The sequence below is a fragment of the Myzus persicae genome, unplaced genomic scaffold, assembly GCF_001856785.1.
Source record: "Myzus persicae strain clone G006 unplaced genomic scaffold, MPER_G0061.0, whole genome shotgun sequence".
NCBI lineage: Eukaryota > Metazoa > Arthropoda > Insecta > Hemiptera > Aphididae > Myzus > Myzus persicae.
Window position 1 is genome coordinate 274,397 of NW_019102520.1, and position 72,089 is coordinate 346,485.

Here is a 72,089-nt window from a genome sequence, read left to right on the forward strand (position 1 = left end):
ATTAACAATAGTTAGATGAATGTATAAAAAAAATATTCTTGATACATTAACTCTTGTTTTAAAATTTCACTAACAATTTCTTCACATTTTTAAAAAAATATTTGCATCTCATGTGAGCCATATTTTAGCACTTTCCCTTAGAGATTTTCTTGAATGTTCAAACAAACTATCCAGGGCCAGTTGTTACCGAATCTTTTTACAGATTAAACCTATGACAATAAGACATCATGTCCATCATGATAGTAGGTATGTAATAGGTACCTTGATGTTGGCTGGCGGTTCTTCAAACGTTAACAACATGTATCTATCACCTCGGCTCTCTGAAGATCGCTGTCTCACCTATATCAAGGAAGAAAAAAAATAAAAATGAAAACAAAACAACCATTTGGGTCGGTGGTTCATGGCACAAAGGCGGCAAATGAACCGACGATAAGGGAGACGTGCGGGTGGGCCGAGGCGCAAACCTTGACAAAGGACTCGACGGCCCCTTTGGCGATGTCCAAGAGTGTCGGCCGGCCACCCATGTACGTCCGCTGGCACATGGACGCCGAGGTGTCGATGAGGAACACTATGATAGTCATGCCTCAGGAGTGGCGGGGTCGCGCAACGGAATTCAAAAACGGTCGGAGCGATGCATATTTTGAAATCGAAACGGGCGCGGACGAATGAGACGAGGAGATGGCGTTATCTCAATCGACACGAAACGAGATGCGGAGCGAGCGAGATCATACGTGAACGGCGACGGCCATTTTTGACGGTCGTCAGTGGGAATTCGGTGCCTGTGCGGTCGGGAAACTGCAAGTGGAGCGCGCGCAAACCGTCATGCAGCAGTCGACTTTTACCATTGCGTCGTTGTCGGAAATGACTAAATGAGCTCGCGGAGAGAGGCTTGTCGATTCCGCGAGAGCGCGCTGCACCGGCGGCGAGTAACCCGTTCGACCACCGCTGCGGGAAATCAACAAAATTGGCGCCGTTGGTGTTGCGGCGTTTGTGGGTTGAGGGGTGTGTAGCTTGCGACTTGTGAGTATGCGTCCGCGGGGAGGTGGGAGGGATAAATTATAAATCGACGACCAGATGACGTTTAACAGTGGAGCGAGTGAGCGACTTGCGACCACTGCTGGCCACAGGGCATCTCCAGGTAATAGGTATCATAGACTTATAAAGACGGAAAGATACTGTGCTCGAGACGACGACCGTATCGGTTCTATCGGATTCGTGATCCGAGCAGTCGAATGGTTTGTAGCCCGGTTTTGTACGACCGTGGTTTGAAGTTTTGTGCTTTGAACGATCCGCTGTCCCCTTGTTTAAGACGTGGACATCCGTAGCATATTTTAATTGTTATTATTGTTATTCCTATTTCCTTATAATTTATTCCTTGCACAGTTTTACTACGGTAGTCAGTGCCTCAGCACTCGGTGGACGTCGTTAATTGTTGGTTGTTACCCGTTTGGTTAAAAAAACTCAAAATCGTCGATACAATTTTGCACGCTACCATCGACCGATATCTCATCCGTCGTGGTGGCTGCACTGTATGAGTCAATGACATCACCGTTTCCGAACGTTATGTGAAATACATATTACATTATACAATAATATACATATCTCCCGGAGGAACGTGCGGTCCATGGCAGAACGGTGTCGGAATGTCCGGCAGTCGGTGCCGCTGCTCAGTGCACAGTGCCACAGACCGCTGTCGCACGCCGCAGTTCGCACCGATTTCCATTGCGACTCGGTGGTGCCGGTCTGGCGGTCGGTGGTTCTATGCTGCTACGTTTTTTTTTGTTTTCAGAACTTAAAGTTTTCTAGGTAAATTAACATCGATCCCAAGTCCCATTTGTGTTCACGACAATGTCAGTAATATACGGTGCTATCGTTCTCAATAGTCGTAATAAGGAGCATTTTCTCACTGAAATTGCCATACTCTTACATCAATAATCTATAATACCTATAAATTTTAATTTTAATATTATTTATTTAAATATACCTAGGTAGTAGGTACCTATAACTAATAACCATTTAAACATAATATGTAAGTATCTTGGCATTCATAATAATAACTTTTATTTTTGTAAGACATATTATAATATATATACTAGCTAGGTCTAGTACTATTAACTATTGTTGGTACCTAGGTATATTAATAATGTATTATTTTATTTTTATTTAGTTATTCATTATGTAGTTTGTTACTGATTTACTTAGTGTATACTTTATTTAGATATCATTGTATACTTGTATTAGACTTGTTTTAAAATGTACAGTTTAAATTTTAATATTTGATAATATTCAAACTATAACATACCTACCTAGGTACCGAGCTAGGTACCTATAGTACGGATAGTATTATATTATAAAAATATTTTGTATGTACCTATATTATTGTATATTTAAATTAAAACTAGAATTGTGGTAATTTACTTTGTTTAAACATTAAGTTTTTATTTTTCTATCTATTTACTATACTTAAATACTATAAAGTATAGTAACTTAGATTTAACTTCCTATTTTAGTCAACTTAATGATGGAAATATGGAATATTATGTGCTTAATATTTAAACTCCCTAAATACTTAAATATGTTCTAAATTATATGGGTACCTATTTTAGTATTTATATATTTTTTTTATATATAATATTTATTTTTTTTTAAATTTAATATAAATTGAATAGGTACCTACTATTCCTAATTAATATTTTTAACCAGTTTTTCAAATGTAAACATTTAGGAATTATTTTAATGAGATTTTTAAACTACAATTATATCCATTAATATATACCTAATTATGAAGTATTAATAAATTTAAATATTTTTAGAGCTTATAATTTACTCAATTCTTATTGTTTAAATAGTTTAAATAAAATCTACTATAAATTTCAAACATTAAAATACCCATTCTCTGAGTGATAATTTATGTTAAAATTTCAACAAGCAAATTGTGAAGTGGTTTATACCTACTTGCTTGACATATCAATGATATCTATATTTAATTCTTGAAAATACATAGGTACTTGTGTTGAATTAGTTATCAGTATATAATTTATTCTGTGAGAATATATTCTAGTGTCTTCTATTGATTTGTGATTAACATGCTCTAAAAGTTTACCCGTTATAATATAATGAAAAATGTAAATTCAATAGAACAAAAAAATAACTACATGTAATATCAATAAACGAAACTATATTTAACATTATAATTTATAATTAAAACATATCACGTAGATAGGTATTTTAAAGCGTGATATGTTTTTAATGTGTGTTTAAAATGTAAATAATAACCAAGTGTTTAAAACTAGGAAGTAGAAAGTCTTGATTAAAAAATATTATATTTATTGATCACTGTGTTTCTTACACTTAGACATTTATTGCATTTGTATAATATGTTACTTGTATTTTAGTGTTTATAAACTATTATATAATACCTTAAATATTTTTTTATGTTTTTAAGATGTGTTTAAAAAACCTAAAATATTCTAATTTAAAACAATACAAAGAAGTTTAATATTTATACTGACTTTTCATAGTTTATAAAATATTTGAGTAGGTACCTAATTTTAATTTTTCTATGATAAATAAATATGAAGGAGTTTAGTATGTAGTTTGGTCATGTATGATTTCATAACAAACTCAGATGGGATTCGATGATCTTGTAGTATGACCATAGAATGTAGGTATACCTAGTAGGTAGAAATAAATAAAATATGTTATAGGTACCTATACAATTATCAATAACGCACATTTTCAATGAAAATTATTTTGTGTTTTCCTGTTTCTGAGACTATGGATCTACGGGTATTATCCTTACTATTTGTTCAAAGCCCAAGACATAACATATGTTAGTGACCACCACATTTAATTATTATGATTTCAGCACATTAGTTTAACATGAACAATTAGGTAGATCAGCGTTAGTCTTGTTTAACACATTCTAAGATATTGTACAAATTATGAATTTTTACATGGCATGTTATTTGTAATGGCCTTTAATTGTCTATTAGTCATTAATTATTACATATAAGCCATACAATTTATGAACATGACATTTAATAAAAAACCATAGTATTTTTTTAATTCAATTTTTTCAATTTTTTTTTCATGTGGCGCTAGGAGTAAAAAACAATTGCTTGTAATATTTATGTGATGGATATTGTTTTTTGGTCTCTGCCCAACAACAAAGAAGAAAGTAGTTGGGTCGCTTCAGGAAAACTATATTTTAATATAATAACTATAAGTATATAATTATTATTATATACTGTGATCTGTGGGTTTTTAAATTTGGACTCCTTGATACGTTGTTTGCACCAAAAATACTAAATAAAATATTCAAAATTAATTTTTAGAATTGACTATTTGGGTTGAATATATTTTGAAATATATTTGTGTTGAATCAGATTTTTAATATGTAACTATCCCAGAAATATCCAAACACAAGAAGGTTTGAGCCCCGCTAATAACTAGTGGTCCAAAATTGGGAAAGTTAATAATAATAAAAATATTTTTAAATATTCTGCTAAGTATACAAATGTTTGATATTATATTATAAATAATGGATTGTGGATGTGTAAATTTATATTTTTTTTTTACTAGTTTTGTTCTATTAAGTTATTCAACACAAGCAATGATATTTAAGATGTATATTTATGTTTTAATTTTAATGTAGATACCAATGGCTTTTCAAGAATCCAATAACACAGGTTATTGGGGTAAACCTACAGCTACCATTGATTGGTGTGAGAAAAATTACGAAGTAAATTACTATGTTGCTGAAATGTGTAAGTAGGTTAAAATTAAGAAGTAATAATAATTTTAAGTATTATTTTTAATTTATTAAAGGGAACACTATCAGTAATTTAATGATGATAATACCTCCATTATGGGGTATTTGGGACATGAAAAAACAAAAATTTGCGCAAAGATTTTTTTTTTGTTATTCATTCATTTTGGGTATGTAAAGTCTACAATATAATTATTTTGATAATTTAAAACAAGTATATGACATTTTTAGTGGTTGGTTTTGGCAGTTTGGCGTTCCACATGACACTTTTGTATGAAATGCAGTTATTTGATGAATTACCAATGGTTTGGGGGACATGTTATTGTGTTTATTGCTTGTAAGCTTATTAAAAATCTAATTTTCTTTAAAATTCTAATGTAATATTACGTTTTTTTTTACAGATCAATAGTGAAACATGATATGAGATCTAAGATTATTCCGAATAAATTATTGTTATTAATATTAATAATTATAAGTATTGGATTTGCAATAATTTATCTTGCTTGGCCACAACCATTACTACAACATTTTTGTTATGGTATATTAGTTGCTATATCTTTAGCACAGGAAATCAAACTAATATTAGAATTTAAATGTGCTGTCTGCAAACGTATGTTTGTAGTTGCAATAGCATTATACCTGTTTGGGTTCTTTTTGTGGAATATAGATAATATATTCTGCAAAAATATTACGTAAGTTTTTATTTGATATTTTGATACATTTTTAATGAATTGCTATAATATCGTGTTGTATTTTTTTTAATACTACTGAATTGAAATAATTTGAACCCAAAAATCTACAAAGGTCTGGTAAACTATTTTTTAACATGGATACTGGAATATCATAATATGCCCTGTTTTCTGTTTTAAATGTTAGAAAATTATGAGCTCATATGGTAATATTTTTTTCCTGCTCTTGGGTCCTAAGTATTTTTCATAATACTGTGCAGCTTACCTCTGGTCCATACTAAATTGTTAACTCATTGAACTAAAAACATGGGTAATAAAAATTGTATATATGGGGTTATTATATCTTACTGACAAGACACCTAAATCTTTGTAGTTATGTTTTAGATTCTTTTGAGTAGTCTTATTAAAAAAACTAGCTACATTATTTTGGTTAACATGAATGTTTTTATTATGTCATCACGAAGGTCAAAATTTAGAAAATATTTCATGAATTAGATAGGCATTTTTTCATATAGGAATTAATATTGTTTAAATCTATTCATCGTTATTTTCAGAATACCAAAATTGCATATTATTAATCAATACAAATGATATTTATTTATTTTATCTAAAGAATAAATGTCTATATCAACATGCTTATGATACTTTTAATTTTTATGTGTAGGAACCGAATTCATTAATCATTTCTTTGTACTATAAATGTTATAATTACAACAAAAATATCTATATTATTGCGGCTATTGTAGTTGAGGCAGAAGCTGTTGCATAACAGTATTTTTAAGCACATACATTTATAAATAAAAATTTGCTAGTTAGGCAATGTATTTTTGTTTTATATGTTGCATAATACGCAAAAAAAAAAATAGCACTGAGCATCTAGAATCCCACTAACCATTTATTTTATTATTTGTTGTGTCTACATTACTGTATCTTCAACTGTTACAGAGTTACTCTCAAGTATAAGTTTTTTTAAAACAGTCCCCACCGTATTAATTCTGAATCATCCCATGCTTAGTATCCAGGATCGAATCCGTTAAATGTTAACAAAGGGTGTTTCAAAAGAAGGTTATACCTTTTTATTTTAGATTAGGTAGTTTATTATACAAATTTATAATATTGGTGGCTTAGATGACTGGGGTGCCCGAGCACACTATATCTGCACTTGTCAATACTTAATTAGTAATTTGTAATAGAAATTATTATTATTATTATTTAATACAACACATATTATGTTTGGAACATCTGTTTGGCCTCTTTTCACTTCCAATACATCCATAAATTAAGTTCTAATTAGTTCTAGTAATTTAATATTTAAGAAAATGATCATTTGTAATGACTATTGGTTAATTGTATGCAATATTGGTATTCTATTATAATGATGAATATATTTACACAATATGGATATTCATATGAAAACACTTCTATAATGCCAAAAAATGTTCATGTATTTTATGAAAGTTATCAAAATTCTTTAAAAAAAGGTGAACATACATTTCACGAAAAGAACAATTTCATTAAATGGATGAGACATATATATAAATATATTAATTAATTGTGTATCTACTATAGTACCTAGGTGAAATCTAATCAACTATCTATTTACTTTTAACTGTACAGGGTACTAAGAGAACAGATTCCAGTGTTTCTTCAACCATTCACACAAATGCATGCCTGGTGGCATATTTTCGCAGGCTATGGGGTTTATGTTCAAGTTCTATTTTGGTAATTATTTTTAAACACTTGATTCGTCTATTAATTTTATTGGCTTAAAATGTCTTCATTATTTCCATTTTAGTATTCACAGCACATATGATTACCATAAAAAATATAAACATTCAAGTGTACTTTTACCAGAGCATATGTATTTTAGTATACGTTGGCAGAAAACTACAAAAAGTTATTAATCTTTCAATATAAGTCCATAGTAAACAAGTATTATATTATCTTTTGTTATATACTTATTGCACTTGTATGTATTTTGTTAAAACCTAAATCAAACTAATATAGTATTTAGATACCAATTCAAAATTAAATTATTTAATTTTTTTACTATTATTATACTGCAGTAGTATTCTTTTTATTTGAGTTACCTAATTAAATTAAAGTTTATTTATTGTTTCATAATTAATTTTAAACAAAAAAAATGTAATACTTTTTAAATTTTATTTGGAACTAGAGGTGATATAATAATGTATTATATAGGAATTAATTCTACTTGTTTAAATTGTGTAAACTTTTTGTTATGTTTAGATCATTAATCAAACTATGTACATCACTGTTTCCCAACTTTTTTTAGTTTTATACAAGGATCACTTTATTCACAAACTTTAGATTTTAGAATAAATAATATTATATCTTATATCAGACAGCAGCAGTATAGGTAATAATAAGAAACAAGTCATGATTATTATCAATCTGCATAATACTTATTATTATCTGCTTGCCATTATACTTGATTATCAACCTTGAACACAACCACATCAAATATAAAATCTTACTATTATTTCACAAAATTTGAAAATTCTTAAGCTCCATGGACCACCTGGCACCTATGGCAGGCCCAAGTAACTAGTTGGGAGACACTGATGCATATAATTGGATAGTCAGTGGTTGAATTAGGAAGGATGTACAGAGTAACTTGCTTATTTTAAATAAAATATTGAAGTGCACCTTTTGAGTTTTTGTATACTACATTTATGCATAGCAATATTTATTTGATATTTTGTACAATGTTTTGTAACATAAAAATTAGTTACCATCCAATTTAACATTTTAATCAGGATATACGCACATTTTACCTACAATTTTGTGTATTTTTATTACTATTAAGCACTGAGTACAACTATAATTAGTAAATAATATACAAAAAGACGATCTTTCGTGTTAAAATATGTACATTGAAATGATGATTTCTCTAACAGAAAAATAGTATCAATCATATTAATCATATTTTTTATATAGACTTTAAAATAGTTACATTCTAATTATTTATTGAAAAACACACAGTAAAAATGGTTAAAACATTTCATGCATTGTAATTGTGGTTTTGGATATTTAACATAGATTGTTTACCATCTTATGAATTTCCTAGAATTGTATTAGAAATAATGGTTAACATTATTTTTTTAATATACTTATATATTAAACAAATATGCACTAATTTTGGTATATGTGAGCTATGCTTAGAATCATTAGTGAACACTGTGATTTATGCTATGATTTTTGGTTGGCTTTACCCTCATACACCTACGCTTCAGGTTTCAGTACTCATTCTTTTTTTTTATAATTGATAGCAGGTGACTGCTGTTCATCAGCAGTTAATGATCTTGGCCAATCAACCTTCCATTTAAGTTCTGCATTTTTATGACTTATTTATATTTAAACTATAAGAAATTTATATAGGTATATTTATGTGATATATTTATTAATATATTATGGATTCATTTAAGTTGTAGATTTATAGAATATTTTAATTATATTTGGGTAGTCCTTTAAGAATAATATTATTTATTAATATTTATTTTTGTTAAACTGTATGTTAAATTTTGGTCGATGACTGAGTTGAAATGTATACAACGCATTGAGTTAGTTTATCACTTGATTTTAGAAATTTTTTTATTGTATATTTTAGCACCTACCTACCCAGTAAATTATACTTACATTTTCTGTTTGTACACAGTTTATACTCTATATAATATATATTGATCGATATGATAAATGTAGCTCAATAATATATAATAAATAATAATATATAATTTTAAATAGCATATTTTAAACTAAATAAATGTAGTCGTATAACTCTGTGGGTATTCTATTAAAGGGCACTTAGTTGCTTCTTCTTAATTTAAATTTTATAGAAGAGCAAAAACAAAAGCATCGTTATTGTGTTTTTTACTAATGGTTTTTAGTTCTTTAAGTTAACCTTATACTATATACAGGGGCATACCTAGGGGGGAGGGTTGGGTGTCTCCCCCCCCCCCCAAAAAAAAAAAAAATGTCTAGGTACGTCCCTGACTAAACACTTTTATCTAATCAATGTAGATATATTTAAATTGTGTCTGTAAAAAACAACAATAAAAAATAGAACATTTTAAATAATGTAAAATATTATTAAAATCAACTTTGAAAAAGAAGTAACTTCGTGCCTTTTAGGGTCAACACCGATAAAAAAAATAGAATTTTTAATTAACATGCTTCGTTAATGATAAATTAACTGAATAAAATGTATACAAATGTATAATATATATATATAGTACCTATACCAAAATTCTATCATAAATAAATTATGTTATATACTTTATAAATTGTAATTTATAATTAATTTTTAGTGCTTTGCAAATCTTTAATTGCCATTTATGTTCCTAACTTAATGTTGTTTTTATTAGGCATCAATAATTAGGACTTGGCGCGATTATTAATATTTTTATACCGTAGAATTTAAATGATCAATCGGTGTACCTAACAATAGATTATATTTATTTTGAAAATGTTATAAAGTATATGAATAGATGAAATAAACATTTGGTGTAAATTTCAAGTGTCTGCAGTAATTCGTTTTGGAATTACAACAAAATAAGAAAATCGCTACGAGAGAAATCGAGTGAATGTCCTATAGGTTTATGTTGTAACAATTTCAACACAAATCAAAATATTTTGAAAACTTTGTTGTGTTTAGAAAATTCTAACACAAATATTTTGTAAAAACTCCATGTTGATATCTACGGTCATTTTTGTTAGAGTGACACTAAAAACCAAAGTTTTTCAAAAACTGGTTTTTGCTTAAAATTCCTGTTTTTCCTTAATTATTTGTTTGTTTTTCCTGTTGCTTTTGAAAACGATTGGGAATTTAAAATTTTGACCTCCCGAATGTGCCAACTAAATTCACTTTCCTTCCAGAAAAGTTGCTGTTGAAGAAAATCGAAGTTTTTTTACTGACCGAAATCGTGATGACGGACACAAAAAAAAAATAAAATATAAATCACATATTGTAAAATCAATGAATTCATCGCTCCACTCAGAATCTAAAAGGTAATTTTGTAGAGGCTCTACCAAAAATCGGTGCCAAGGACATTTGCCTTTTATGCCCTTTGTTAAATCCAACTTTGATTATTAATATGTAAAGGTTGCATTTAAGTGTAGTGTTAGAATGGGGGGGGGGGGGTAGCAAAGTCTAGTGAAGGAATTCTCTGCTAGCGTTTCTGATGTATGTTAACTTACGAGTTACGATTAACCTATATAAGGCTATAAACCATTTTTTTTTTTTTTGGTAATTCCAACATATGTCAACAATCAACATCATTGTTTATCGATATGAAGAGGTGTATTACCTAAAAATTTTAGAGGGCATTTGAAATATTAGAGGATATGATTCAGTCTAATTTGGAATGAAATATTTTGTGACTAGATGATTTTAAGGTAATCTTGAGTGCTATGAAGTAGAAAATAATATTGTCGACTCTCGATAATTCGAAGTTGACGGGACTGTTGAAAAACTTCGAATTATTGAGTGGTTCGAAATAATCAAAGGGCAAAAAAAAATTCAAATCACAGAGTTAAGAAAAAAAATTTGTTTTTTATTATTGTACATATTAATTAATTCAGTAAATTACATATAAAGTATAAAGAGTAAAGTAAAGTATAAGTAAATTACACATAAAGTACATATTAGAGTTATTTATTGTTTTTAAATTTTAAATTAAACTAGGTAGATTATAATTATACTGTATAAATTAAATTTTTATTTTTTGAAGAAATCTGTAATGGTTTTTTTGCTTCATCGAATTTAGTTTCATTTTTTCAATAGTATTTTCTATAGTAAATAAAGCATCAAAAACCTCAACACTCAACAGTGACTTCTGACTGGAGCGAAAAGTTTCGTAATTTTTCCAAGGACGAACTGGCTTCTTTTAAAGTCACCAGAAAAGTCCATGCCTTATCAACAAATATCATAACCGCCAATACGCCAATGTTTGGCGTCTGTTCACAGATACAGATAAAATCCAATTGGTGAATATACTTCGAAATTCCGTGGGTTGAACTAGTTATACTTCGAATTGTCACTTGTTAGTGGCCAGTTTTCCCAAAATATAATTTCGAATTGCTGAGTGTACTTAAATGCATTGTCTTTGTTCGAATTACTGCGTGATTTTCAAGGGACTGAGTATTTACTTCGAATTACCGAAGGTTTGAATTATCGAGAGTCGACTGTAATTAAGCTTCAGGCGTAGTGATGAAATATTTTGGGGAGGGTGGAGGATGAAGCCCCATTATACATTTTCAATATGCTGTTTCATTGAGGGCTCTGCCCCCTCACCCCATCCAACCATTTCATGTTAATGATATCTATTTTTTAAAGGAATCATGCCTATTGATTATTATAGCAAATTAAAAATATTAAGGATAGCATATAGACATGATTTTATGTGAATGTCACTAACATTAAACCGTTGGAGGGGGTGCGAGGACAGAGCCTACAATGAAACAGCATATTGAAAATTTACAATGGGACTCCCTCCCCTAAAAAAAATCTATTTTATCATTACGCCTGAGGTTCACGTATTATTTTCTGCTTCATGACAATTTATGAGGAGGCCTTGTATTACATTTTTTTTGAACCATCCAAAAGTTTTATCGACATTTAAAGAAAACAAATCGAAACTGTAAAATTTTTGAAATAGTTTGAAAACCGTCAACAAATGTTGAAAATTTAATCATCTACAGAAATAATTGCTATAATATAAACATTTGGTGAAAATGTCAAGTATCTATTTACTGTTATTTGTTGCTTAGTTACACTTAGGACTTAGGTACACCAAATGTCCAAATAACAATATCGATTTTGTCATAAACTGGTTTTGCGAAAATATCCCCTTTAATTTTTTGTCCATCTCAATTATTAAGAAAAGTACTGGAAATTTTCAATTTTTACCTCTATCAAGTACTAACTAGATCCAAGTTGCTATCAGAAATCACCCTCAACGTTGAAAATCGAAGTATAGATTCCACTACTTTTTGTGTTCTGTGTATGTAATTAGGTACTATATATAGGTAAACAAACAAAAAACATCATTGTAAAATCAATACAATTATCGTTCCACTCAGTAATAATATATCAATTATTAAGTTCTGACATGATTACATATGATAAATAATATTATAAAAGTGATTATTTTAGTATTAGGCAGGCCCGTGCGCAGGATTTCAGAATGGGGGGTGTTTTGAAAAAAAAAATTTATAACATAGATACATCAATAATTAGCAAATAGTATTATAACATATTTATATTTATTATTAATTTTGTAAGTACCTATGTTAAATGTGTTTTTGAACAACACCTACTATAAAATACAAATCATTTTTTTAATAAATAATAAATAAATTATATTTATAAATTATAATTAATTTTAATGTACTTACTATCTCATCATTTTCTAGCCGTGGTTTTTTGAAAAAATTTCGAATGTCCATTTTTATGTTATTTCTAACGTAACACTATAACTAACGTCTCACTGTGAGCTTACAATCGTTTTGTATGAACTATAATTATAAACAACTTTTAAAATACCCGAAATCCGTTATCGTGTAATCTCGTGTCCTACTAATTGCGGTCGAATAAAATATTATTGTGTGACGTGTATGCTCTATACTTATATTCATACATTTATTGTCATTATATTTTATCGATAACGGCAACGATTACGAAAGTCGATAAACAGCAAACGTGAAGACAACACTATATTATATTATTATAGTATTGTACTATTATGTTATGCATTATTATTTATTACAATTAAGATTAGAAAATATGACATATAGTTAATAGATCAAACATGAAAAACACGATTTTTCGGCCATGGGGGGGGGGTTTGAACCCCCCCCCCCTTGCGCACGGGCCTGGTATTAGGTACCTATTGTCATTTCCCACAATTTCATTAATTATACAACAAAACTGAAAATGTACTAAAATTAATAATTACTTACTGGTACTTACCTACCTACCTAAAAATTTGTAAATAATTTACTATGAAACAGTATGGTCAGTATGTACTTCTTAACTAACTATTGCTACGTATAATCATTGATTATACCCATATAGTATATATCAGCGGTTCTCAAACTGTGTTCCGTGGAGCCCTGGGGCTCCGCGATAGTAATCTAGGGGCTCCGTGGCTCCCATATATCATCTGTATTAATTAAATTCAAATTATTAAATTATTATTATATTTCTTAGTTACATTTTTAATTTTTATACTTGTATTCAATATTATTTGGACCGTACCAATATGTATTATTTTAAAGTTTAAAACTGTAAACTATTTATAAATCCACATATTTGTTTATAATCAACATCATTTTCTATGAATTATTGTTGTCTCAAATAGACATTTCTGAATTTTGGGGGCTCCGTAATTTTTTTTAGGAACATGAGTGCTCCGTGAACCAAAAAGTGTGAGAACCGCTGGTATATATAATCAATGGTATATATATGCCAAATATTCCAAAAAACTCGACATTTATGTAAAATAAAATTGTATTCATTGAATTCTGTCACATTGAAATAAATCTCTATTTACCCAGCAAGACTTAGCAAGATTGCCAAGATTGATATGCAAATGTTTAATACTATATAATGTCTAACACTTACAATTTACGACTTTACGAGCCCGGCTCATCAATTTCAAATTACGTCGCCTGTTAAGTATCCAATGATTATAATGTGAGCCGATTGCGTCACGTTTTTACCATTTTCATAGTCTGCTTGTTTCGCAGTCTTATCGACAAATTATGTTCAATTGCCCGAGTGTGTTTTCGGTCGACAGTAGTAAGTGCTTATTTAACATAGACTAAGCAGCTAAAATTGTTCAAGTTACAGGTCCGACGATGTACTCTGCAGATGATAGATAAAATATATATGATTAGTACACTCACCCAAACTTGTGAAAACGTGCGCATTTCAAAAAAATAATAATCAAATAATTTCAAGGTGTAGGTAAGTCAGTTCACGGCTCCTCGTGGTGCACCCCGCAGGGCACCTCGAATGAACTGGGACGCACTCAGACTTTTAATAAAATAATGAGCATTTCTTAATCAATATCGTAGATATACAGTCGAATTGCTCAGAAATACCGTTAATATCGTTAGGTACTTTGGTACTTATAGGTAGCCAGGTAGGAAATAGGAATTATAAGTCCTTAATTTAGGTCTTTAATGGCAACATATATTTTAATCATCACAAGTTTCTCGTGTTAGGACTGTTATTACAAACATTATTTATAGTATGAATTGTAGTTAAAATGTCAAATATAAATTATTATTATGTAGTGAAGGCATTTAAACCATGGGTTATGGCTTATGGGTAATTTTATATTTTATAATTTGTTAAAACTTAAAAGTCATTATGTTATGTGCAGTTAACAGTGTATTTGGTTCAGATTCAAATACAGTAGAACTTCGATTAACCGTCACTCTCTGTTATCCGTCATCGGTCATCGCCGAAAAAAATAAATAATGAGGCGATTAGACGATTGTCAAATGCTACGCAAGTCTTACTTCTACGTCAAATACGTAATATTGCTGCTAAAAAAGCTAGAGAATCAAAAAACCAAACTAAAATTACAGATTTTTTTTTATAATATGTGTGGTATGTATGTTTATAATTTATATGTGTTATAATAATTAATTTATATGTTATAAATGTGTGTACATATATGTATGCACACGTTTTTTTTTGCAAAATTTCCGTTAACCGTCTATTCGATTAACCGTCATAGCCCCGGTCCCGACAGTGACGGTTAATCGAAGTTCTACTGTAGTAATAAATAAAATACAATTATAAAACTTGTTCAAAATTTATTTACATGATACAGTTATTAACTTTATGAAAATAACAAAATATTTATAAATGTATAAAAAAAAATTAACGCAGTAAAAATTATACCATAAAATAAAAGATACAATATTATGTGAGGCTCAGAGTAAAAATGGATTAGATAATAACTAAATGTACATCTTTTAATTTTGATGAATAACTCAATAATAATCATATTTTCTTTAGATAGGGACATCGAGAGTTATTTGAACCAGAATCAAAATATTTTTCTAAGAAAATTGTACGTACATACCTAAAAGATCTAAGGTATGTACAATTTTTAGTATTTTGATATACCATTTGTAGTATTTTCATTCACATAATATACTACAAATGTCATTAATTAATATTAAGAAAAAATTCCATTTTCATTCTGTTCACCCCTCATCAAAATGCTGAGCAAAACAATTTAACGTCAAAATAATAAATAATAAATACACAATAATAATAAAATATTTACAAGAACTTAATTATTAAGTAAAAAATGCCAACACGTGTTGTAAATCAGATGCACATTTTAATATTATTCTATAGGCTACAATATATATTCACTTAAAATAAGATGTTCGTTTGCATGAATGTACCTACACGTTTCACCTGTGCGAAACATCGTGTCATAAATACAACTTTAACTAACTTTAAGAATTTATTTTATAAGTCGCAAAAAATTTTGGTTTAACTAGATAATAAAATTTGCTAGATTTGTAAATAAAACTTCAACCGTTATTACGAAGAACTGGCCAGTTTCATGACTACACAATATTAAAACACAGATTATATGAAAATGATATTATTATTTTATTTTATTATTTGATATATTATTATTTTCATATAATCTGTGATTAAAACTATATAATATTACAATATATTAAATAATAACAAAATTATCTAGTTTTGATTGCTATCATTCAGTATTTAGATATTTATTTACACAAGTAAAATTAAACTTAATATCATGCTATCTAAAAGGGGAATAAATTAATTGTCTAAAAAGTTTTTTTTCACAGATTTTTTAAAACATAACGGTAATCTATGTATATGCGTTACTCGAACAAATCACTAATAAATATTTAAATTACAAATACGTATGCATGTTGTATTTAAGTTAAATATCCATTGCTGATTTAGAATTTAGCACCAATTAAAAAAAACTTTTTTAATTAAAACTCAATACGAAATAATAATAATAATAATAATAGTCCATTATATTATGTATACTACAATATTCTTAAACGTGTAAATTAAAAAATATTTACTGTAAACATCAACTGGGGTATTATAACATATTACATCACAATACAAGTTGGAGTGTTTTAGTAAATATACATCTCTCAGTAAGTGGCGGTAAGGTTCAAAGATTGAATTAGTGTCGTGGTAGTGGGCTGCCATAGTGCCATTTAAGCCTTTATGTTTAAGAATCTAAATGTACTTATAATATCAATTTTTGACGGTAGAATATATTATACCTAGGTATATTTTGTGTATTTTTGTTCATGTTAGGCCATTCAAACGATGTAGAGCGTTACTTATACACTAATATCCAGGGCCGTTTTTAAGGATTTTCCGCCGGTTGACAGTAAAAATAGAAAATAATATGTATTAATTTAAAAAAAAATGAAAATGAAAATAATTTATATTTCTTTTCTGGAATGTGACTCACAATTCTTTGATTACAATAAAATAATTAATGTTGGTGGTTCGATTACTTCCGTTTATGGCTTAGGAATTTTTAATAATATAGTGATATTATGTAAGTGTAGTAGTACAATCGTATCGGAAAGAAACTGCAGAATAAATATCAATAAAAATATATTTATCTTTTCAGTTCGGTGACGGCAAAAAGAAAAAAATGTGTTAATTATATTTTGAGTGAAATGGATCTCCCCCCACTACAACAAATCCAGATGGTCATTGATGAGTGTTTATAAACGCACAAGAACGATACTGATGATGATGATGATAATTGATAATTGATAATAATAATAATAATAATAATAATAATAATAATAATGACAACGATCTCGTGATTTATGGACGAAAAACGTGATCGTCATCGTAGTAGTAATTATGTGTATTTATAATAGACGGTATAATATAATATTATATAATATTATTATTATTAATAGTAGTCGATTAGCTGTTTCGTCTGGTTTGGGCGGTGGTGGTCGTTTTGGACGCGATCAGTTTGTTTAGCGCCACGATGCCGGCAAGCGAGTTGTGTATGTAACCCCCACCGGCGGCCACGGCGGCTGCGGCCACGTTGTGCTGGTGGGCCTGGACGGACATCATTTTTTGCGTCTCCCGCCTCACCTGGTACTTGTGCAACTGGAACCCGGCCACCACGACGGACACGATCGCCGAACCCGCGAACATGACGAACAGCGCGCCGAAACCGTGCACCGGCATGCATATGCCATACACCACGTCCTCGTGGATCCTTCCCTGGAATATGGTTACCGCCTCGCTGTCCGTCTTGGTGTCCGGCGTGAACGCCAGGTCCGATTGCGATATGACGTCGTACAACCCGCTGACGCCCACGTCAGCGTTGCCCGCGTCCGACACGTTCACGGAACGCCGCCGCCGGCGCCTCTGCACCTGCGCGAAGCCCGAGGCCGTCTGCTCGCCCGCTGTCCCATTATTGGAGGACGCCGGCGCCGCGGTTGGCTGCTGCTTGTCGTCGTCGTCGCTACCTTCCGACGGCGCGACTACGCCGTCGTCCAGGTTCCGTGGTCCGTGCGGGAAACCGTCTCGGTTCAACGTTTCCTGCGAAAAATCGTTTTCGGTTTTAATCAAATTGGAGGTGTTGATGTATAGTACATTGTTTTTTGTATGCACCACAAAAGCTATTTCCAACCTTACAACATTTTTAAATTATTAAATGAATTTATTTATACAAATGCTTGAATATCACCTATATGTAGCTATACTCTTGAACATTCTGATACATACACTTAAATATGTAGTAAAAAAACCTTGATTAAGTGTATTTCAATAAAAATTAAAAATTCATAAATATGAAGAATAATTATGATATTATAATACTTATTTTTTAAATGTATAGATAAAACTTAATCTCATCTTAACATGTTTTTTGGTTAGTGCATTCATTCTTGTAATCATTTTTATTAGACTTTAATTACAGAAATGTGTTATTCTAAATAATCGAACTATCTATGTGATACGTTCATCGATAATATTTATTTTATATTGAATTTAATACGAATTGACCAGATTTATATGAAAATTCATGAATATATTGAAGCTCAGCTGTATGCGTATAGTGTATACTGCTTAACCTCATATACATGTAATACGATGAATAAAAATGGATGACTAAAATTTAATCCCTATTGCAGAACTCCAATACCACACACAGAAGCGAATCATTAAATATGCTTACACACATAAACCTATAACAAATGGTGAGATAAAAAAAATATTTTTTTAGTACCGTACCTTGTTTTGACCAGGTTGAGGCTTGTTACTGTGACTGGAAGTATCGAACGGAGTGTGCACTGCCATCTGCGCTTGAGCACTCGGTTGGTCCGTGTTGACCACGACTGTTTGGACATAGTCTAACCGATCGTTCTGCTGGTCTTTCCTATCCACCGGTCCATATTGGAGCTGGTGCTGTTGCTGTTGTTGAAGTAAATGTCCGGCCGATGCACGTTCGTCCGTCTGACAGTGGTCCAGGCAACCGTGCCTGCATATCTCCACCTTGCACCGGATATGCACGCTGAGCGCATCCGGGAACTTGAAGGCGTGGAAGAACGCGTATGTGATGACGGACGCTCGTTCGTCGGAAGTCCGAGCTTTCAGGAACCCACTAATCATTTTTGGTCTTAAAACGCACCCCTGGTCGTCGGTCAGCTGAATGACGTGCCCACCCCCGTCGGACGCGGCGCAAGATTTCACCCTCATGTCAAACTCGCCTGCGCAGGAACAACAAAACAAAATTCATAAGCATATAGGTAATTTAAGCATTTTTTTTTAGATATAATATTATAGTATAATATTATAGATATAATATAATATAATATAATTTATTTATGTGGTTGTATGATCGATAGTCGTCTCTATACTTTTGAACACTGACCTGTAAACACGAAAAACTTGTCCGGTTATCGGACAGTGTCACATTTCGTTTTCATTGTTTTTTTGTTTAAAAAGTAATACATAGATTAATTATTTTTAATGCAGAAGGACATATTATATAGCCCTGTAAATGCACTAAAAATTGTTTTCTATCAAATTATTTAATTTATTAAAAATTGCATCTAAAACAACTAATAAAAATTACGTTAAACAAAACACGACTACGTGTGTAGACTTTAATACTCAATTGGCCCACAGTCAGTGCAGTGTCAGTGTGTGGAGGATTTCAAATAATCAAACGTAAAATGGTATTAGAAAATATTGACGTTTTAATAAACGTTATTTAAAAGAAAATTTGCAAAAATAGCACAAACAAAAGAAATATGCCTTAAAAATAAAAATAAACATAATCATCATGTCTAAACAATATATAAGTATGATGCAAAATATGTAATATAAAGATTTGGTTTAGTCTTAACATGAAATAAGTTCATTTCTAGCTGACGCTTTTTTTCGGTTGAGTGAAACTCCAGAAGTTCTCCTCCCTAATTATTAGTATATAGGTACTAAGAATTATATTTTTGTCAATATATTGTTTCAATGAAAATTTAGCTAATGGAATTAAAATTGCTGCCCCCAATAGGGGAAAACTCAATTGTACAGTTCAGTGATTTTGAATAATGTTTGAGAACATCGATATTTACCAATTAAATTAAAATAACATTAAAAAAAAATTTTAATGTTTTAGTTAAAAAAAAATTTGTTAATTCTAATATTCTTCATAAATTGTATAAAATGTATGATACTGCAGTCATCGGATAGGACCCTTTAATATTTTCTGAATACAATCACTCGTCATCCGCAGTTATTATAGTGTTTACATTACCGTTACTACGCTTATTCTACTACAGACTTTATAGTATATACTATTTTAAAATTGTGTACGGTTATGTTAATACTTTTATAGTGTTATTTATTACCTCTATAATCATTGATGGCTACCACTAAGGTTAACGTAGAACCCAAAGGCACTATACCGCTAACTGGTGGTGCCCAAGGTCCTTTTCCGTGTTGTATTTCCATCCAACAATCGACGTTATCACCTAGTATTTCAGACAAAAATGATATAATTTATTAATAATTATCATGATATATTGATATGTAGTATATACTCAATGGACACGGATATAATAATATAGACACACATAATAATATGTATAAACACATGTAGTGATCACGAAGTTGAAGGTGTGTGATTTCATTTTAAATATGATCCAAAAACGAATCCGAGTGAGTGAAGTTCGATGTACAAAACGTTTATCAAAATGAAGAGCAAATCGCTCTTTCTTACAGATAAGCTCTACTCGCACTAATACATTTTAATCGCCTCACCTCTGAAGTCCAACTGTATAACGTCCAGGTCGGCGATGACCATAGGTGGTTTAGACGCAGTCTTCTCGTAGTCATTGTACCACTCGCACCGCAACCGCTTGGCCTCGTCCCACACTTCCAGTAGGTCCTTGTCGTACTGGACGACCACAGTGTTCTCGTAGAACTGGCCGTTGAGGTCAGGTTTGGTGCCACACCGCGCGTACGCTATGCGGAAAGTGAAGAACGTCTTGCCAGTGGACGGCGGCACGTACACGCACCGGGGGTCAGCGTACTGGCCTTTGGACGACACGATGCCTTCGAAAGGATGAGTGAACTGCAAATGCACGTCCATGTGGTCCTTGCCACACATTACCTCCAACGACTGGATCACCGGCATGCCGTCGGGTCGCTCCAATGGCCAAATGTCACTGGCTCCGCCACCACCTCCACCCCCGCCCACGCTCACAGCGCTCTGCGCCAACTGCAAAACGAAATAATGGGGCGTGATTTAGTTATTTTGAGGTCTAATAGACAAGATAGAATAATATGAGGTGGACTTATTATACTAGCCAACAGTTATAGCGTGTCCTCTACCCCCCTCCCCCCCGGCATGGTGCTTGTTATATTTAAAGCAAATTAATGATTGCGATTTAAAATCTTGCAGGTCACTTGACCAAATGAAACGTTTAAAACTGTTCTATATAATAATATATTATAAAAATCAATTATTATAATAAAACGTTTCTGGCTTTATTGTGTTGTCGTCTAAATTGTTTTCACAAAAACATTGTTATATTTATTTTAAATCTGACAAAATAATGTAATTTAATAATTATTAAAAAAACTAACTGTTTAATAAGAAATTTCTAATGTAATAGTGTGGTAGCTTATTTATTGTGCAATTTTAATTTGTAGGCATCGTATGTTAGGGATTCTTGTTATATTTTGTCAAATAATATACGCAATCGTGTTTCAAAAATGTAAATTTATTTTCGTACCTATTTATTTTATACCCGCTGATTTATGTTTATCATTTTTTGTTTTAATTCCATTATTCTGCAGTAAGCATTAAAGGATAATTAATTCAAACGTAAATTAGTTTTTATTTAAATGGAACATATTTTGTGCGTGTTTTAAAATATTATGCATATTCAGTAATATTAATAACATGATAATGTTTCTTAAGTCCAATATTAATAAATAAATACAATTACAATAATATAATATGCTCGACAGTTAAAATAATTTGCAATCAAAATAAGTTAAAGTTATTATCGTTATAACTCATGACTCATGAGTCATGACCATATTAAGTATAATGTTAAGATAATAAATACTTGTAGGTCATCCCAAATTTGTGTATTACTCTGTATTACGCCATAAATAGTCTACAATGCATTATAGCATAAATGTTTCATATTTTTAATTAATTTATACAATAAATTGAGATATAAAGTAGACATTAATTCTTAATTTTTGCATTTATTTTTATTAATAAATATTTTATTCAATTTATAAAATATGAATAATAAAATAATCTAGGTTAAACGAAGACTGCATATTTTAGTTTTTAAGTGTTTTAAAAAACATCAAATTACTGTCAAATTAAGCTACGTATACGGTACCTAATGAAAAAGGACTACATTATAAAATACGCCACGTTATGCTCTGTTTAATAATAATTATCGAAATTATTAGTAGGTACCTATACGAAAAATTAATCGTGGGTGACAATTAAATTAAAAGAATAATTATGGGAATAGTATGTTAGTGAGTTTTACACAGTAAATGATTTTATTGTACTAATATTACGGTCTTTATATTATTTATTGCCCACCTCACTAGCATTATCATAATTTATGAAAAATATGGAACATCGTTGCCCCAGTATTTTTAAGAAAATTAATTGAACACTGCGTTCAATTTGTATTATAATATAAGTTCATTTAAAAAATAAAAAACAACTCATTACTAAAGTGCATTATGCAGAAAAAAATGACTAACGATTAAAAAACTCTGATATAGTCTAGTTTTATACAAAAAGAAAGAATAATTCACTTTTATAGTAGGTATCATTATATTCATTGGTAGAATAAAATAGTTTCATACGTGTATTATGTACCCTAACCCTACACACGTTTGAATTATCTATAAAATGTATTTTAAAAGTCTTACGCTTCTGGCTTCCTTAAATGTTAAATATTTCGAGTAAAACAAAAAAAAAAACATTTTATCAATAATCTTATTCATAAGATAAGCATTTTTTCTCAACTATCATTAAACGTTTGTAAGGTGACATTGAAATATATTTTAAATGGTGTATTCATTCATTGTTTTAATTAAAGCATATTAATTTTAGTTCTCATGGAGTTCGAAGAAAAGATTTAAGTGACTATTATAGCGTGTAACAATTAGTAATTTATATCTTCTGATTCATGTTTGTATTAGCTACGGGTATACCTACATAATAATATGTTAGGTATATATTATACGTTTCACGTACGTATATAATAGAAAATAATGAATAGATTTGATTATACATGAAGTAGAACAGGATTGTTTTGTTAAGGCAAAACGAATAATATGTGATCGAATGAAAATGTGTGATTTGAATTTTAAAAAGTACAATTGTAGGTAATACAATTCAATTTTATGTTGGCGATAATGGAATGTGCAAAATAGATCATTGATAAAAATATAATTTCACTCATCAATAATATTGTAAGACTTCGTGTTAAACCTTTATATCATTTTTATCTTCACGTGTGATAGAAATGTTTTAACATTTTTAACGGTATAATAGGTACCTATCATACTTCTTTTGTGTAATATTGACAATATTTTCAATTTTAATAAGAAATTAAAAATGATAAATAAAAGTAGGATAATGTATTTAATTTACAATTCATTACAGATATAACCAACAATCATTAATAAGGTTGGTTTAAGACGTTTAAATTACATAAAATAAAATAAATTTTTTTCATTTCACTCTCTTATACATATTATTACTGTTGGTTTTGAACTGATATTTAGATACTAAAAGTACATACAATATACATTATATATTTAATTATAGCTGTGATCAAATATCATCATCATATTTCCATTAGTTGTAAGCAGTATTGCCAGTAGGTAATAGTATGTACTCAGAAGATAAATACAAAGTTCCAAACATTTTTACGTCTTTATTACTATGTATATTATTTTATAAAGAAGTTACTCTATTGCACTTGATCGTTCGTTAACCTCAACTTCTAGATTTACTAGTGTATTAAATTCATCTATATTCCATATGAATGTGGTTTATAAAAAAAATTTATTTTTTTTATAATAATATTGAAGTATAAAATGTGTGAGTAATTTAAATTAATTTAAATGTGTGTTAGTTGGTAGGTTTTTTGTGTTTACAATATGGGTCACTATATTAATTTATAGTATTTTTTAACAGGATGAATATTTTTTATTAATAAACGTGAAATTAATATTTATGTAAAATTTTTATGATCTTTCGTGTCAAATTTTATGAAAAAGATTAGTGAATTTGCAGAGAACTTAATTGTACAGGTACATTTTGAATGCTCGCCAATACGATAATTGCACATACAAATGTGCAGAATAGTAAAGGAATCTTTAAATACAACAAAATCGCTTGGATACTAAATAGGCTCCAACATTGGCTAGCTTAAAATTATTCAACTTTTAAGTGATGTAACTTAGTCAGATCAAATAAATCATACAACTATAGTTAAACACCATCCTCTTTATAGTAATTTTAATAAGTTTTAAATCGCATAGAGCGATTATTTTATGGACATATCTTGTGATTGAACAAAATTTTGTCATTGTTTCAACATAATGGGTCTCCATAAATATTTTATATTAGTATCACTTTATAGCCCAGTTGCGTAACTGGGAAAAAATAATTTATTTACCACGATTAAAATCCTGAACCTCCCTCCCCCCAAATTAAACCTTTGCGCCCACGAAATTGTCAGGAAGATAGTGCCCCTCCACCACCCTACAACACTACTTTATACTATATTGTACATTGTATATACATTTATTAGTGGGTGAGCTCTAAGCACATATCAAATTGTTCGTTTTACATATTGTAGAAGCTTTTTGGACAATTTGACAATTTGTCGTTCTATAGATTAATTTTATTTTGTTATACAACTGTGAAATCTACGTCATTTAGTATTTGGCAACAATGCACAAAATTAAATTTTACCGCCGATAAACACCGTACAAAATCACATTTTACTTGTAAATCTATGTAATTTGGAATTGAGAGTAAAAAAAATAATTATTTATAATTACGAGAAAAGTATGCTAATTATAAATATTAAAGAACCCGATTTTATACATTTTTCGACGGTACTTATCTCTTTAAGTTATAACCTATACCTAACGTCTATATAGGTACAAACATATATAAATGATCGGTAGGTACACTTATTAGTTATTATACAGAAACGGTTTTTGAGTTTATTACATACTGAAAAATATATTCTGTACAAAATTAACGGTCTTCCGAAATATGTATATAAAAAACAATATCATTAACCATACAGTTTAAAATTAAATACTTAATGTATTACTATATATTACTACCTCATTATAAATTGTTTTATAAATTAAAAACGAAATACATTTTTTAAGCACTATGATTTTGAATCAAGTCTTTGGTATAATATAAAGATATAAGTAATCTTGTTAAGATATATACATAGGGCTGATATATACTCGTTCCGGTTAGTTAATACATAATGACGTTTTAAAGTACGAAAAAATTGTGTATAATTATAAATAGTACATATTTTTTACACAGCACAGCGTGTCGAATACAATTTTACTAGGTATTATAAGATATTTCTCTAAATTATTAGGTGTACCTATTTTATCATATTCATATGTATAATCTAGACGGGTTAGAGAATAACGGGGGGTATAGAATCTATATCCTTCTGGATTGCATAGATACCTATAATAATAATATATGTAATATATGTATGTACATAAAAGTGAACAAATATATTATTATTATCATTTTAATAACGAAATATTATAGTACAATTGTCAAATAGGTTTTCTAATGAAAATATTTGAATAAAGGATGATTAACATATTCTAGAAACACGCATGCTGTAGTAGGTACACATATTATTACACTGCAGGTTATTGAATTTCTTAGACTATTATACGTGGTTTAAGTATATCATTATTGGCAAATTAGCCCATAAAAAACCAGTAGTCGGTGTCTTGGTTTCAAGCTTATTAAATCATTCATATACAATATATAATAATATGTATACATAAATATTATATACAATTGAATGTGAATAATACATCGCGCGTGTGCTTGCATTCTTCGTGTACACAGCTAGTTTATATAATTGGCAAACGTTAATTATTAATAACTGGAAAAGAAAGCTGACAATAATAATTTGTATCCGTTTAGAACCTCGCAAAGAGTGTGTATTATACGTGTATATAATAATTATTATCGTGTAGGTATTATCGTGTGTGATACGTTTACGTCGAATCGACCGAGAAATATTTTTTAAAGTGCGACGGTCGTTAAAAAAGTAAACCCCGAACAGCGTTTGCTCATCGGTGTTTCTGCTGGAGTATAGCCACAACAGTATTTTACCTACCATTCTACCAACGCTATCATTATACATCGTCGTTATTTTTGTAATAATTTACCAAAACATTTTAACCTACCTATGGTAAATAGTCTTAGTTTGCTCTCTCTCCGGGGGTGTGTGAATCGAGTAAGTGGAAGCTTAACGCACGCCGTCATTGTCGCCGATCGCCGCAACTTGTAGTAAACGTGTATACGGTATATATAAAGTGGAATAAAAAGAAGAAAAAAACTTAACACAGAATATACGTATATTACAGCCGTTGCTCAATATAGGGAGCACACGAAAACCAGTTGTGTGTGTTTCATTCAAAACCAACGGTACACCAGTTTAGGTAACCAGTAAAGCACGTGACTTGAACCGCCTGCTTATGACCTCACAAGAAGGAGGAGAACAACCCCACGTCCATTGACTATAGCCCAACCGAAGACAATGGTCACAAAATTTAATTATCAACTTGTACACTGGTGGAAGGGGCAAGATATTTGCGGGCTTTATTATATTATTACATATCATATTATGTTTATGTATATCCGTTATTAATGTTGCGATTATCGAAATCCTCTGTGACCGCGTGATCCGCAGTGGCCGATAATATCTCGAAAATGGCTGTATTGCACATGACGTAACATAGTAATATTATGATTGTCGAAAATTATTACCGTTGTCTCTGCATAATATTGTAATATCTATTATTCTGTGTATATATGTATGAATATAATAATTGTCATCATCCGCGTGCGACTGCTTGAACATACAGACGTTTTTCGTTCGGAGATATCTTACCGTGAAACCGTCGCAATATAACAGTTTCGCGGAGCAAAAGACAAAACATTGTGCGTGTGTACTATACCCACGACATATTATTGTGGCTAATCGTCGGGCGCAATTATTACTGTTTTACTAGGTTATTCATCGTTGGCCGGAAGGGGGGTGGAGGGGGGGTGGCGCAGAGGCACCATCTAACCACGATAATGTAGCATAAATGGCATATTTATACATATACAAGGCTGGTCATAAGCTAGTTGAAAAGTTAAAGTTGAGTTACTTTTATCAAAGTTATACATAACGAGTTATTTTTTTTTTAAGTACCTTCAAACTTAACGCGTTAAAATTGTTCCGCGTGATCGACTAAGCAGTAAACAGACAATTAATTTTATAGTCACGTTAAGTCAATTTTTTTCCTAGTATACATATAAACCACATATAGATTTAAAATATATTGTGTTTTGTACGAAATATTGTTTTTATATTTAAAAAAAGCAATAGGTAGGAGTAAAGATTATTGGTAAATTTATAATGTATCTCATGTATTTTAAATACTAAATTGTTAATTATCAGTGTTGATGCACTATTTCAGGATTCCAATATGGAACAAAATAACTTTTGCGAGTATAAATACAATTCAAAACATGAAATACGTGTAAATTTACAGTCTCGTCCAAAAATATTAATTTAAAATCTCCCAACAATAGTCAATAACACTACCACCTATCAGAATTGGACCCTTAAAAAAACATTGAGGTACCGTAATCTTTTAAAAATTAACCTAAATAGTCATTTAGATAGTTAGTTAATGAGAAATCATTTCTGTTATAAAGATCAACATGCAAAAGCCCTTCCTTTCTGTTATTTCTTCCATTAATTACTCGTGTATGGTGTATCTATTTATTATTATTTATACTATAGTACATTTTTATTTTCGTGTATATTATAATATTGTTTATAACTTTATCAAATCTACTCGTTGTGCTTTAGCATAATAGCATGGGTTATAAAATTTAGTTTTAAAAAAAATGTAGGTTAATGATTTTTAACAAAGTGTTACCCTTTCTTTTACATTTAACTTATACATTTGTCTGTATTAACTTAACTTGACGAGTTAAAAAAATGTGTTAAATTTCTCATCCTTGTTTATATATAATAATGCAATATTTGCATTGTACAATGATATAAATGTGTGTATAAATGTATAACGATCTGACACAACGGACGTTCTAGAGAGGCGGCGACGAGAACACTATTAATTCGATATCATATATATTACGCTGACGGCGAAAGATCGGTGGCTTCACGAATAAGAAGTACCTACACGGCTACACGTCGTATTAAATGTAAGTATATAACATAATACAATATTATATTATTTAGCGTACGGTAGGTGGTTAGACCTATAATAGCCCGTATAGCTATCTATATTCTATATATTATTATTACCTACCTATATAGATACCTACCCATCGAACCGCGTGTACGTATCGAATATCGCGCGTAATCGGTTGTTCGAAATCAGATATCATCATATTATATTATTATTACTATTATTATTATTACTATAACTATATACTCGTGTATTAATATATATCGTAGAAAGGCAACGGTGGAGAGGAATCGAGCGCCGAGGGAACAATAACGCCTGGGCGTATATTATAACCTGCCGAATGATATAGTGTAATTATATTATTAAAACTCGCCGTGTCCTAGAACTTGAAAAAAAACCTGTAATATAAAAAAAAAAAAAAAAATGTTTATGTAAATTTAGATATTATGTATTTATGTTAAACGTCGTCCGACAGTTTTTTTTCTTCTATACCACTGCTGTTTTATAAAACAATATTATTACGCTATTTTAATGGGACGCGTCGCGTTTCATGGACATACCTACCAGTTTCAAAAGTTATTAAGTGCGTGTATTATATGCGCAGACGATCGCGTCTGCACACAAATATAATAATATATATAATATAAATATACGCGTATTAGGGTCCTCCGGTTGGCATGTGTCTTTGACCCGGCTTGACATTTCGACTATTTGGCGCAAAACCTACGCGCGGAAACATCGCCGAGTCGCGTTCGATGGTGGTACACCGCTGTTTACACGAACGACCGTATACCTAACCTACCTACCTACCTACCTACCTACCTAATAATATATTGAATAACGGACGATTTCGGTGAAAATTCCTCTAGGAAATATTATAGATATTACAATAATTTGTACGTATGTGTAGTGATAAAGTGATGTAGACCCGTTTTCCCATCACGCCCAAAACTACATAACCTACGGTAACAAATTCATGGGACTATATTCTGAAAGTAGGTATACATATCAACAGGTCATACTTATCATGCGTGCGCAATTCCAGGCCAAACATACACCGGGTGATCCATATTTAACGTGACACACTCATTATTTTGAAAACTATATGAAACGATCACCCAGTTTAAAGATATGAGTTCTGGTAAGATGTATATGTGTAACGCGGGTGTGGCGTGTCATGATTATGAAACGGGGGAGGTTCAAGTATAAATTACATTACATTTTTACAGTTTTCGTAAATAAACAATATAAACATTACATTTATTAGGAGAAAAAATGTCAATGGAAGGGGGTTTAAACACCGAAACCCCCTAGCTACGCCAATGTGTGTACATATCAACTAGATAATGGATACCTGTTGAAGTAGACGGAGATATAATATGTATACTATTTTCTACACGACTATATAGTTTATACATATTTATACTGGGTTGGGGTATGATATTGCGTATTATTATATTAAAACCATCTACATGCACATATATTACATATATATGTGATTCGCAATCAGCTTTAAAACTTAACTAAATTTAGTATTTATTGCAAGTCAATTTAATATTTACAACCATACATAGCTACTTTGAATAAATTATTAATATATATATATTATTCACTTTTAAAAACTAAAAATTATCATAGGTCTTCATTATATTAATAAGTACTATTATTTTATTTTTATTTTTTATTTTATATTTTTTATTGAAAATGTTAGTTTCTCTATTGGTGGTCGGCTGTAGGTAGACAGGTTAGGTGTAGGCACTTCTATGATTTGCTTAAACAGTTTATTTGTCATTTATGACTTATCCCTGGTGTTATTAGTATTTATAGTTCTGAGATTAAAGTTGGACATATAATATTATTTAATAATCACGATTTTTTTTAAAATTGTTTTTGAAACATTGGCAACTATGGCTAATTACATTTTCTGGGGGTTTATGATTAATTGTGAGGGGAGGGGGGTTGGTTTTGAGCAACACGTGTGTAAGTGGGGCTAGTTTTCTTTGCTAAAAATCGGGGTGGTCACCCATCCCAACCCATCTGGGAGCTAGCGACGACGGATGGACCGCAGCACACATTTGAAACTGCGGCCAACCACCGCTCCACAATAATCAGTATTGATTTTGACATTTCATATAAATATATTTTTTTGTCTCAGAATAATAATTATCCTGCTAAAATAATTTTAAAATATTATTTTGAGGGGCCTAAGTCCCCCATAAACCGCTCCTGCCTCATATATTTGCCTCTGATCCTGAGCAAAAGCCAAAACGTGATTTTCAAAATATACATTTAACGGCGACAGTAAAAAAGGCTATTTGGTCAATTGCTTCCAAGTGAGTAAGACATTTTGAAATTAAATAAATTTAAGGGATTCGAAACGAGATGTTTTTTATGACGGACCTATTTTCATTGTGCGCCGATACTAACGTATTGCAGCGCGAACGCTACTACTTTACTAATACTAAACAAGCGATTTTGTAAAATGGGTTTTTCTTTTCAAGATTCCTTGTCTTATTTAGATCCTACCGACAACAATACATTTTCCCAACATTCCCGGAGATTCTCAGTGTATATTTCCCGCAACATCCAGCGATGGAAAGTACCTCTATGCATAGATACAACGCACGATCGTGCGACGGTGCGGTCTGATAATAATAAATGTATAATATAATACTGTGGTATTTAAAGTAACAACTAGTACAACAACAAAAACAACAACAACAAATAACAATAATACATCGTGCACTTACAGGTAACAGTGTAGCGGTAGCTGATAAGTGTAGCACCGATATTAATGCTCACACGATGATATATTTTAATAATATACGTTTATGTACTTACAGAAAACGTGAGGATCCACCAAGCGGTCCATGCGGCGGCAGTCTTGTCGCCCATCTCTAGCATCACTCTGCGAACAAAATAATAACAACGAAAATGTAGAATAACGTTTAGAGGCGGTGGAAAAGGCATTATCTTGATAATATATTATCGTTATTACTTATTATTATTATTATTATTATTATTATTTTCTTTTTTTAAATGGCACAACCATCAAACGGACAGCTGGGCTCGCGCGCTACACGAGGAGGCAGCGGCGGCGGTGGCGATGGCGGTAGATACACGTGCGCGCACATAATATATCTACGTATACCGGTTCAACGCAATCATACCGGTAAGTCCGTGCTCTTGAATATTATTAAACAGTAAACTTAATATATTATAAGACATAAGTTATAACTTAATATTATGTGTAATATAAATTTAGTGTTATACGTTTTCAAGAATGTTTTGTTTTCTATGTCATGACATTTTCATGAAATATTTTACTAATGTGAAAATAAAAATAAACCGTAAATCGAATAACTCTAGTGGTAGAAAGCTCGTACTTGGAGCGAGAGAACATTATTAAACTTATGTTTACAGTATTAGTAGTCACGTTTTACTTCATATAGTTCATATATTATCATCTACCCATACCAAATAATTTAAACATTACTACATAACATCAAAAAAAGAACTCATATACCTATACCGTCATAATACATTTTAAGATTAAAATAAGAATGTTTGATGATTTATTATATATATTATTTATTAATTATTACCTATTTGTTACTTTATTTTGTTTGATAGTTATTTTAAATTATAATATATAATTTCTATAAAATTATAGTAGTGTTATTAGTTATTTTTATTAATATGGGTGGTTACTAATAAAAGAAAACTAAGCAAATACCTACTAAATGTCTTAATAGGTAAGTACTGGAATGCATTTGTACAAATGTCAAACCTAAACGGCTTCGTTTTACTCAAAAAGCTCATTAACGAAAAAAAGAGACCTAATTGTTAAATGATTGTTTGATGATTTATTATATATATTATTTATTAATTATTACCTATTTGTTACTTTATTTTGTTTGATAGTTATTTTAAATTATAATATATAATTTCTATAAAATTATAGTAGTGTTATTAGTTATTTTTATTAATATGGGTGGTTACTAATAAAAGAAAACTAAGCAAATACCTACTAAATGTCTTAATAGGTAAGTACTGGAATGCATTTGTACAAATGTCAAACCTAAACGGCTTCGTTTTACTCAAAAAGCTCATTAACGAAAAAAAGAGACCTAATTGTTAAATGATTGTTTGATGATTTATTATATATATTATTTATTAATTATTACCTATTTGTTACTTTATTTTGTTTGATAGTTATTTTAAATTATAATATATAATTTCTATAAAATTATAGTAGTGTTATTAGTTATTTTTATTAATATGGGTGGTTACTAATAAAAGAAAACTAAGCAAATACCTACTAAATGTCTTAATAGGTAAGTACTGGAATGCATTTGTACAAATGTCAAACCTAAACGGCTTCGTTTTACTCAAAAAGCTCATTAACGAAAAAAAGAGACCTAATTGTTAAATGATTGTTTGATGATTTATTATATATATTATTTATTAATTATTACCTATTTGTTACTTTATTTTGTTTGATAGTTATTTTAAATTATAATATATAATTTCTATAAAATTATAGTAGTGTTATTAGTTATTTTTATTAATATGGGTGGTTACTAATAAAAGAAAACTAAGCAAATACCTACTAAATGTCTTAATAGGTAAGTACTGGAATGCATTTGTACAAATGTCAAACCTAAACGGCTTCGTTTTACTCAAAAAGCTCATTAACGAAAAAAAGAGACCTAATTGTTAAATGATTGTTTGATGATTTATTATATATATTATTTATTAATTATTACCTATTTGTTACTTTATTTTGTTTGATAGTTATTTTAAATTATAATATATAATTTCTATAAAATTATAGTAGTGTTATTAGTTATTTTTATTAATATGGGTGGTTACTAATAAAAGAAAACTAAGCAAATACCTACTAAATGTCTTAATAGGTAAGTACTGGAATGCATTTGTACAAATGTCAAACCTAAACGGCTTCGTTTTACTCAAAAAGCTCATTAACGAAAAAAAGAGACCTAATTGTTAAATGATTGTTTGATGATTTATTATATATATTATTTATTAATTATTACCTATTTGTTACTTTATTTTGTTTGATAGTTATTTTAAATTATAATATATAATTTCTATAAAATTATAGTAGTGTTATTAGTTATTTTTATTAATATGGGTGGTTACTAATAAAAGAAAACTAAGCAAATACCTACTAAATGTCTTAATAGGTAAGTACTGGAATGCATTTGTACAAATGTCAAACCTAAACGGCTTCGTTTTACTCAAAAAGCTCATTAACGAAAAAAAGAGACCTAATTGTTAAATGATTGTTTGATGATTTATTATATATATTATTTATTAATTATTACCTATTTGTTACTTTATTTTGTTTGATAGTTATTTTAAATTATAATATATAATTTCTATAAAATTATAGTAGTGTTATTAGTTATTTTTATTAATATGGGTGGTTACTAATAAAAGAAAACTAAGCAAATACCTACTAAATGTCTTAATAGGTAAGTACTGGAATGCATTTGTACAAATGTCAAACCTAAACGGCTTCGTTTTACTCAAAAAGCTCATTAACGAAAAAAAGAGACCTAATTGTTAAATGATTGTTTGATGATTTATTATATATATTATTTATTAATTATTACCTATTTGTTACTTTATTTTGTTTGATAGTTATTTTAAATTATAATATATAATTTCTATAAAATTATAGTAGTGTTATTAGTTATTTTTATTAATATGGGTGGTTACTAATAAAAGAAAACTAAGCAAATACCTACTAAATGTCTTAATAGGTAAGTACTGGAATGCATTTGTACAAATGTCAAACCTAAACGGCTTCGTTTTACTCAAAAAGCTCATTAACGAAAAAAAGAGACCTAATTGTTAAATGATTGTTTGATGATTTATTATATATATTATTTATTAATTATTACCTATTTGTTACTTTATTTTGTTTGATAGTTATTTTAAATTATAATATATAATTTCTATAAAATTATAGTAGTGTTATTAGTTATTTTTATTAATATGGGTGGTTACTAATAAAAGAAAACTAAGCAAATACCTACTAAATGTCTTAATAGGTAAGTACTGGAATGCATTTGTACAAATGTCAAACCTAAACGGCTTCGTTTTACTCAAAAAGCTCATTAACGAAAAAAAGAGACCTAATTGTTAAATGATTGTTTGATGATTTATTATATATATTATTTATTAATTATTACCTATTTGTTACTTTATTTTGTTTGATAGTTATTTTAAATTATAATATATAATTTCTATAAAATTATAGTAGTGTTATTAGTTATTTTTATTAATATGGGTGGTTACTAATAAAAGAAAACTAAGCAAATACCTACTAAATGTCTTAATAGGTAAGTACTGGAATGCATTTGTACAAATGTCAAACCTAAACGGCTTCGTTTTACTCAAAAAGCTCATTAACGAAAAAAAGAGACCTAATTGTTAAATGATTGTTTGATGATTTATTATATATATTATTTATTAATTATTACCTATTTGTTACTTTATTTTGTTTGATAGTTATTTTAAATTATAATATATAATTTCTATAAAATTATAGTAGTGTTATTAGTTATTTTTATTAATATGGGTGGTTACTAATAAAAGAAAACTAAGCAAATACCTACTAAATGTCTTAATAGGTAAGTACTGGAATGCATTTGTACAAATGTCAAACCTAAACGGCTTCGTTTTACTCAAAAAGCTCATTAACGAAAAAAAGAGACCTAATTGTTAAATGATTGTTTGATGATTTATTATATATATTATTTATTAATTATTACCTATTTGTTACTTTATTTTGTTTGATAGTTATTTTAAATTATAATATATAATTTCTATAAAATTATAGTAGTGTTATTAGTTATTTTTATTAATATGGGTGGTTACTAATAAAAGAAAACTAAGCAAATACCTACTAAATGTCTTAATAGGTAAGTACTGGAATGCATTTGTACAAATGTCAAACCTAAACGGCTTCGTTTTACTCAAAAAGCTCATTAACGAAAAAAAGAGACCTAATTGTTAAATGATTGTTTGATGATTTATTATATATATTATTTATTAATTATTACCTATTTGTTACTTTATTTTGTTTGATAGTTATTTTAAATTATAATATATAATTTCTATAAAATTATAGTAGTGTTATTAGTTATTTTTATTAATATGGGTGGTTACTAATAAAAGAAAACTAAGCAAATACCTACTAAATGTCTTAATAGGTAAGTACTGGAATGCATTTGTACAAATGTCAAACCTAAACGGCTTCGTTTTACTCAAAAAGCTCATTAACGAAAAAAAGAGACCTAATTGTTAAATGATTGTTTGATGATTTATTATATATATTATTTATTAATTATTACCTATTTGTTACTTTATTTTGTTTGATAGTTATTTTAAATTATAATATATAATTTCTATAAAATTATAGTAGTGTTATTAGTTATTTTTATTAATATGGGTGGTTACTAATAAAAGAAAACTAAGCAAATACCTACTAAATGTCTTAATAGGTAAGTACTGGAATGCATTTGTACAAATGTCAAACCTAAACGGCTTCGTTTTACTCAAAAAGCTCATTAACGAAAAAAAGAGACCTAATTGTTAAATGATTGTTTGATGATTTATTATATATATTATTTATTAATTATTACCTATTTGTTACTTTATTTTGTTTGATAGTTATTTTAAATTATAATATATAATTTCTATAAAATTATAGTAGTGTTATTAGTTATTTTTATTAATATGGGTGGTTACTAATAAAAGAAAACTAAGCAAATACCTACTAAATGTCTTAATAGGTAAGTACTGGAATGCATTTGTACAAATGTCAAACCTAAACGGCTTCGTTTTACTCAAAAAGCTCATTAACGAAAAAAAGAGACCTAATTGTTAAATGATTGTTTGATGATTTATTATATATATTATTTATTAATTATTACCTATTTGTTACTTTATTTTGTTTGATAGTTATTTTAAATTATAATATATAATTTCTATAAAATTATAGTAGTGTTATTAGTTATTTTTATTAATATGGGTGGTTACTAATAAAAGAAAACTAAGCAAATACCTACTAAATGTCTTAATAGGTAAGTACTGGAATGCATTTGTACAAATGTCAAACCTAAACGGCTTCGTTTTACTCAAAAAGCTCATTAACGAAAAAAAGAGACCTAATTGTTAAATGATTGTTTGATGATTTATTATATATATTATTTATTAATTATTACCTATTTGTTACTTTATTTTGTTTGATAGTTATTTTAAATTATAATATATAATTTCTATAAAATTATAGTAGTGTTATTAGTTATTTTTATTAATATGGGTGGTTACTAATAAAAGAAAACTAAGCAAATACCTACTAAATGTCTTAATAGGTAAGTACTGGAATGCATTTGTACAAATGTCAAACCTAAACGGCTTCGTTTTACTCAAAAAGCTCATTAACGAAAAAAAGAGACCTAATTGTTAAATGATTGTTTGATGATTTATTATATATATTATTTATTAATTATTACCTATTTGTTACTTTATTTTGTTTGATAGTTATTTTAAATTATAATATATAATTTCTATAAAATTATAGTAGTGTTATTAGTTATTTTTATTAATATGGGTGGTTACTAATAAAAGAAAACTAAGCAAATACCTACTAAATGTCTTAATAGGTAAGTACTGGAATGCATTTGTACAAATGTCAAACCTAAACGGCTTCGTTTTACTCAAAAAGCTCATTAACGAAAAAAAGAGACCTAATTGTTAAATGATTGTTTGATGATTTATTATATATATTATTTATTAATTATTACCTATTTGTTACTTTATTTTGTTTGATAGTTATTTTAAATTATAATATATAATTTCTATAAAATTATAGTAGTGTTATTAGTTATTTTTATTAATATGGGTGGTTACTAATAAAAGAAAACTAAGCAAATACCTACTAAATGTCTTAATAGGTAAGTACTGGAATGCATTTGTACAAATGTCAAACCTAAACGGCTTCGTTTTACTCAAAAAGCTCATTAACGAAAAAAAGAGACCTAATTGTTAAATGATTGTTTGATGATTTATTATATATATTATTTATTAATTATTACCTATTTGTTACTTTATTTTGTTTGATAGTTATTTTAAATTATAATATATAATTTCTATAAAATTATAGTAGTGTTATTAGTTATTTTTATTAATATGGGTGGTTACTAATAAAAGAAAACTAAGCAAATACCTACTAAATGTCTTAATAGGTAAGTACTGGAATGCATTTGTACAAATGTCAAACCTAAACGGCTTCGTTTTACTCAAAAAGCTCATTAACGAAAAAAAGAGACCTAATTGTTAAATGATTGTTTGATGATTTATTATATATATTATTTATTAATTATTACCTATTTGTTACTTTATTTTGTTTGATAGTTATTTTAAATTATAATATATAATTTCTATAAAATTATAGTAGTGTTATTAGTTATTTTTATTAATATGGGTGGTTACTAATAAAAGAAAACTAAGCAAATACCTACTAAATGTCTTAATAGGTAAGTACTGGAATGCATTTGTACAAATGTCAAACCTAAACGGCTTCGTTTTACTCAAAAAGCTCATTAACGAAAAAAAGAGACCTAATTGTTAAATGATTGTTTGATGATTTATTATATATATTATTTATTAATTATTACCTATTTGTTACTTTATTTTGTTTGATAGTTATTTTAAATTATAATATATAATTTCTATAAAATTATAGTAGTGTTATTAGTTATTTTTATTAATATGGGTGGTTACTAATAAAAGAAAACTAAGCAAATACCTACTAAATGTCTTAATAGGTAAGTACTGGAATGCATTTGTACAAATGTCAAACCTAAACGGCTTCGTTTTACTCAAAAAGCTCATTAACGAAAAAAAGAGACCTAATTGTTAAATGATTGTTTGATGATTTATTATATATATTATTTATTAATTATTACCTATTTGTTACTTTATTTTGTTTGATAGTTATTTTAAATTATAATATATAATTTCTATAAAATTATAGTAGTGTTATTAGTTATTTTTATTAATATGGGTGGTTACTAATAAAAGAAAACTAAGCAAATACCTACTAAATGTCTTAATAGGTAAGTACTGGAATGCATTTGTACAAATGTCAAACCTAAACGGCTTCGTTTTACTCAAAAAGCTCATTAACGAAAAAAAGAGACCTAATTGTTAAATGATTGTTTGATGATTTATTATATATATTATTTATTAATTATTACCTATTTGTTACTTTATTTTGTTTGATAGTTATTTTAAATTATAATATATAATTTCTATAAAATTATAGTAGTGTTATTAGTTATTTTTATTAATATGGGTGGTTACTAATAAAAGAAAACTAAGCAAATACCTACTAAATGTCTTAATAGGTAAGTACTGGAATGCATTTGTACAAATGTCAAACCTAAACGGCTTCGTTTTACTCAAAAAGCTCATTAACGAAAAAAAGAGACCTAATTGTTAAATGATTGTTTGATGATTTATTATATATATTATTTATTAATTATTACCTATTTGTTACTTTATTTTGTTTGATAGTTATTTTAAATTATAATATATAATTTCTATAAAATTATAGTAGTGTTATTAGTTATTTTTATTAATATGGGTGGTTACTAATAAAAGAAAACTAAGCAAATACCTACTAAATGTCTTAATAGGTAAGTACTGGAATGCATTTGTACAAATGTCAAACCTAAACGGCTTCGTTTTACTCAAAAAGCTCATTAACGAAAAAAAGAGACCTAATTGTTAAATGATTGTTTGATGATTTATTATATATATTATTTATTAATTATTACCTATTTGTTACTTTATTTTGTTTGATAGTTATTTTAAATTATAATATATAATTTCTATAAAATTATAGTAGTGTTATTAGTTATTTTTATTAATATGGGTGGTTACTAATAAAAGAAAACTAAGCAAATACCTACTAAATGTCTTAATAGGTAAGTACTGGAATGCATTTGTACAAATGTCAAACCTAAACGGCTTCGTTTTACTCAAAAAGCTCATTAACGAAAAAAAGAGACCTAATTGTTAAATGATTGTTTGATGATTTATTATATATATTATTTATTAATTATTACCTATTTGTTACTTTATTTTGTTTGATAGTTATTTTAAATTATAATATATAATTTCTATAAAATTATAGTAGTGTTATTAGTTATTTTTATTAATATGGGTGGTTACTAATAAAAGAAAACTAAGCAAATACCTACTAAATGTCTTAATAGGTAAGTACTGGAATGCATTTGTACAAATGTCAAACCTAAACGGCTTCGTTTTACTCAAAAAGCTCATTAACGAAAAAAAGAGACCTAATTGTTAAATGATAACTGATTAAGTTATAAACTTCGAACCTAATCAGAAACTAATTTCTGAACCTCAACTTTTCACGTTCTAGTGGCGTATATAGGGGTAGGGGGCCCTAGGCCAGGGCCCATTGTGAAATTTTAAATCAAATAAAAACATTTTATGCATATTGCTTTGTAAACAAATACAATTTTAAAGATAATATGTTGCCTATTATAGCATCTCTATAACAAATAATAACTGACAATAACGACTAATGGTTCAATGGGTCACTCAATCCATAAAACAATCTGTGATTTTGAGTTAATTATTACTCTATAATTTACTGTTGACAAACTGTTAGGTATAACATACCAAGTATCTATATTAATCTCCAAAAGCCTAATGTTGGTTAATGTACTGCTGTTGAAAGTATAGAAGTTGTTCAATCAGTCATCAGTGAGATAAGATCAAATGTCGAGAGAGAATTTAAAGGAGTATTTAAATTTGAGCTAATGACCTCGGTATTACAAAATGTATGCCAAGAATTGTCGATACACAACGCCATAGACAAAACTATTCTACCTATTTTCCGGAAGTGCATTTTAGAATTATAGCATGCAATTGGCCCATAGTGAAAATAATTCTTATATACGCCACTGAGTCAATCATCCATTACCAATGTTTACTATTATGGGTAATCACTAATCAATACTTTAATTGTTTATACATACATAAATCAGGTTGCGTGGAAAGAAAAATGTTTGACACAATATTTCGAGATGAGGAAAACATTCAAAATTTCCAAATATTTCAAATTCCCATCCCTCAATACACTTGTATCCTACACAACAATGTTATCATAATCGCGTGTACGCCATGTGCCTACACAATAACAATAATATTTAATAATGCATGGCCCGACGACGGCCGTACCGTTGCGCGAGGATTTGTTGCACTCGTTAAAAACAGATAATCATAAAAACCGTGAGCTCGCGCGGCCGGTCATTTTGTCGGCGACGGCGACGGTGGCGACGACGACGACGACGACGACGACGACGATTGTTTCCTCGTCCCGTCCGTCAGCCCCGCCGCCATCGGCCCGGTCGGTCGCCGTGCCGAGTATATATTATTATTACCTATAAACATATTATGAGGTACAGGTTAGACGGCGGCGGATATGGCGCGCGAGACGTTTTTAACTGTAAAAGAGATAAAAAAAATAAAATAAAAAAATGATAGTAAATATATATATATATATATATAGAGAGAGAGAGAGAGAAAAATCGCACAGACGGTATGGGTCGGAAGTGGCGGCGGCGGCGGCGGCGGCGGCGGAGGGTATTCACACGACACTGACACCTGCGCGCGAGCGTACGACGGGCGGGGGCAGGGGGGGATGGCGACAGCCGTAATACGTGCCATCAGTACGTAATTAAGTCCGTGTCCAGCCCGTCTGCAGTGCTGCATGCACCGCTTGTTCCCGGAATCGTTTGCGCGACGATATTATTATAACCACGAGCTCGCGGTTTTTTTCCCCGTTTTTTTTTTTTTTTTTTCATTTCGCAATAACGACGTTCGTATATAATCTGAGACAAACCCTCGTCGAGAATTTCTCTTCCCTGTTTAATACAACACACTCATATAGGTAACACAATTGGCGCATTACACACTACACGCAGGTAGGTTGGGCTAGGTTAGGTGGTCGGGTTGGGTTAGGTTTTTAATAGGTTTATATATATATATATATAATATGTAAACCTACAGCCGTTTTATCGTTGAAAATTAATAATGTGCTCGTCAAGAGATACACAGAGATGGGAGCACGCGTGCGGAAAACCACGTCCGGCCAAAGTCATTTACAAATTACAATTCATATATTATACCTAGGCATGTGTATGATAAGTATGATACTATAATAGTATATGCTCACTCTCAGCACTATTACACGCATAAATGCATATATTATTGTTATGGGATGCTGTGTAGGTATGTATAGATATATAAATTATAATAGATGACGATCGCCAACGACCGTTACATGTTTATTATATAAACTAACATGCCGTGGACGCACATATTATATTGGATATACCCATAGGTAATTAATATAAATTAAGTATTAACCAACCGAATGGACGTTGAACATCGTCGGATGTTTATGATGTCCGTGCGAGCTATATATCATAATATTATATTATGTATAAATGGGTGTATACGACAACCTACAGGTCGTCTGTAGCACTTGGCACATTTTTTTCCACATATATCAGTGCCAATTTTTTCCCCACAGATTTGTATTCAGATTTTACGACCGTTAAATATATTGTATACGTTATTTTTATTCCTTGAAATTGTGTACAAACGGCTCGTATAATAATCTTATGTATTAATGTATCATAAAAGCTTCGAATTTGTCACGAATAATTCTACGCCAATGTGCAACATTAATTCTAACGGAAAGTGACTTATCCGGAAGACTGCTGGCAGTGACATATATAGCCAGATATAGGTGGGTTAAGTATCAAACTTATCTATCTGCAATGTGCCTTCTATACAAACTTATCTGAATAGTATTTTATACTATCCATTACACAGGTAGAGGTATGTAAATAAATAATACCTAATTAAGCCATGTTCAATAAGTAATACGACATTCGAATTTTTAATTATGCCGAATTAATCAACCAACATTTTTATACAACTATTATAGGCTTATAGAAATCATTATTATATGTTGTTCATTGATAATACTGAGTTTTGAATTTATACAACTAATCGATTGTACCAAGATATTTTTGTTTATACAATTTTCATTAATGTTCCTAAAACTTGGAAGTGGGTATATCTATTTTATTTGAAACGAAATACCATAAAAATACTTCTGTTAAATACCTCATGAATACTGAAAACAAGATTACGATCAAATTACTACCTATCTAACGAAAATTTGAATAAAATGTTTAATATTAAAGATATATAATTGGTCCTTTACTTTGTCTTCAAAACTCGTTTTATTTAATCGAGGACTGCAAAATATTAGGTATAAGTACAATTTTTAACGAGATACGTCTCAAGAAAATGATATATTATAATATAATCAGTATTGAATGTAATGCCTATACAATTTACTTGTGTATCTACATAGGTACTATTAAACATTTATTTTTATAAAAACGTTTTTCACGTTTTATACAGATTATAGTAGGTTAACTTTGTACGGCCGTGTCGGAATTTGTGTGAATAAAGAAATGTGAGAATAATAATATATCAAAATACGTTTTGAATGCGCGTATATACCAATGTGTCCGAGTGATTTTCAGAGCATAAATGTTTATACTACTCCGTATCGTACATATATTAAATACCATAATATATATACCTATATTCTAGGCCAACAAATCCGCCCACGCTCATCTCGGTATTATTATACAACACGAGAATCTAATATAATTAATTAGTCGGATTCCTTGCGCACACCGAATGACGACACGACGTAGGTCACCAAGCACAATATATTGCCTGTATTATGTGTGTCAGATGAGTTTCCGCATGCTTTTAGAAATCGCCACACACCTTATTGATTTCGTTCAAACAATTGCTGATAATTTGATTTTTACAACCCGATGTGTCCGTTTCACGGGTATAATATCTACATTGTAACGGGCCCAGTTTAGACGCTGTGCAAGAAAATATAAGAAGCGTCGATAAAACATCGACAGTCCGTCGTGGCACAATATCGTGTGCAAACCACTCGCGTATTTGTTCCGTTGCAGCCGCCAGAAGTCAATAATATCATTGTAATTATTATTTAAAACTTTTCGATATTCGGCGGGTTGAGAAATTGTTTACTCATCACACACGGGGAATACATTATGTAGGTGATTGATCGCGTGGAAACCAAGTAACCATGATGTTATTATATACAAGAGTGTACCTGTGTGCAAACAGCATTATAAACTTGAAAAACGAAAAACGAAATAAAACGGTTGGCCATAAAACCGCATTTATCAATTATCATTATAATACCGCCGGGATAGGAGGTCGGAAGGTTTTTTTTTTTTTTAGTCTTTTACAACTGCGGGCTGCAGCAATTTCGAGATCTCTGCGAGTATTATTTTATTTTATTGCAACAACAACGTAAACCTCGTCGGAACCTCATTCGCGGAAATAACTCGATAACGCGCGCGCGCGGTCTGCGGACTCGCAGTCAATGGATCGGTCGTATATCCGGTATGCCGCGAGTGTATATATATGTATATAAGGTACCTGCAGCAATATAATATAATAATATGTACGCCGCTGACGTGGTGCTACAGGAGACATGGGCGTATTATTATTATTATTATTATATTATGATTGTTTTTGTGTCCATCATCGTGTACCCAGATACACGACGATTTTTCCTGTCGCGTTATTTACTTTCGTTGATCGACGTCTGCCGTGAAAACCGAATGAATGGATCGGCCGGCAAAAAAAACCGAAGAATGACCAATAATAATACGTCTGTGCGACTGGCGAACGCGTCGATGATAAGGACGGAGACATATTATATAGTATTAAAAGAACCGAGGAAACGGGTTTTCGCGCAGCCTCCGTTTTAAGCGCGCCGGATAAATTATTAAATCCGCTAAAGATTCTCGGAAAAAAAAACGACGTGCGTGCGGAAACGAGTCGCTCTTCACAAGGCGTGTCGCGCGATAATGCAGTGCGCGGCATCAATGAGAAGCATTTATCCTGCAAAAAAAGAAAACGATACCATACGTGCGCGTGTATAGGTATATGGATATAATATAATATGAGGACTTTATATTTTTCCGTCGACAAATGGTTTTTATTCGACGATAATATTTTCATTTTGTCATTCATTTTAATCGGATTATACGTACATTACATTGTACTGACACATCAATACGCGATATCGGATGTATATGCGCGTCTTATAATATAATATATTATATTATGCATTGTTTATTTCGTTTCGTTTTTCATTTCTGCGGCGTATCGACCTACTTTTTGCGGTCGTATAAAGCCACACATGTGTGTATATATATGATGTACTCTTATAGAGCATTGGAGCTCCCGTCGGTCGGTATCGGTCGGTCGGTCGGTCTGCAGCAGTCGGTCGCACAAATCGCGCACGGCGGCCGCTGGTCCCCATTGTTCGCCCGTGGGCTCATTGTAAGTTCCGTCCTGGATTTAATGAATTTTAACATTGCCGTCACGTCGCGACAATGCGCGTGTTTGATAATAACAATAATACCATGTACACGGCTTATATATATATATATGTATATACGCGAGTTTGATTCAGCCGGTCGTGGAATCGTGCTGCGAGACGGTCAGGCGCGGGGTCGGCACACGAAAAGCGTGTGTGTGCACAACATGTACACATAGTGAAAACACGCGTGTGTGCTCATGTAAATTAGTGAACACGAACAAATAATCAGTGCGAGAATAAGGGCATGCTCGGAATGGGAAGGGCTCTCGTTCGATTTCAGACTTTGGAATGATTAATAGTGTGATCGATGAGTTGGGTTCTATACAGTGATGTGCGCATAGATCATTTTTAACCTCGACCGTCCTTGTCTCCGGCGGCGAATTGCAGGGTGCAGATTGTTATTCTACAGTCTATACTCTATTTTATGATTTTACCACGTTTGCAATCGCCGAAAGAATAACGATGTTTTAATGCTCATCGGATAAAAAAGCTGATTGAGGGATGATGGCTACAATAATTATGACCTCCCTGTCCGAAAGCCGGATGTACCTATACGCCGAGGGACAAAGTCGGATTTCCGAGCCGAGTCTCTCGGTAAAGTTGTGCTTCGGTCAGCGACGGATGACCGCGGGTTTATACCACGCGGCTGGTGACGTCATCGCACCTGCACGCGTGTTTGTTGTTGCACGAGACGCGTAGATATTATAATATTATTTGGAAAGCGTGCCCATCAGTCGGTCAAATTCCGTACATTCTTACAATCAGTATCGGACCTGTTATGAATTTAAAATTAACTGACGGCTGTGGACGTTCCAAAGTTTCTGAGCGTGCGTTCTTGCGCGTCCGTGAGCTATACCTATGCATCGGGCGTGTGCTGCACATAATATTATAATGTGGTGGTACGCGAGGGGCACACTGCGCGAGGGGAGGGGGCCCCCGGGGCTGACATTATCAAACCTGTCTGATGTCCTAACCGGATTACCGGAGACGGCATTTTTTTTTGACCGAATCCGAAAATACCTAAACTCCCCACCGGACCTCTAATTAATAGACGGATAATACTTATTTTCTTCTCTCGTTCATACATATATATATATATATATATATATATACATATATGCGTATAATAGTCGTCTCCGTCGAATATTATACCAACATACATATTATTACATACAAATTCAATCGGATAATTTACTGTTGAGGTACAGATCCCCATTATACACATGATCACACATTCTTGTGTTCTCTATACCATTCTTCCTAGCCCCGTGCAAGTGTAAATATTCAATATATCTTCTATACCGACAACAACAACAAAAATGAAAGCCTTCGGTTGGTTCGAGAAGAACGATTCAGTCTATATGCGATACACCGCCGAATGAGGTAGGTATATGCGTTTTTTATTTAATTAATTTTACGTATGGGACTCACAGAACCATATAATACAGTATTATATAATTGTAATAACTACATGCACGTATTGTCGGAAACAATTAGCCGAAGCGTATTAAATTTATACAAATTACGCGCTTTATGCTCTGAAAACATCGCACCGGACACGTGTGCGCGCGTCTGCGAGTGTACAAGTAAGCGCGCTCGCACATATATGAGTGCGTATGACTAATAAGTGGACTAGGAAATGATTACAAGACTGGCAGAAAGTTTTGTGCGAACGGGTTACCGCTGGCTGGTCGTAGGTATTACAGCGAACGTGTGTGTGTACATATAGTCGATTTTTTCTCTCGTATATTTTTCGTCGGCGTGCACCTATACGCCTCGGGCGGATCAGGTAAGTTGATTTAGGTCAGGTGGCACACACACACACACACACACACACACACACACACACACACACACACACACACACGCGGTGGCGATCGAGATGGCGAGGAGCGGCGGAGGCAACGGCGAAGACGCCGGCGGTGGGAGAATTATTGGCCTACGAAAGCGTCGCGGGGCGCGCGAGTCTGTATGGCGATCACCGCGGCGGGAGCATCTATAGCCTTGACCCAACGGCATTCTACAACCCGTGAGCCGGCCCGGGCCGGAAGAGAGGTGACCACAGACAGGGCATCGACTCTCTGCACACGCGCACACACGCGCACACACACACGCACACACACACACTGACAATGCCGACGATACGTATACGGTGTATAGAGTTTTCCCACGGCGCGGCGCACCCTTCAAGAAGACGTGAAGCATGATATACCTGCGCCACTGCAGCTGCTGTACAGGTGTATATACTGTGGTGGGAGATGTTATGAGTTTGGCAAACTATTAAAAACTCGTTTTTCTTTTCTTACGAATTCCGCCGTTATTATTGCAAAGCGACAAAATGTTACGGCTATTGTTGTTATTCATTATTCTCCAGGTACATAATATAGGTGTACATTATCACTTACACGCGCACATGTGAAAAGTGTAGCGTAGAACCACGATTATCCCTTAACTCGCCGACGAGGTATCGGACGCGGTCTATGTATAACGTCTATTTAGACCCATTTTTGGAGGCATGGAAAATTTCTCTCGGTTATGAAAATAACTCCCATAGGAATTGAAAATTTAAAAATTACCATTGCTTGCGATCGTTGTACATTGGTACAGCTCAAACTACTCAAACTAGGGAGGGGGGCGCTCTACTCCACTCACTGTACGTCTTTTTATCCGGAAGAAATCGTATGAGTAATTCTATGTATTATGACGTTTCAATAGTGTACAGTGTACTACCACTACTATATAGTATATACTACTACTACTACTACTCTACTACCAGCTATACGCCACTATACTACTACTACTACTACTACTACTACTACTACTACTACTACTACTACTACTACTACGACTACTCCTGCTCCTACTAACGAGGTTCACGCAATTGACTTGTAATTTGTAAATAAAATATTAAGTATAATGATCGTATACTCCGGTACACGAAGTGGGTTGGACCGTATATGTGTGGCTAACCGCAATGGTCAATTTAGAAGGATTAACTATAATATAACATAATGGTTTGTCGTTCGAGGTTTGCTGAAATTTAAGTCAGTAAAGCGGTATAGCGTGTAAACTACATTATTTTCTCGTTAATCCGTCTGTTTCCGATGATACGCTTTGATATCGATCGGTAATATATTTTAACGAGCTTCGACGTTGCTGCAGCACCATTCGAATAACTGGATAATTTACATAATATACGAAACCGACATTGTCGTCGATTTGTTATGCGAGTTGGAATCATTGTGAAATAACGTTTTTATTTTTCATTTCGTTTCGTTTTTGGTTGTAATAATAATTATTATACATGCACCGAAAAACCGTGAGAGCTTAAAATAAACATAAATATATGATATGCGCGTATAGGTGCACAGTGCCTGTATGCACACATAATACGTGTAGGTAGTAATGGAAACGCGTTTATGATCATTGGAACCGCAGTCAATTAACCAGTATTACTATACAGCGTAAATCACATAAATCATAAAACTCGCACTATAACTTTGAGCCGTGTTCTAATAATAATAATAATAATAAAATATATCCGTGTTATTCGAATCGCTGGTAGGTATCTGGCAACGCGTTACTGCAGAGATTACAGACGTGTAACGGAATGCGTACACAATAAAAGTAACACGCCAATTAGTCGTGTGTCTATTAGTGGCCGGTATATCGTGTGTATATAATAATATAATACAACAGTTGTTGTATTGGTATCCGATGCGGTACGGCTTGGAGCACACGATATTTGCGATTTTATAGCGTGCCTACAACTGTCATGGTGTTTAATAATGAAATCGGAAAGAAAATATTATTCGTAACATTATTAATTGTCCCGCGGCGGACAAGACAAACGCGCGGTAGGCGTGATCCGCGGTTGTAGCGATTATGTAACCGGAAAATCCGTCCGAACGTCCTGAAATTCCGACCGGGCGAGTGTGAGAAGGTATTTTTTCCGAAAACGGCGCGAATGTCCGCAAAAATCTGCCGCCGACCGCGGTGGTTCCAGCTATCGGGGGTGGGGGGCGGGGGGGGAGGATTCATTGATGCGATTGACAACCATCATCGAGGTATTCGCGGTATAAGCACCGCGTCAACGCACGACGCATTGCGATCCGGCCAAAAATATAACCGGAACGAGGTCGCGGACGTTGTTGTGCAGGATGAATCAAAAACGTCGAACGAGACGGCGAAAATCGGAGAGCGGTAATAACATATATCGTGGTTGTGTTTACCGTGGTATACGCGTAGATCATAATACTATTTATAATGTCGTGTCTACAGCAGTCGGACCCGTCGGGCCCAGCTTACGTTTCGTGTACCTGTATAACATATTATGTACATGCTCACCGCCCTTCTTTGGACGTGTACGTTGCAAATATATATTATTATTATTATTATTATTATCGACATCATCGTAGAACGGATGTAAAGATTATAGATTTATCATTATGCTAGTCGGGAGCCTCGAAAATCCGTATATACTTTTCCGCCTGTCTGGAAGGCACACTCCGTACACCGACGATCGGCGGCGGATGAGATAGTATATTAAACATCTCTCTCTTTCTCTCTCTCTCTCTCTCCCCCTGTATATCATATCTATAGATCTATATACACATAAATAAATATATATTTTGTATTATGATAAATGACGTATGCCCGGCGGCCGCGATCAATGATTTTTTTTTCAAACTCTTGTTTCGCTCGCAGCGAACAAATTACCCATTACGCGAATTACAACGAAACGTCTGTTCGCCAAAAATGCGTCCGCCCCGCACTCCAAAATTCTCGGGTGCCGGCTACATCGGCCATTCTCGAAACGTCCTGAATACGCCGAGCTTAGCGTCTTACTTGATCATAATGTATACCGTGTAATAATGTAATTAATATAACGATGATAATATGTTTCCGGTGTTTTCTAAACTTACGATTCGAGCTCGATGAATAGCACGAAGACGTCGGAGAGATCGTATCCGGCGGTATAGGTATAAGCGACGATAAACGCTAATTCGGCTGATACTGCTGTGCCGCCGTGTCGATCAAACGTTTTTCCGGCCCGCGAAAACGATCATATTCCTCGTATCACGTGTGCAATGTGTCGTCGGCTTTTCGTCTAGTGGTTTTTCGCGAGTCGCCGGTCGCACATTACTGGCGCGCGTGTGTGGGCTGCGGCTGCGACACGACAACCGCACGGATACAGCGCGGATGACCGCAGCGACGAGTGAATCTTATGACAATCGGAACAGTGCCGCGGAATCGCGGTGACGGGAAAACGAAACCACGACGAGACGAAAAATTTCCCGTGCACTATTTGCGGAAGCGCCTTTTATTTTGTCGGCAATTATTTTCGTACGGAAAACCGATATGGTTATTGTAATATGGACAGTAACAGTACGTGTACGATTATGATATATTATTATAATATTGTGGTAGCAGCGCGAACACCTGTGCGGCGCACGTATTTCGTAGACCCGCGGAGACACACTACTTACTACCGGCGGCCGGTTCTTTGGCGTAACCGGCCGGCCGACGCGACGCTGCCGGGAGACCGGGACCGCGACCACGGGCGGCGGCGGCGCGTACGTCCGCCACCGCCGCCCGGCAAGCGGACGACGGGTAGGGGAACCGGTCCTCGCGGGAAACTGGAACCGCTACCAACCGCAATTCACGGGAATATAGCGGCACCTTTGATAATAGCATGTCTGCACACGCGGCCCGGACGACTGCATTTTTTCCCCTTCGTCGTTCTTTTATTTATCTTATTTTTTTAACTCATCCGTTTTGAGCAGTATTTATCTCGCGACACACGCGCGCGCAGAAAGTATACGTATAGTACAAAATATCATATACGTATACGTTTTATTATTGTGTCGTCCTCGCTGCAATATCGTCCGGCCTGTGTACTACATTATGGCTCTTTCATCTATTATTTATCGGATTCCAATAACTTAATTCATAATAAATCGCTCGCCACTCGCAGACGATACATTATTATTGTGATCTATAGAACGAGACGTGTGGGTTTGTCGAAACGCGTGGCGGACCATATTGCGCCGATGGCACGCGTGAGGTCCGAAGTGAGGAGGTGTATACCTCGGGTATTTGCCGAAATGTGTTCATAAACACGTGCCCCAAAAATGTAATAGGTAAAATTCCACTTGAAATGAAAATAAAACTTTTAAAACTTTATAAGTAGGTCGGTACCTACCTTTTTTTTGCAAATTCCTGAAAATAGACATTCAATCTGAAGATATAGTATAGTGGTTATAAATGTATGTCTTATTATAATATACTACGGTGCCTAATAAATGCTACCACCAACAGTTAATCGACGTTACCTGCAGACAAGTATTTAAAATGTTCGGGATGTAAATATGTCTGTGCGTAAATGTTATGCAGTCTTTATCAATGCTTGCAGATGCCGATCTAACCGAATCCTGAAAATAAATGACAATAATACGAACACTGCTTTCTTGAGTCGTATTTATACTACATAATGATTAACATAATTAAGATAAAATGATATTTGTATTGCTCAGAAAGTTTGATAAAGCACTTTTACTTATAACATGGTAACAACTCATAAGCATGCAAAATAAATGCTAGAGGAAGCAGGAGCACTAAGTTATTATTAAAACGCTAATACTTTAATAAGAAGAGAGTGGTCAATAAATTCTAAAAATCGGTCTACGAGAGTTAAAATCAATATAAAATTATATTGACTAATATGACAAAATAAGCACTTAATAAACATTTGAGGAAGAAATTTGATGGAAAATGGTTATTGTACTGGATGTAAGAAGTAAAGTGTTATATAATTATGAATAGAATAATTATAAGTAAGCAGGATATATTCGTGATTTGAAGGTATACCTGTATCCTATATATAAGTAGCATATTATTGAATATCCAGGATGTGTAATCCACTAATCCCACATCCTCGTCACTCTGCTATAGTCCCTATATATAATATTAAATATACTTATTCCTTAATAGTATAAACCTGCAGCGCCGGGGCAGTATATTTTATAAAACAGAGTGCCACCGCAAACTTGACATTTTGTACAAAGCGCGTGTCATAATGCAAGTAATTTAAATGTTAAGTCCTAGAATTTTGGTGTTTCGTATAATATGAAACTACAAAAAGTATGTTCAAGCTGTCTCTCTGGATGTGACATATATTAGTGGGATGTCGTTTGTATTTCGGACACGCACTCGAACAATGTGACCTTGCCGAATCTTGCGAAACACCTAGAAACTGCTATACAACGGTGGTTGACACCATAACACCATATTATCCTTTTCCTTCTCTCTCACTCCAGAGATTCTCTCGAGATTTTTTTCATTATTTATTGCAACGGGACGTTGTCATTATTAGGTATTTATAATTCATATACAATATAATATATATAGGCGAACGAGGAATATGAATAATATCCGATTCGAACGTTTCCTGAAATTTGAACACGTTTTATCCGCGTATCGCGTTATCCGATCAACACGTCATCATGTTAAGTGGTTTGGTCACTTTAATGGTGTGTGAATATTGTACGTTTTTCGCAAATCTTCACATGCGTTTCTCCGTCGGTTTTGCATACAATTAACTGCATGGTGCTCGAATGGTATGTACTATATTTTATAGATTCCGGCAATTAAACCACAAAACTAAACAATCACACTTATTTATTTATATGCAAGTAATCTGTATTTGTGCGTGGATATTGGATACTATGGTTGCGTAAGAAATATTATAACCAGTCAATAAGTTGTGTCCGAATAAAAAAGGTTCAGAAAGGTCATAAGTAACTTGCGTCACTGTCCATAATTACCCACGTTTATATGATAATTTATTCGTTTATAATAATACCTGAACTTGAAATCAACTGCTAAGCTTTTCGTTATATACTTATAACATATGATATATTTTTAAAGATTGCCCAAAATATTATTGGTTATAATAATATTAAATATTAATCATATAGTTTGCATTTTCTATTACTATAATTAACTGAATAACCACTTAGACTTGCACATATAAACACTAAAACTTAATCCTCTTCGTTTTTCTGCTCACGTTTTCTATCCCAGCATAATCCATTAATTATCTAGCTAAATTCCGACACCTTATCTAAAAAACCCAACCAGGAGACTTTAACGCTAATGGCGTAGAGACACTATTTCAATTGAATTTTTTTTCTAATATCCTCTTCTTATAGTGCTACCATTGGGGGTAACTTTTTAAACTCAACTCTTCTAAGTTATTCTCGAGTATAAATTACACCTTCATTATAGTTCATTGTTATCTATCATTGTAAAAATAATATTTATAGGTTGTGTATCTCTAATGAATGTTTAAGAAAGATATTTTTACAGTCAATAACAACAACCATGGAGGTTTGATACACCATCGATGTCGACAATTTGAATTATATTATGGAACAGCAAATTTTTTTTATTGAATTTACTGTACCTGATTAGTTTACCTTTTGAGGAGACGCAATAAGTAGGAGGCAAGTAAGTACGCAGCTAACTGTATACATTTGGAAATATATTTTTTTAATTAAATAATAGTATAAAATAGTTTATGTTAATGTTTAAAAGCATTAAGATTAGTGACCAAAAAATAAAAGAACATAATAAATTGTTACATAAAATGTAATGATGTGCTGCTCTGATGTAGGTTTACCCAACATGTATTCTAAGTAAAAAAATATTTTTTTAGTTAAATTGTTTATTTATTTTATTATTTAATAACTATATTGTAGTGATAAAGTGTATTAAAAAATCAAAAGGCAATATTTACGAAGCAAAATATTTTAATTATAGTATTGTACATTTATACCGATATATATAATACAATTATATAGGTACTACGAAATACATTATTATGGTTTTTTTTTTTAAAGTAAAAAATCTTTATAAATCGGTTAGTGTTGTCCGACTGGTTATTGCTTCTGCAGGTATTGTAGGTTAGAACCAATAGTTGATTTCTAGTGTCCAGCTTCCGCAAAACCATAACTATAAAGTCATATACTATTACAATACCATATATGTGTATACTGCAGACATACAGTCTATACATTATACACATATAGCCTCCTTTGCCAAAATCAAAACTAGTTAATGACCTTAACTATATGTATTTGTGTGGGTATATAAAATTAACGAAATGTATTATTTAATGAGCTCCGTGCGATAGCATAATTAATTATTACTTTTGGTGCATAGGAACTATTAGTGCAGTTATGTAGTTTAGTCCCGTTATATTTTAGAAAATGATAATAATAATTAAAACATTTTTTTTTTAATGAAGTTATGGAGTGTGTTATAATTGTTTATTTTCCTTAATGTTGGTAGTATCACGATTTTGTAAGTACTCACTTATATTATACTGTTATAATACGTACATCTTCAAAAATTCCCGGTCCTAGGTAAGACTGGTACAAGTATGTTATAATATTATGTACATGCATAGTGTACTAGTGTACCTATGTAGATGGTATACTGGTCTATCTGTATGATCCAATAAATTGGTCTTGCCTTGCATTTTTTTATTTTATTTATGCAATAACTATGTATACAATATACAATATTATACATAACACTCCATCATCGATGAACAGTTTATTAAAGCTAATTTTAATCTTCATTATTTGGTATAATAAATTGTACACCAGTATAATAGAACTAAGTAGGTATCAAAATTAAAAATATTATAAGATCATATTATTATGTTTCTATCGTAATTCTGTGTTTTAACTAGAATGAAATATGAAAGTGGTAAATTTATTTATAGAAATTATGGGTTTAAATGGGACTCAAACCATGTGTTTAAAAAAAAAAATGTATTGAACTAATTTTAATAGAAACTTGTCCAACGAAACATTTCAAAAAGCAGATTCGTAATATCTCAATTGCTGTGATGGTTACAACCATCAAAATAGATAGGGTGGCACTAACAGCCCTAACACTACAGACAATTTGGAATCATATTTGGTCAAGTAGCTTGAACATTGTTTTTTCATCCATTTTTTATTTATTAAAATGTGAACATATTCTTATTTGCAATGACAAAAAAAAATCATTTTATCAAATCATTTATTTTTCTACTACAGTTTTTAGTTATTCATAAAACATGCTTGTTATTAATATACCCAACCATTTATTTCAAAATCTCAAATAATGTTAGTTTATATTATGTCTTATTATAAACATGATGTAGATATAAACTTAATTAGGTGTCAATACAAAAATACTTCAAAACAACACGAAAATAACAAGATTACTATATTATGAGAAAGAACGGACGGGATCTCATTATTTAATAACAATTATTTTGCCTGAAATGAAATAATGTTACATAATAATATTAGACTCAAGCACTCACCGTATATTTAAAAGATATTATGTCGACAATGAGTTGGTTAATTTAAATTGATTTCAGTCCATTTTTAAAGAAATACGTATAAATGTGGAACAGGAGTACAGGACTGGTGGTATATATATATACAATACTGGTATGTGACATATTTTTACACCGCATACCATGTATATTATATACAGTTTCTTTTAGAATGAACGTAACAGTGCAGATAATCATGTTATACATAATCTTTTTTTTTTAAATATATTGATTCTAGTGGAAGTTGTACTCTAAATTGTTATGTTTTTACTGTACTTACAGTTATTAACCAAAACAATTAAATTGTTCAAATATTGTATATAAAATACCTTTAGCTTACCATAAATAGTTATAATGATGATTATTATTAATTATTATACTTACAATGTTTAACATTTAAACATTTTTAACATTGTTCTTTTTTTCTTATGGAATTAAAAACAATAATTCTATTATTTTTTTAAAGTTTACTGTATAGGTACATTAAATTATTTTTTATGTTATATCACACGAGCACAATACACATATAAACCTATGATCATTGCAGCGCATTGTCCATAAATCATAATTTATATTATAAAAGTTATATATACCTACCTATGAGTAAAACATTGAATATTATACGGTAATAAAAATTGTATTGTATAAGACATTGAATTGCTAAACATTAATAATAAAGTAATATTAAAATAATCTAATAACAAGGAATTTAATAAAACAATACAATTATTAGTTATGTCATATGAAAATATTTAAGACACCTTTATTAAAAATGGATTATTTCAAAACAAAAACTGTCCAAGTAGCCCTCATTGAGTAGGCCATTGTTATGAATGTTTAAAATAGATCTCAATAATAAATTATTGTAAACGAAAAATGATTCTATGCGTAGACGGAGTATAATAAATTCTAAGGATTGGAATATTATATTTATATTGGATTGGTTTGAGTAATTAATTTGTTTTACTACCTATCAATACAGTATTTAGAACTACTTTTTGCTAAGACAAATCTTTCATATTTCTACTATATAATAATAATTATAATATTATCTCGTGTAAATTTCTAGGTAGGTAGCTGTAGCTTATATTATAAAGTTGCATACAATAATATGTAAATAGTTTCATGGTTTTGTAGTATAAAAAACAACAATAGGTTAAATTGAAACCAAATATTTTGAATATTTAATTGTGTAGATATTGTACGAGTAATTAATATCAATCGTAATGCTGAAAAGTTTCAAAATCCTACCTTATTTTGTAAATCAATGGGTTTATGTATTTTCGGTATTCGAAAATATCTATCATAGAACAACATACAAGGAACCTTGCAATGCATTTTTAAATCTTTTGATCAATCATAAAATATTTAAAATATTGAAACTATCTATTAATACCTAATACCTATAGGCAATAGCTTAAAAAAGTTCAAATATTTTTGAAATGTTACTATGCGGTCTACTACTGTTAATATTATGTCAAATTGAATTTGTTATACTATATCATTAATATCGCATTGGTAATAATATGTACAGTTACTATAACATCATACTATATATGTTTATTATATGACTACATAATATTTTATAAATTTTTTCAATTCATTACAAACATAATTTGATAAAAAAAAAAAAATGTAAAAGCAAGCTATAACTACTATCTATTGACTAAGTACAGCCATGGGAGGTCTCTTCACTCTGTGTTTCCGGTGTCTACTTATATTATTATCAATTAAGCTTATTGTTCTATTGTTCTACTAAAAATTGCCTAGTAAAAAATTTAAAATATTGTAAAAATGTTATCTAGTGGGTTTGTATTAAAAAAAAAATAATTATAAGTAGGTACCTATAGGTTATTTAGGTTTAAAAAAAATATAAAATGCATACAAATGTTGCCTATATTTAAAGTGTTAAGGGTAAATTCTTTTCGCTCGAATGTGTTTTCTGCGTCTTGAAAACGTACAGCACAAAAAACTTGAACACAGCAAAACCATTTTTGTTTGGTTAAAGCTTTAATACTTACACAAAGTAAAGTTACCTATTAATTATTATACAATTTACAGATATAAATGTTTATTTAACTGTGTTTGTAATATTTGTATCGTAGGTTGGTTTTTTTAAACTTTATTAGGGAGTATTGAATATTTTTAATAATTGATCAACGCAAATTACAGCCATGTTGTATGTTTGTAAGACTAAGAATTATATGCTTGAGATGAGCTCTTAAAAATATTTTGATGAAAACTATTAAAGATTTATCAATAGTTTGCTGTTTTTCAAAATTAGTTTGATATGGGTTAGCCCAGGAAATGTTAGCTCATCAAATCTAAGTAAATCTATGTAAAATGTTGGTGAAATTATAGTCACGTCTAATAAGTCACATATAGTGAAGCGATGAAGGTATAGACGACATACTTGTATATTTAATATATGGTATAGATAATATTTATTATTATTATGTTAATAATCGTACATTAATCATATAGATCAGAGATCCTATAATTTCTACACTACATGCTCTGTAGACATGTTAAGGTTAACTATATCTGCAATGGCACCTACCTATAACTTCGTAACCGACAAGGCGACAACGGTACAGTTGGGTGAGGTGCTAATTCAATAAATTCTGTAGCCACTACAAGACTATGTAAAAACGTAACCAACTCTCAAAATATATCTCCTCGGGCCTGCAGATTATACCATGGTTAAGGTATACCATAATATACCAACGCTACCTGTTGTCGGCGCCCCATTTTTCTCCATCCCATGCCAATACGAAAGTAGGAAAATAAATTTGTTTCGAGTTATCCTTCACAAGGAAATATTCTTAATAAGTTATTTTAATTTCATGTACTTTTATCAGATTAAGAATACTGATCGGAGGGAGAAGTTATGAGGTTATTGATTTTACTATAGTATAACGCGCGTGCTTTTACCTGCTAAAGTATTTAGAATTCAATAGGTAGGTCATCGATGGTTTGATTATAAATTTACAGCTTACATGATGCAAGTTTTAAATATTTTTAGTAGCAAAAGAAGAATCATTATATCTTACTATAGTTTCTGAAAATTGGTTGTTCATTATCTATCAGTACAGTATCTATTAGTGTTATATACGTTAATAAAATTATTAAAAACTATATGAGGTAAATTAATAATGTATTTATTTTGTACAGCTAGGGAGAGAACTGATTTTGACAGAAAAACGTCCAAAAGTGCAGTTGATTATTTTAATTAACTGAGTGTTATTTGCTCATGTCAACATGACATACCTTGAGGTCACTTAATTGGTAATATTATGTTATATGAATTAACCTGAATACAGATTATAATATTATTATAGGCTATAGACGAATGGGCTATGGCCTGCGAGTTATGAATATATATATGTAGTATGCACCTTAATTATATTATTATTTATTACCGACAATAATTGTTTTAGTATTGAGTTTAAAATTATTAATTATAATTTGTAGTTGCACCACTGAAGCTAGTATGTACTGTATAGTTTTTTTATCTACTTGAATTTATCCGCTTTGTATATATATATATATAATATGTGCATATAGGTATATAACATATATACATATCATAAATATTACTTTATGTTCTATGTATGTTTTTATAATTAGTTACAGTTGTTGATAAATTAATTACAGTAGTTGTGAATAAAAGTTATGTAATTTCAGTATTAATGGCAAGTTAAACGTACTGTAGTCTGCAAGTCATAGGTAATTTGGTAATTGTAATCCAAGACCGTATATTTAGTAGATATATGTTATTAATGCAGTAAATGTGATATAAATGGCAGGTTGTAATGTATAGGTACAAGGACATTAGAATAGTTTGTTATAAAAATTGTGGAATTAAGGCTATTATAATTAAAATATTCGTTTTTTTTGCAAAATAAAATTTGATCGACATAGTACGTGTATACTATAATATCCTGTATGTCTGTATGTTATCATGATATTACTTATTCAACTGTTATCTACAAAATAATTGGGTACCTTCCTACCTAGTTTGTTAGTTTACTAGGTATATGTTTGTATATTATTATTGTCTATTATAGTAGGTATTAAAAAAATGCGTTATTCATAATGTTAAAATAATTAAATAACGTTCATTAAGAAAAAATATAAATGTAATAGGGTGGCGCGGTATGGTACGGTGTCTGGCTTCAGTCCCGAAACGTGATCTGAGTGCCAGCGCTGGTCGATGTCACTAATTCCCGGATGGTCACCCATCCGGGTTCTTAGTGACAAATCCTTGCCACACATGCACGTGATCCAAACCAACCGTACCCTCCGCGCTACAGTTAAAAACCTACCAAAAATAATCACTCAATGGCCCATTTTACACACAGATTAATTAATAATAAAAAAAAAATAAGACATAAAATAGGTAACTATATTGATTCTCTGTCCATCAATAGTTAACTAATGTGTACATGTAAAATAATATGTGCTGTACCTTATTGCATTGTATTAGGTATTTTTTTTATAAAAATACTGGTACTTTAGAAATATAGTTTGACTTTGATGACTAAAGTTTTAGCCAAATAATTTATAAACTTTAAAAATTATATTCATTAAACGACATAACTGTTACGCTAATAAATAATAATACTAGTTTTTTGACTTTAAAATTCCGCATGTAAATGGACATATAGTATGTTGAAGTCAGAGTTTATCTCAAAAGTTGTAACAGCTGTTATTCATGCTATTTATGTTAAATTCAATTTACCAACATAATACATATAAATATTTATAGGTGTTCAACTAATGGCGCATGCTATATTAGTTAATAATTTGCTATATTCTACTTCAACATTCTTTAATATTTGCATTCATAGCTATGTCTTAAGAATTAAGATAATACAGAGAATTACTATAATTTGTGTTCAACTAATTATTTTAATGTTTCAAATGATAATCATTAGTGAAGTGTATGAATTTCTCTGTTTAAAAGTGAATAGGTGTTAATGCTAAATTATTACTATTATTAATGAGGAAAAATATTGAATACCTCCAACATATGTTTGAACACTAAGCTTATTTGTGAATGATAGAAATATGGAATATTATTTATCTATTTACTTAAACAGTATATTGTATTGCCATATTAATAACCGTAGGGTATTTTTGTTAAAAAACATATTTACACAAAACAACGTTAACATGAACTTGCTAGTCATTATTATTATTAAACAGCTTAAACTGTAGGTGCTAAATATTCTAAAAATCTAAATTGAAACAATATGATTTGGTACAAGGTCCTTAAGAACTTAAAAGTATTAAATGTGTCATGCTTGTTGTTTAGTCATTTTTAAGTTTAAATCGTATTATTATTTATTCAGGTAGGTACTTTACTTATTCTTTAAATTTGGTTGTTGCGGTAACTCAACCTATTCATACCACTCATGTCGGTCAGTTTTAATTTTTTAAAGTAAGACCCTATCTGTTGGTTCTTACCTATTCATTATTATTTATGAATTATATATCATGAAAATTTTAAGTTAAGCCAAAGGGCTATAAATAACATCTACAATTTATTTTTAGTATTTGACACAAGTCTTAGTTCCCAAATGTAGTGAAGAACTTTTTTGATCATTACTTATTAATTATTATATATATATATATCAAATTCGATACAAATATATGTACAAATAAGTATTAACATGAATAACATTACGAGACGCAATTCACCTACCTACCTACGGACTGAGGTGCTTAAGGCAATTTCTAGCAGTTATCTATATATATAAAATAACTTGTCCTGAGTGGCTGATTCGTCATCGCCTAGCCGGAACCGCCGAAGCTATGAATATGAAATTTGGTCAGTAGTTTCATTTTATGATGTACAGATCAACTAAGAAAGGATTTTCCAAAATTATCATTTTAAATATGTCCTAAGACAGAAATTTTGAGATTGACGGTGGAAATTGAAACCTTTTTTTTGTTTATAAAATATGGTATAATTGTATTATCATTTATTAATTTTAATATTAATTAAAAATACAAATAAATTTATCTCACTAGTTAATGTTCATTTTTATCCATTATTAAAACATTTATATTTTTACTTCAGTATAATTAATGTTGATTGTATAAACGTTTTCTTACATTGATTGATTGATTTTTCCATTTTTATTATTTATTGTTTGGGTTATTTCCATAATTTCACACTAACTACTTTTTATGAGAAGTTATTATTTATAACAAATTACATTGTACCTAGTTTCAACACACGGATCATAAGTCAGAACCATTTTTAATTGATAAATATGTTTTATTTAACATATAGGATGTTGGTAGGTACCTACGTATATTTTAATTTTAGTTCTTATTCACAGTCGTTTAATTCCTCATTAAATAATACATATTTAGCTTATATACTAACTGTATAACCTTAACGAATTTTGTTAAGAAAAATACATATAAAATAAAAGAAAGTTGAAAGTTTTAATGAAAAAAATTTGTTCTAGCTTACATATCTACTCGGGAAGATAGGGAACAAATTGTCACGTTTACATGGCCTCGATTAAAGAAACTATATCATAAAACCAAATGTATGTTTATCACTTATACACTTAAAAATACTCGATTGATTTTTATGAAAATCTTAGATATGGTTTTTGTAGATATCAGAAAAGTTTAGACTTTAGAGGATAAGTAGCCTGAACCATGTTAAAAAATAAAAAATATACCATTTTCTCAATTCTATCCACGACTCGCGGTTGTCCATCTTGGTTTGAATTATTTCACAAAGACTAGGTACACTAGACTGAGATACACTCATACCGAGATACACTTATTTAGTGTTTATATTATATGAGATGGGAAGAAACTATAGAAAACAATTTTGGTTGAAGGGGGGGGGGGGTGTTATGACCCTCAAATTCCTTTTGTTTGCGCCACTGCACAGCCACAGAACTTCCAGCAAAAAAACCTTGTTACTAAGTTAACTTGTATAATATATAAAACTTGCCCTGACTGATTCATCATTCTTTAGCTGGAACTGCTAAATTAAGCTATGTGTATGAAATGTTGTCAGTATAGTTTCGATTTTTCGATATACAAACCCACTAAGAAACGATTTTTCCAAATTGTAAAGAGAGTATAAAAATATATAAGTTATTTATTGGTCGGTATTTTTGGAAAAAGGTAAAAAGGACAAAAACATTATACTTGGACAATAATTGCCAAGATCGCCTCCCCTGTCATTCCTCAAACCGCATTTTGCCAGCAACAGGATCTTATGATATACATGAATATATTATGGCCATGTTAGCCTCAAAGGCAATACCGCGAATGTTGTCTAATGAGGTAGATTTCTTTACTTTTGAATATTTTTTAGGTATTATTACCCAGCTATAATTAAATCTGTGTAGTATAATATTATGTAAACGTTAAGTACTTATTTTGGTTTAGTTATCTTTATTCGGATAGTTTATTTATTTTAATAGTTGTAAAATTATTTATTATACAATTTAAAAATAAAAATTTGTTTTTAGCATTATTATTTAAACTTATTAATTAATTTATTAATATGTATATTTAACGAAGTCTATTTACGCCTTGTTGACGTTCAAATAAATTTAGTGTAAATTAAGTTACATAACTGTATTGGTGTTAGGAGTAATGTAAATAAATATCTATCATATGAAATATAATGTAGTATGTAACAAGTTTTAAATACCATTGTTTATAACTTATAATATATTAGATTTGTAAAGCTTATTAATTGTTTTTTTATTTTTAGTTATTCGAGTTGTTGTACGGGATTTGTCTTAGGTTTGTTTCTTGATTTAAATACTTAATTTGTTATCTACTATTGATTTTTGTTCAACTAATTGAATTAATTATTAAATAATTTTTAATTTTTGTAAACAATTATGTGTAGCTAATATCATGACAAAATTGATAGGTATCATCACAGTAATAAAGTATATATCTACATTGTAGTTCTCCGCTTTTTATTGGCTGTCAATCATACAAATATATATTATGTAACACAGACAAAAATCAACCAATCAGAAGTGGAGGAATTACGACATGTGCCAAATTTGAATTAGATGTGCATACTGAAAAAAGCTATTACAACTGTGATGATACCTATCTATTTTTCCATGCCTAATATATAATAAAAAGAGAAACAAAAATGGGCAAAAACCTTAGATTTAAGTCTTGTTTGTTTGTCTTGTTTGTACCATATTACCTATGTTTAACTAAAATTAAAAGTGACACCTAAAGTCTTTAATCCATTTTTTTTATTTCTTAAAAAAAAAATAATTCATATTTTTATAATAGATACTTAGTTATAGTTATAATAAATAAAGTAGTAGAGCCTACCTATTACATTGCAGTAATATTTGTAAAATAAATAAATAATATAATAATTATTATACCGTTAATATAAATTTTATTTAAAATGATCATTTGTATTACCTGCAGCCATTAAGTAATAAAAAGTCTGCGATATTTCAAAAATTGTTGGGTTCTCTAGGTGAGAAGGGTATCCCTCTTAAAAAATAGCACGTAAAGGCTTTATTTCATTTATTCGTATATAGAAGTTTTATGTTATAAACATGCATATATTTACTATTTATAATTTGTACGTTCTATGACTACTATTATCATACATGTTATGTTTATATGATATTGACAATTGTATGCTTACATAAGTAGCTATATATATATGTGTGCTATATATATATATATATATATGCTATGTGTATATATGCTATACATACTTATATAAAATAATGGTATAATAATAATACACTCATACATTTATGAAAAATTAAATACTTACCTGGTAGCTATAACAAAATAATGTATCTTGAATAAAGAAAATGTATAAATGTGTACATATTATTTGATATTAATACAAATTCTAACAATAATTTGACTTTGTGTATAATATAATGTGTGCATACCTACCTATAAATACCTTTGAAAGCAATTCGTCACTATAAAATGTTTGTATTTTCTATTATATATATTAATATATTATGCAAGAAGATGTTTTTATCCTAAAACACTCGTCACTCATTATATTGAAAATGTATTCCCATTTGTGCATCCATTATTTTTTGTTTTTAGACTCTAATTATGTTTGATTTGATTTTATGTTTTTTAATGAATTATAGTAAAAAATTGCTTCAATATTGATCTTTGATAACTTTTCTGGTAGGAAAGTGAATAGAGTTGGTATTTTGGGAGGTTAGAATCAAAAATGTCTAGTACTTTTTTAATAATTGAAGGGGGAATTATTGAAACACGGGAATAATATTACATAAAACCAATTTTTGAAAAATCGGTTCTATTATTTTATTGTAATTGAAAAACAAATACAAAATGTCTATAATATTAGCATTTGATAATCATGGTGACATTTTCAAAACATTTTGACCTTTTTTTAGCTATTTATAGACATTTTACTCTTTCTTTAGTCTTTTTCTATAAAAACTAGTAATAAAAAAATTGCCACTCAGTCAAAAAGCTTGAAAATGTAATACACGGTTCCTCATGGTTTATACGTTTTTAATAAGTACCTACATAATTATCGAGCCTAGAACAAAATAATATATTATTATAATTTTATATATTAACGTATAACAAGGTTTGTTTCTCACATGTGTTCTATATGAAAACTAAGTGAACGCACATCAGATATCGATCATAACTGATTGAGAAGTGATTTTTGTATTCAAACAAAAACAAATTAAACACATTTTTTCGAGGAAATCTAATTTAAAAATGTTTGTATTATACCCTTTTTCTCACTTCATCCGTTAATATATAATATATATACCGTTTCAATATAAACAACATACTTTAATAACTTTATAAATATATATTTTTTAGTGGATAATTTTCAATATGTGATAGATATTTAGAAATATTGTGTTGTTCATTACCTATTGTTATTATAAATAATTATTGTAGTATAATACAGTAGATGCTTTAGCTTTAAAATGATTTGAAAATAATTTCTGACAGATCTACCTATACGTTTAATGGGTAGATAAATAGATTCAGTCTTGTATAAAGATACTTTAGAGAGTACAAATATCCTAACACGATGTTACAGACTTACCGAAAACCTATTACATTTATGTTTAACAAAAAACATTTCAAACGAAACATAAAATATAATATGAACTTGATATATTGAATAATGTAAGAATGAAATAAAAATACAGCTATATTTATAATACCAGTGATTCTTGAGATAATAATTTATGTTTTGTTTCAATACAAATTTAATATTTTGGAATTGGAAAAACAACATATTAACATTTATTCTATTTATTTTCCTACACAATATACGGCCTGAACTGTATGGGGTCAGCTCCTCCACCCATGCCCAACACCTTCATAAGGCTCGGTTCTCTCTCCTTTATTCTCTCCAGATATGTTCGTGTTATTCTCTATTCTATCTCCATATCTTTTTTTAGTATTCATCTTCGTTTCTTTTATTATATACATTAATTTCCATAGTTGCTCACACGGCCTCAGAATCACCTGTCTTCATAACAAAACCGAACCATCTCAACCTATTCTCTATAATTTTGTCAACAGTTGGTGTCACTCCTGCATTAATCCCTAATGAATTAATTTATTATTATATCCTCCATAAGATTATTATTCCCCACATACATCTTAGTATTCTCATCACCGCTGTAATAACCTTCTGTACCTACTGTTTTATTGTTCACTGCCCCAACATTCCGATTCATGCAACATGTGGCCCGGACTCACAACTGCTTTTTGGAATCTACCCTATAATCTCAACAACATCCTCTTGAACTACTTAATAAATGTCTTGTGGAGATGCAAACTTCTGTTTTTTAAACGACGACCCCTACAGTAAATTATTTAGTGGACAATTTTTCTAAACATTTTTACGAATCAAAATTAATATTCGGAGTAGTTTTGAGTTATATAATTTTGTGTACTATGGATGAATTGAAAATTGTAGTAATTAGTATTAACATTTATAATTTGTAAGAATGGTCCAAGAACAATAAACGCACTACATCCAATGTTACATCTATTTTATATTTTTGTAAAATCGTTTTTTAAAAAAAAGGGATGAGTATGCTTTGTGAATCATCCTGTGCAAAACATAAGTGAAATAAATGAATGAAATAATATCATAATACTAAGGTGGTGTATGAATGGACGTAGCTTGATAGACTTCGTGGTGATATGCAGAGATAAATGTATCTCGTCCTGCTCGATTCTTATTCGATCGTCCGTTTAAAGAGAACCGTATAATATTATACATAATATGAATATGGGGAAACTGTTCATATGTCCCCCTCGGGGCACCAATATCATATCTTTTTTCGTGCATAATAGGTACTCGGAACGTTTGTAAAAATTTCGAATTTGTTTTACTATATAGTTTACGAGGGATGGGCGACAGTATACGGACTAGGTACCTAGGCATTAGATATAAAATACCTAGAGGCGCCGCTGATGCAGAAGGCGGTGTACCTACCGGTATATATGATACAATATAATATTATATATACCTATTAAATTATATTATATTGAATCCCGTTCACCACGTCTCAATGATCGTGTTCAATCGTTTGGTATATACGTTTGCTTTACGGTATAATACCTATATAGAGTCCTTACCCGCTTCATAGTTATTGCAGTCCGGCGCATATATAATAATAATATTATGTCTATACACACCTGTTCTACACTCGTTATTCCGATATTGGGTTTGCGTGGATCTACAAAAATAACGCACTTATATGTTATACGGGTGCGTGCCTCCTATATATTATATTATATTATAGTATATTATTATATGTTGTACGTTTTTCTCCGGGCACGTCGTGTACGGAATTTTCGACACAACTCTATTTATTTTTCAATTTTTTTTTCGCCATCAGCCGTAGCCGAACCTATATCAGCTATAAATCGAAACGCAAACACACGAGATTCGGCCCGAGATAAAATACGTGTTTATACCTATCCATACCTATATTATAATGCGAGTAAAATAATAACGTATAGGACCTAAACGTATATTATGATAATAATAATTATTATTGTGCGCACCGAATAGATACCGAAAAACACGGCCGCCACGGTCGTTATTATTACAGAAAACACGAACGTATTATTATTGGGCGTTTGTCGTGTCTCCTCGCGGTTGCGTGTTTCCCGTCGTTTTAAGGACGATATCCTGCGACGTTGGAATATTAATATTATCATAAGTAATAGGTAACCAATACTTAAAAACAAACCAAACGACGCCGTTTGCACACGATGAAACGCTCTCTCGTCCACGATGGAGACTGGAGCGGCGGCGCTCATAGATAATAATATTATATTGCGGTTGGCCGGAGGCGGCGGTGGTGCGTTATACGTGCCTAATAATGTTACGTGTACAATGCGCCATTAATCCGTTTAATATTAAAAAATGCACGAAATATACAACAGTATACAATATTGTTAGGTGTATTGAAAAATAAAAGCAAGAGAGACCAAAATAATATACCACGGATACCGTAAACTACGGTACCTGGTAACGACAATAACAACAACAACAATAATAATAACATCGTTGCCGCGATCTCTGCAGCCCGCGCAACAGCAGAATTCAGCAAGTGCACTCGCACACTCGCGCATACGCACGCAAATAATATAATAACGATGAGGATTGGTGGGTGGGTGGGTTGGATGATCGGTCGGCCGTCTTCGGCACCGGCATCGGCATCGGCGTCGGCGGCGGTTGCGGCTGCGGCGGCGGCGGCGGCGGGGCGGCGGCGGTGGTGGTCGTGGTGGTGGTGGTGGTGGTAGTGGTGGTGGTGTTGTCTGGAATACCCGCCGACGCACGCTAACGCATCCGTCGCCGTCGCGAATGGTTATAGGCTGCAACCGCCGCGTATTGCACACCACCAGTTTGGAACGCGACAGAAACGCATCGCACTGGCGCCCGCCTGCACTTTGACTGCGCCATCATGACGTTCCGCGTGTCGTCTTCCGTCTCGTTGCAGCGGTACCTCGTATTGTCGACCGCGATCTTTGCAACCGCCGCCGCCGCCACTGATGCAGTAGCCGACGCCGCTGATGCAGTAGCCGACGCCGCTGATGCAGTAGCCGACGCCGCTGATGCAGTAGCCGCCGCGTTCGTCGGCGATCCGGTGCGCGACGCGCGTTGTTTCGCCAAGTGTTACCGTCAGATCGCCGCTGAACAGCCCAAAGTACGTACCACCCACACGCACCCACACGCTTGAGCCGGGTTCACAGCTTCGTCACATCGTTCACTACTGACCATCGTCCCGGAGTCGGGTTGAACTCGACCTGTGGAAGCGACGCGACGACAGGCGTAGGCTGTGAACCAGACTTAACGTCCATGTTATTAGTACATTTTATCGCCATTAATTGTATCAATCGTTCTAAAAATTTTAAGTTTAAATATTTAAGTTTGGGCGTACCGACCATCAATGATAACGGCTGACCATGATGCACAAGTAGAGTTTAGATTAAATTACGAAAAACGTAATGTCTCATTATGCGTAGTACGTGCGACACGCGAATAAATACTCGATCGCAATAATCGGCACATACCTGCAGTTGGGTCCCAGATTCTAATTGAGTATACCGATTGGGTACCGCGTGAAAAAGCCTTCTGTACTATTTGGGTCTCCCATTTTTAACACTTTTTTACAGGACTGTGCGTAATAACGTGTAGTTATTGTTGGTAGGTCTACAGTACGGTTAAACAAATTTTTTTCTAATCTACACTATTTTTTATTTATTAATTTTCGTGATTTACAATAGTTCGTTGCCTATTCGTCAATGGTTGTGATAAATTAATAATTGGGTTGAAATTTATAAGATACAGATTTAACGAATTTGTAGCTATTAGTTGCCTTTTTCACAGAACACAATAATATTACGAGACTCGTCAATTGTGTATGGAATGTAGTGAGGTATAATCAGTGCAGTCCATCGAATATTATTTTATCTCCAGAAATGACGTAATCCAAATTATATTCGTACTTTAAGCCGGCATTACACCGGATTAGTCGACCGACAATATGCTGTGTCGTGTTTGGACGTGCTGTCGACATTTTGTAGGCTTATTATATAATATATTATTAACCCAATTCGTACAAAATTTAAAACTAATATTATTTTTGGGCCCAACTCGGATGCAGCCGAAGCTAATGTAGTAATGGCCAATAATATTATAATGGTAAAGCCTTCCGATCGGTAGACAATGTCCGTCGGAAGAAGTGGAGCTGACTGAAAGTTTTTAGCGAAATTTGAAGTCGCAACACTTACGACAAGATTGTACTTCCATCAATCGTCTGACCGAAAATTATGTTTCCGAGTTCCTGAATTAGTGAGGATGAGTGTATAGTAATTCAGTATTGGGTATGATAAGTGATAACGCGATACGTAATTTCGTCGGAATTGTTTCCGAGTACCAAAAATGTAATGGAAATGAGTAAAATGAAAATTTACTTTTCATGAGTAAAATAAAACAAAATATATTTTACATTCACTTTAATATCGCGAAACACATTATTTAGCTACAGGCTCAGAGGTACATACCATATGGGTCGCCGGATACCTTTATTCGACCACGCTAATGTATAATACGGGTATTGGTTAAACATAATAAATAAATATTTAATTTTAACATAATATTATAGTATTATAGGAACTGGTACAAAAATTATCCAACCGAATTATAATCGTTCTTTTATACCAACCGCTTTTGTAGGATCGAGTTTACAACAAAAAAGGTATTTGCGGCCCGAATTACATCTGTCCATCACTATTTAGTTTTCAGTTGTCTGAAACTGAGAACTGTCTACTTGTATGATATCATCGTTTATAATTACGAAAAAAGTAAATTAAATAAATTGTATAACTAACTTTTCTTCAAATACACAGAACTGTTTTCCTATACACATTTCACGTGGGTTGGTGTATTATGTTTGTATACGTATAGGTTAGACTAACTATTTGAAGAGGATGTCTCAACTTCTATATCTTTAAAATGTATTTTGAGTAGTGGCCAATGAGAGTCGTTATTTTTGATATTAGAATGAATTAAAAGGTTCACGCTATTTAATTAGACGTAAATTGAATAATAGCCATTTAGATGGTTGTTCTCTATTTAGGTTTTCGCCGAAGAGATTTAGGGTTTTTTTAACGTGACAATAGAAACTTTTGAGCGACGGGTCTTTGCTGGTTTTAAATAAATAAAATAATAAAAATTTATTGATACCAAAATTATAACAATACTACTAATAAAATATATAATTATTAATTACATTCAATTATAGTTCGCATTTCAAAAGCAAAGATTGTGCTGAAATCAGAGAGTTCATTAAAATACGTAATTTTTTTTAACCAAGCTAATATAAAATATGAATTTAATTATTGATAATGATAACAACATTATTTAAATACATTGGATAATTCTATTAATCGAAGGTGTTGACATGCATGCAATGTAAAACATGCTTTTTAAAACTAGTATAACATTTACATTTTAAAATGTTTAGTTCTAATGACTCAGAAATGTTTATACCTACTTTTGGATACATTTGCTAAAAGTAGTGGAACAGAAAACAGATTTAATATTCGATTTTTTCTTATTCCTAGTGTAATAATTATGGTTTAATTTTAATAAAATACATTTAAAGCAAAATATTTTTTTATAAAAATAAAATTTACATTATTAAAAGACAGGTCAAAATAAAGAAAATTAACTGAGTTAAGTCTTGAGTTATTAAAAGTTATGTTCAGTGGATAAAGGTATGATTTAAAAGCTGTGCCTCAAAGACATTCAATAGTTGATAGATTGATCTAAGAGCTAGCAAATAAGATTATACCTAAATATTTAATTTTAAAAACATTTTCAAGTAAGAGGGAATTACAACTGCAAATCACTAACAAGTTAATAAGTTATAAGTCAAGTTATTTTAAAGTTATTAACTTAACTTACTAGTTCGTTGTTTTAATTAACTTAACTTAAATTTAACTCATTTGTATCTACGTTAACTTAAAATCAACGTATATTATTCGCAATTAAGTTGATTTCGAAAATTCATACTATCCAGTCAAATATTATTTAAATGAGTTAAAAATGTTAACAGAAAAAAAAGATATATTTACGAAGAATTTCGTATGTATTTTTATAGATAAAAACTAATTTGTCGTATTAATTAGGGACTGATTAATAACAATATAGGGGTAACAATGTTATATAATATAGGGGTAACATTAGTAACCCGTATAGAAATATCTATCGATTATAAGACCACCTAACCACGATTCATAATACCTACTCATTAGTTATTAATCATTATTTTATAATATTTAAAGCAATAAATTATTGTATGATTATCACGAATTGTGACATTTCGATCTGTACATTATAATTTTATTACAAAAATAGTAAAAATACCTACCTACCTATACTGGTACATTTATAGTTTATATTATAAGTTTACACTATTGCACTATTATACAAATCTAATAGATATTTC

General features: G+C 31.0%; 4 protein-coding genes across 7 annotated transcripts in view; 2 read left to right on the forward strand and 2 right to left on the reverse strand.

Annotated features, from left to right (window-relative positions):
• Nucleotides 1-581, reverse strand: part of LOC111032317 (integrator complex subunit 6) — a 5,319-nt gene extending 4,738 nt beyond the window's left edge. Inside the window, exons 1-2 of the mRNA XM_022312592.1 lie at nt 465-581; nt 262-339 (exon numbers count right to left, since the gene is read on the reverse strand). Of these exons, the coding sequence (XP_022168284.1) occupies nt 262-339; nt 465-581 (195 nt within the window). The remainder of the gene's footprint in view (nt 1-261; nt 340-464) is intronic.
• A 1,036-nt stretch (nt 582-1,617) lies between these two features.
• Nucleotides 1,618-9,455, forward strand: LOC111032318 (alkaline ceramidase 3). Of its 4 annotated transcripts, none has more exons than XM_022312593.1 (8): nt 1,618-2,029; nt 4,658-4,769; nt 4,831-4,941; nt 5,003-5,108; nt 5,173-5,463; nt 7,078-7,182; nt 7,256-7,356; nt 8,754-8,827. In XM_022312593.1, the coding sequence occupies exons 2-8, from the start codon at nt 4,664-4,666 to the stop codon at nt 8,825-8,827; spliced, it is 894 nt and encodes a 297-aa protein (XP_022168285.1). In that variant the 5' UTR covers nt 1,618-2,029; nt 4,658-4,663. The 4 variants fall into 4 exon arrangements, with proteins under 4 accessions (XP_022168285.1, XP_022168287.1, XP_022168288.1 ...); XM_022312595.1 differs by lacking the exon at nt 1,618-2,029 and adding an exon at nt 2,877-3,157; XM_022312596.1 differs by lacking the exon at nt 1,618-2,029 and adding an exon at nt 3,519-3,537.
• A 7,395-nt stretch (nt 9,456-16,850) lies between these two features.
• On the reverse strand, nt 16,851-50,671 carry LOC111032345. The gene is made up of 6 exons (XM_022312628.1): nt 50,072-50,671; nt 31,388-31,454; nt 20,816-21,275; nt 20,404-20,526; nt 18,785-19,260; nt 16,851-18,091 (listed from the first exon to the last, which is right to left on the reverse strand). Exons 2-6 carry the CDS (start codon nt 31,448-31,450, stop codon nt 17,462-17,464), a joined length of 1,752 nt encoding a protein of 583 aa, XP_022168320.1. The 5' UTR covers nt 31,451-31,454; nt 50,072-50,671; the 3' UTR covers nt 16,851-17,461.
• A 17,726-nt stretch (nt 50,672-68,397) lies between these two features.
• The window catches only part of LOC111032385 (anosmin-1), a 24,714-nt gene continuing 21,022 nt past the window's right edge, over nt 68,398-72,089 (forward strand). The window contains exon 1 of the mRNA XM_022312685.1: nt 68,398-68,780. Within this exon, the coding sequence (XP_022168377.1) occupies nt 68,538-68,780 (243 nt within the window). The 5' untranslated portion in view covers nt 68,398-68,537. The remainder of the gene's footprint in view (nt 68,781-72,089) is intronic.

Excerpts from the sequence above, each read along its gene's own strand:
- LOC111032318 (XM_022312593.1), top strand. The coding sequence starts at position 4,664 with ATGGCTTTTCAAGAATCCAATAACACAGGTTATTGGGGTAAACCTACA. Across the intron at positions 4,942-5,002 it reads TTGTTATTCATTCATTTTGG|TGGTTGGTTTTGGCAGTTTG; the intron begins GTATGTAAAGTC and ends TGACATTTTTAG. Across the intron at positions 7,183-7,255 it reads TATGTTCAAGTTCTATTTTG|TATTCACAGCACATATGATT; the intron begins GTAATTATTTTT and ends TTTCCATTTTAG.
- LOC111032345 (XM_022312628.1), bottom strand. The coding sequence starts at position 31,450 with ATGCTAGAGATGGGCGACAAGACTGCCGCCGCATGGACCGCTTGGTGG. Across the intron at positions 21,276-31,387 it reads GGTGGATCCTCACGTTTTCT|TTGGCGCAGAGCGCTGTGAG; the intron begins GTAAGTACATAA and ends TTCGTTTTGCAG. Across the intron at positions 18,092-18,784 it reads CTCAACCTGGTCAAAACAAG|GAAACGTTGAACCGAGACGG; the intron begins GTACGGTACTAA and ends GATTTTTCGCAG.